General features: G+C 36.4%; 1 protein-coding gene and 2 long non-coding RNA genes across 3 annotated transcripts; all 3 read left to right on the plus strand.

Annotated features, from left to right (window-relative positions):
* The first annotated feature begins 22,193 nt into the window (after positions 1 to 22,193).
* On the plus strand, positions 22,194 to 23,179 carry LOC130463184 (uncharacterized). The gene is made up of 2 exons (XM_056832236.1): positions 22,194 to 22,731; positions 23,046 to 23,179. Exons 1-2 carry the CDS (start codon positions 22,194 to 22,196, stop codon positions 23,078 to 23,080), a joined length of 573 nt encoding a protein of 190 aa, XP_056688214.1. The 3' UTR covers positions 23,081 to 23,179.
* Positions 23,180 to 34,641: 11,462 nt separating this feature from the next.
* LOC130464213 (uncharacterized) lies at positions 34,642 to 37,652 on the plus strand. Its single transcript, XR_008924559.1, has 4 exons — positions 34,642 to 34,973; positions 35,109 to 35,178; positions 36,544 to 36,613; positions 37,265 to 37,652. It is a non-coding gene; the product is annotated as an uncharacterized lncRNA (long non-coding RNA).
* An 18,806-nt stretch (positions 37,653 to 56,458) lies between these two features.
* LOC130464106 (uncharacterized) lies at positions 56,459 to 58,604 on the plus strand. The gene is made up of 4 exons (XR_008924422.1): positions 56,459 to 56,902; positions 57,385 to 57,439; positions 57,529 to 57,572; positions 58,268 to 58,604. It is a non-coding gene; the product is annotated as an uncharacterized lncRNA (long non-coding RNA).
* The last annotated feature ends 3,388 nt before the right edge of the window (positions 58,605 to 61,992 follow it).

Genomic DNA, 61,992 nt, shown 5'->3' on the forward strand with positions numbered 1-61,992 from the left:
GCAACATGGATTGGAGACCATGAGTTGTTGCGTGGGAAATTAAAATAATAATTTATATGTTCTAAGATACAGCTGGAAAGTCTTCCACATATCTGTGAACTGCTTGGATAAGTAAATCCAAACAAAGCATCACTAGCAACCTAAACAGTTGAAGTAAAAAGTACTTATTGCCTAAAAAGCAATAAAATAGGGTTGTTTATGTTAAAGAGTTCTTCACTGAACTTGAGTAGATCACATGTCTTCTGGCTTGATGGTTCTTCATTGCAAAATGCGTAGAACCACTCTTGAAGCAAGAAAGATGTCTGCTGACTTGATTATTCTTCATTGAAAAATGTGTAGAACCACTGATGTAGCAAGAAAGACTAGATCAACAAAATAAACATACTCAAAAGATCTTATCATCTATCTCGAAGAACATTCGATGAAAAGGATATTAAATTGGCAAAGCATGATAACTAAACCTATGCAACAAGTGAGAAGCAACACTCACATTGTAGCACTGGAAATCAAGCATAGCTTTGAATTCCATGAACTGTTTTAAAGATGGGTTTAAGGCCCATTGTTATAAAACACTGGGGTTGAAACATTTATCATATATGAAATGTATTTTTCATATTCCATTTAATCTTGGTTTAGTATTAAATGATGAGTCCCTTCAATTTGACGATATATTCAAGATAGACTGTCAGGACCAGTCCTGTGACTAAGAAATGTCTATCAAGTGAACTTGAATGTCAAAAGTTGAAAATGGTCCCTGGTCGGAGTTTTCTATAAAATAGGATGCATAGAAAACGTTAGACGACTAGAATGCAAGATGACTAGTAGTTCTGTTTCTTGAACTATGTGGACATGGCAATGTCATAATCATTTGCATAGATACTTACTTTTGGAAGAATAGTATCGGAAAGACCTATGAAACTTTACTGTAAGAGATGAAAATCTGTCATAAGTAAATTTCATTAAAATTATTAGACACTAAATCCTCAATACCTGAGTGATTTGAGATTACTTGTTTGAGAACTGCTTATTTTGACGTTGACCAACCGTCGCACCGTAAAAGGAGGCTATAAAGGCAACGCTCAGGTAATCACCTATCAAACGAAGTCTAATCTCAAGATCGCAAGATTGGGATTGTCCTCCCATAAATCGGGATGAGATGCTTAAAAGTTGTACAAGGCCACTCGGAGAGCTAGAAACTGTGAAATGCATGGTCGTGCTCAGATGAATCATAGGCTATGATTATCTGCTTATTTGATCAGTTGAACTCTGAAACCGAGAAACACCTCTGAACATAATAAGGATGACAGCTCTTACCTTATGTTCAAGAGCAAGCATCGAGCAACAAAGGAATTAGGAAATGCACACTTGTCCCTAAGGACAAGTGGGAGACTGAAGGAAATAATGCCCTTGGTCCAAGTATGCATTCAATGTTAAGTCTAATAAAGGCGGTTCAGTATTAATTAACAAGTTAATAATTCAGTGAGATCAAGTGAGCTGAATGCCTAGCTAGAGGTCGGTTCAGTTCAAGTGGAATTAATGATATTAATCCACATCTTACTCTTGACTGAACCCGTAGGGTCACACAAATAGTACGTAAACGGATCAAGTATTTAATGGCATTAAATACTCCATCTATGGATATTCGGAATCGACGGATCTTGGTTTCAGTGGGAGCTGAGATCGTCACAAGCAAGAAATGAATACTCCGGAAACGATGATATTGCCGGAAACGGAAATATGGATCGTATCGGAAATATAAATATTATCCAAGTCGTAGATGTTGCCGGAAACGGAAGCATGGTACGTATCGGAAAATATTATCGGAAATGGAAATATTGCCGGAATCGGAAATATTGCCGGAAATGGAAATATTGTCAGAATCGGAAATATTATCGGAATCGGAAAATAATTCCGAAAACAGAAATATTAAATATTTGTTCGAAACGGAAATTAATTCTGGAATCGGAAATATTAAATATTGTTCGTATCGGAAATGAATTCCGGAACCGGGAATTTAATCGGAAGCGTATCGTACGAATAAACATCGGACGAGGCCTGCCGGACGAAGGCCCAGCACGAAGCCAGGGCCATCGCCCAGCAAGCAAGGACGCGCGCCAACGCCCAGCCCAAGGCAGCGCCAGGTCCACCGCAAGGCAGGCCCAGCGCGCCAAGGCAAGGCTGCCCAGCGCGGGCTGCGTGGGCCGAGCGCATGCGTGGGGGCGCCCTCGTGGCTCCGTGCGTGTGTGTTTGTGTCCATGCACAATTCCTAAATCCATTAGGATTTGGTGTATGATTAAACTCCTATTCCTATTTGGATTATTTAATTAATTAGAGTCCTTGTAGGATTCTAAGTTTAATTAAATCGTATCCTACTAGGATTCCAATTCCCTTTCCAAACCTCTATAAATAAGGGCCTAGGGTCATAATTTATGAGCACGATTGAAGTATTCAAAAGGGTAAGTTTTGAAAGAAAATTCAGCCACACTCTTGCACAATAATAGCCGAAAATTCCTAAGCACCTTAAGGGCGATTCTAGTTGGTCAATCTTGAGGCGGATCCGGACGTACTGTGGACTATCTACGGAGGGACGACACTTGGAGTCCTAAAGACTTGTTCTTGTTCGGTTCGGGCGCAGCTAGGGAAGGCACGCTACAAAGTGTACGCATCTATACTATGCTAAATGATTATGTGTAAATAATATGCTTTCCTGACTTTATGGTTTTTCCGCATGATTTATGTATTGTCATATGTATCATAACCTAACAGCAACATGCGCGGCGTGTGCACCCCCCTATTGGCGAAAAAAGGTATCCTTAGTCCCAACTCCCGAGGGAGCCGAGATTCGTTATGCGGTTCTGCCGGTTCACATTAATATGCTGACTTTCAGGTCGTCCCAACTTGATTGGGAAATAAACGCGGGGTAGGATCGTTTCACCCTTCGGCTATTTTGATTACCTACAAGCACGGGTATTTCTTTCATTATCCCCAGTGGAGTCGCCACTGTGAGGGGGTCGAAAAAGCACGAGGCTAATGCGTGACCTCGTCCCTCGTGGGTGTGACGATTCTTTTTGTCAAATCAAGTGTAATTGGATTTCCTGTGAGTTTACACCCAATTGACTAGTAATATAAGAGTCGCCATTCAGTTTTTAACGACAATGAGAAAAACTGACAAAACCCGGTTATCGTGACATAAAGGGAGTGCAATTATGTTTGACCACGACGGCCGTAGGTTCCCTTGTGATCCCTGGTGTGGGGATCTCTCAACATACACCCGCAAGGTAGAGATTGAGGATTCGGGGGACTGTAACTACCGAGAGGAGTACTCGCTCGTCGATAACTCCAGAGGCAGGATATCCTTACTAGCTCAGCATAAATAATTGAAGGGACATGCGTTAACTATTAAACTAATCTGAGTTGATTTTAGCAATATGCAACATATAATACTAGATCGAGCGCGATTATCTGATTTAGATTGTTTTAAGGGACCTAGCATGATAATCCAATTTCCCAAAAATATCATATTTATTAAGCGTGATCGAACAATCAGATTTTAGTTAGTTTAACAGTTCATAAAAGGGCGAGGAAAGCGATTAAACCATGGAAAAGGGACACATTACGACGCACCTTTGAGAGGTGCGTCACGGTTCTCAGAAAACTAACCACTTTGACTTTGCTATTTCTCCTTTTTATTTAACGAATCTCAAATTATGGGACAGGATGCGTTCTGTTCGATTTATGGATCGATTGCGACAGAACGTGTGAACAATTTCGCAGCGTGAGGCTTAGGCTAGGGGTTGGAGTGTTAGGTTATGATACATATGACAATTCATAAATCATGCGGAAAAACCATTTAGCCAGGAATACATATTATTTACACATAATCATATAGCATAGTTTAGATGCATACTCTTTGTTGCGTGCCTTCCCTAGCTGCGCCCGAACCGAACAAGAACAAGTCTTTAGGACTCCAAGTGTCGTCCCTCCGTAGATAGTCCACAGCACGTCCGGATCCGCCTTAAGATTGACCAACTAGAATCGCCCTTAAGGTACTAAAGATTTTCGGCACTCTTAGGTAAGAAATGTGTCTGAATTTTCTCTGAAAAACTCACTTTGAATACTTGAATTATCTCATAAAATATGTGACCCTAGGCACGTATTTATAGAGTTATGGAAAGGGTTTTGGAATCCTATTAGGATACTAATTTATTTAATTATAACCTTACTAGGACTCTAATTAAATAATCATTATCTAATAGTTTTAGGATTTAATCACACTTCGAATCCTGATTGCTTCAGGATTCCCGCACAAGCAATGCACGAGCACCGTACACCCGCGCAAGCCTTGCGGCCCACGCTAGGCGCACAGCGCTCGGCCCATTGCTGCGCTCCGCGCGCGCGCGCCCAAGGCCTTGGTTGGGCCTGGCCTTGCGCTGGGCCTGGTCGAGGCTTGGCGTGCGCTGGTGTGCGTTGGCTCGCTGGGCGACGGCCTGGCTTCGTGCTGGGCCTTCGTCTAGCGGGCCTCGTCCGATGCTAATTCGTACGATACGCTTCCGATTAAATTCCCGATTCCGGAATTCATTTCCGATACGAACAATATTTAATATTTCCGATTCCGGAATCAATTTCCGTTTCGAACAAATATTTAATATTTCCGTTTCCGGAATTATTTTCCGATTCCGATAATATTTCCGATTCTGACAATATTTCCGTTTCCGGCAATATTTCCGATTCTGTCAATATTTCCATTTCCGATAATATTTTCCGATACGTACCATGTTTCCGTTTCCGGCAACATCTACGACTTGGATAATATTTATATTTCCGATACGATCCATATTTCCGTTTCCGGCAATATCATCGTTTCCGGAGTATTCATTTCTTGCCTGTGACGATCTCAGCTCCCACTGAAACCAAGATCCGTCGATTCCGAATATCCATAGATGGAGTATCTAATGCCATTAAATACTTGATCCGTTTACGTACTATTTGTGTGACCCTACGGGTTCAGTCAAGAGTAAGCTGTGGATTAATATCATTAATTCCACTTGAACTGGAGCGGCCTCTAGCTAGGCATTCAGCTCACTTGATCTCACTGAATTATTAACTTGTTAATTAATACTGAACCGCATTTATTAGACTTAACATAGAATGCATACTTGGACCAAGGGCATTATTTCCTTCATGGAGTCAATACTCAGAATATGAATTGTGTGTGTTGTGTGTTTTCACGTCGAACTTAAGGGTCTATTTATAGGAAAGAGTTCGTGGAAAGATAGAATTGCAGAACTCTAATCCACGAGGAATTAGGAAAAAACACGTACCAGGTATTTTCAGCGCCCAGCTCTGGGCGTCAAAGATTTCGGCGCCCATGGTTGGGCGTGGAAAATAGAGATCCATGCAATTTCGACTCCCAGGGCTGGGCGTTAAAGATTTCGGCGCCCAGCTCTGGGCGTTGAAAGTGATGTCTGGGCCGAGTTCTTTGTCAGATTCGGATTCCTAGAATCCGGAGTGTTTGAGATTTAATCGAGTCTTTCATTGCGTATCAATTTTATGACGGAATGCGTCTGGACCCGTTACGAACTCTGGGCTCGTTAGGATTTTAATTAATACATAACTCTTATTTCCGAATCATATTAGGAATAGGATTCTCGCAGTTTTCTATCTCATTTAGGATTTATGTTGGAGTGCAACACCTAATTCTGACAGGTTTCTATCTTTTATGACTTGCCACTTTTAGAAGCTACCCTTTACGGTAGTTACTATTTTTAGCAGGTTTCCATAAATAGCAGGTTTCTATAAATAGCAGGTTTCGGGTGAAACGAGAAGGGTGATTGAGATTCGTTATTTTATAGGAGATGCGTTGTCAAGTGGAGATTTAGGTTTTCATCATTGAACCTTCCCTTTCGGGAATGGGGACAAAAGTAGGTGTCTACAGTTAGTCCCCACTCTGACTGAGTCTTGGAGTAAGCCGATGGTCAAATTATTAGACGGAGTGCGTCACACAAGCCATGGTGACCTGTTTTTTGCGAGGGTCTCACGAGCCCCCGAGTGATAACATTTGACTTAAGGGTCATCACTTTGAAGTGTCGACATATCCCTCACGTGTCATTGGGATTTGTCAACTGATAGTATAGAAACTTCCTCACTTTGTCATTGGAAGTATCTAAAGAGGCGTAGAAACTCCCTCACTTTGTCATTGGGAGTAGCTACAGATGTTTTCGAAATCAAAGCTATAAAGTGTAATTGGGCCTGGCCAAGCCCAATCACGAGGTAAAAATGTTTTTAAAGATTCATATTTTTAGGGTTAGCTAAACAAGAAAACCCCCTTGTTTTTATGGGACATAAAACGAAGGAAAATCCAGCACATCGTTCTTTTTGGAAAAACGGAAAACCAATACTTTAATTTTTGGAAAAAAGAAAAAACTACTCACATCGCTCTTTTTTGGAAAAACGGAAAACCAATAACTACTCACATCGCTTTTTTTTGAAAAAAACGGAAAACCAAAAGCTACTCACATCGTTTTTGGGAAAAAACGGAAAACCAAAGGCTACTCACATCGTTTTTGGGAAAAACGGAAAACCAAAGGCTACTCACATCGTTTTTGGGAAAAACGGAAAACCAAAGAGAGTTATCGCTGCAGCGACTAAGGACCTGCGCGGTTAGTGACGCAGACCCCGCCGGCTAAAGATGGCGAGCCTGTCCGCTAAGGGTGGACACCCCGTCCGATAGAAGTGGACGAATCTGTTTTGAAATTTGTTTGTGTTTATTTTTTGAAAATAAGTACCTACGTGGTTTGCGCCGTAGACCCCGCCGGCTGAAGATGGCGAGCCTATTTCATTTTGTTTTTGAAGATTCTATTTTTCGAAAATTGAGGACCTACGCGGCTAGTGACGCAGACCCCGCCCGCTGCGGGTGGGCGAGCCCTGTCCGCTGAGGGTGGACGCCCCTGAATTTGTTTTTCAATTTGGGACTCGCGTGGTTCGTGACGCGATCCTGCCCACTAAGGTGGGCAAGTTTCCTACTTTTTTTCATCGTGATTTCTTTTTGAGAATGTCTTTTGTTCATTCTTGCAAGAGCGAATTATTTCGAGGGATGCTCGGATTTAGTTGTAACCTGAACGTGGGTTGACAACGGGTTTAGACGGACCTTTGTCTTGCGACCGTCTGCTTTCGTGGTTTTGAGCTAGTCTTTTCGGCTCAATTTTGCCACTACCTGGGTCCTTGATTGGGGGACCATGTATAAGTATCGACGGCGACCTTTGTCTTGAGGTCGTAAACCGGTTCTTTTTCTTTTGAGATTATCCAAACACGGGACTTTGTACAGCGTAGTCTGGGAATATTGTTTTAACTTTGCATACCCCTTTTTTGAGATATATTTTTTCTTTCGAGCCACCAAGTACTCGTGCTTGGCGGTCAGTTCTTGTCAAAGAGGTTCTTTGGGGATACGCATTTTGTAATGTCCTTGATTGCGTTTGGGATCGTGCTCGTAAGTGCGAGCGATCTTCGTAGTGGTGTGCTACTCTTGACAAAGTCGTGAGGTGCAACTTTCAGTAAGGAAATTGACGATTTTCGAGTCAAATGGATGCGGCAGGGCCCAATAGAAGTTAGGGCCTGTTTTTTTGAGCCTAAACATAATCCTTAAGCCTAAAATAGTCAAAACTCTAGAAGAATCCTGTCCCATAATCAGCCAGTCGTCGAAAAGTTCTAAAGCCAAACGGAAAGCTAGGAAAGTCAAGTGGTAGGTGTTCCTGAGAACCACAGTAAAGCCTACGCTTTGCTGTAACGTGAATTATATTTTTATAGCTTTCCCCGCCATATAAATTTGCTAACTTTAATCTGTTATATTGCTCACGCCTAAATCAGATAACACTTGGAAAAATCGGTTTATTATTAAGCCCCTTAAACCTACCTAAATTAGCTTTTGATATCTGTTTAGTAAATATCTGTGCATTAAAATCAATCTAGAGTAGTAATTTAGCATAACGCATGTCCCATCATCGTCACAATTAAACTAGTAAGGACCGCGCCGCGTGGGCTAATGTTGGGCACTCCCCGTATTAGTAAACGTCCCCCGAACTCTCAAATCTCTGCTCCGCTGGATGTACGTTGAGGGATCTCCACACCAGGGATCACAAAGGAATCTATGGCCATCGTGAATCACACATGTTTGCACTCCAGGCATGTCACGATAACCAGATTTTGTCAGTTTTTTAAAACTGAATGGCGACTCCTAAAGACTAGTAAAAAGAGGATAACGCCCACAGTTAGTCCCTGTGTACTTAATATGCTTGCCACATCCAGAAGAGGAAAAAATCGTGCAGGCCGTACTCTGTTTCTTTTAAGAGGCGCCCCGTTGTGTTTTTTCGACACCCTCACATAATGCACTAGCTTATATTCCCCCTCAAAAAACATAAAGTAATAAGGGCAATATTACAAATGGGGGTAGGGACCAGGGGGTTTGAACGTGAGACCTATTATGCACATCCCTCATTCTTAACCATTAGGCCAAAACGTAATTGGTCAACTTTTAGGGAATATAATTCCTAACTTAAAATTGTAATTTCCTCACCGTTTATTATCGAAACACTCAAACACACCTCTTTGGTCAATCTTATAAGTTTTCAACCTATCTCTATCTCTATTATATAAGCCAAGAGGGGAGAGTTATTTTCGTAAAATCACTTTTGGTGTCCCCCAATTAAAAGACTAAACAAGCCCACACCCGAAATAGAGCTACTATCCTTCCCATCCTCCATAAATCGTGTAGCCCTAAAAAATAACCCCAATTCCCCCCCCCCCCCAAAAAAAACATCAATCCCAAACTCTAACCCTAAATCAATGTCATCAACGTCGATCAGCTTGAGAATAGCCAACACTCGGCTACATGCTGAAGTTCGAAATCTGCCCTTCAACATCACCAGCGAAGAGATGTACGACATTTTCGGAAAGTGGGATGAACAATTCGCCAAATTCGTGAAACGTTCACAGAAGATCAGCTCCTTAAGAATAAGATCGAGCTCCTTAGCGAAACTAATATGGGCGATAAATCCATGGACATCCACAAGAGCCTTTACCACACCGATGATGTTCCTCAAGGTACCTTTCTCTCTCCTAGGATTTTTATTTTTGTTTTGATTTTTTAAAGTTGTTATTTTATGGAATTATTTGTTTATCTCTCCTAGAGTCTTTAATTTTGAATTTGATTTGAGGTTAATTTGTTTGATTTGAATGTAGATATGGTGGAACTTTCAATTTTGTCCAAAAAGTCGAAATTTTGAGGTTTAAAGTTCTTCTGGATTTTTCTTTTGAAAATTATGAACTTGGGTGTTCTAAAATTTTGGGGATTTGGATTTTTATAGGGTTCAATTTATGTTCTTTTATTTTCTCTTTGTGCTGAATGAATGGAGGGTTACTTGGATCCAAAGATTAAAGCGAAACCTCGAGGGTTTCTGGAAGTAATCAACATTGTAAAATGATAAGAAGGGAAGCGTGTTGCTTGGTTTGTTTAATACTCAACTCTCAAGTTTTCATAGTTAAGAACAAAGTTGTTTCAGATGTTTTAGTGTGTGGTTGCTACTTTGGAGTATCATGCCTTGAATATCATTCAGAAATTATCATGTGGGTCATCATTTATCGAATGTTCTGTAGTGTGAACTATAGTTGGTTTTTATTAGGGTTCATATTGTTTTAGATAGTTAGGTTTTAATTATTTCAATACACCTACTGGTTCGGTTATAATAATTTTTTGTCTATTCATTGGGGTTTTAATAATCTGAGAATTTGTAGGTCTAATTTTATTGTTTGATGATTTGCTATCGGTGACTCTAAAGTATGGGTTATGTAAATTTTTCTTGCCACCATAGGTTCCTTATTTTTCTAAGTTATTCGTCTCTTATGTTTTAATTGTTCTCATTTTCGTTGGAATATTTCTCGTTTACTTTAAAGTATCTTACTGCAAATACTTTGGTCTTCAGTCTGTTTGAGTCGAAACATGAATTGGTTGCTTGGCTACGACTTCTTAATATGATTACCTATTTCCTTGATTCCGGGAAAGGTTTACCTAATTCTTAGATTTATGGAACTAAAATTTCATATTTTCAATCGTATGATTTTGCTTATTGATTGTGAGGCATTCTGTTTTTATATTTGTCCGGTGATTGTGTATGTAGACATGGTTAGCTCCCAACTAAAACTCCACATGTATCACATTGGTCGTGAAAGGGTTATTACAACTCTTACTCTTCTCAAGACCCATCTTAATTTTGAGGTAATTTTGTTCTTTCTAATTGGTTTCTCTCAACAGGATGATAAATGTTTAATGCCCAAAATTGACCACATGATTGTTGTTTATTCTATGGTCAAGGTATCAAGGACATGTCTCTGAAGCACTAGTCTTTAGACCCCATCTACACACTGTGAGAACCTTTTCAGCTATTGTAATTGAAGAACCTAGCTACTTATTTACTGTTATTGCTTTATTAATTGTTGCACAGATATACCCTCATCGATCAACAAACACAGTTCCTTTTGCTACAATGGGATCAGGTTCCTTTGTTGTGATGTCTGTCTTTGAGTCGAAATACTGTGAAGGACTCGCGCGATGGGGCAGTATCATTATACCCTTTTTTAGCATAGTATAATGATACTTCCCCAACTAATAATTTAAATTTGAAGTACCATATAGTTTTTGTTTAAGTGTCATTTCTTTTGTTTATCTACAACAGGTTTGTTTGCCTTTTTCAATTTGAGTGTTTAGTTGTTATGTGTTTTTGAACTGAGTTGCTCATGTAAAAGCATAAGATTAATGCCAAAACCTTATCATTAATCATGGGGGTTGAGTCTTGAGTATTTTAGTTGCATGGCTTCTTAGGAAAATCCACTTTATTAAGTCTTGAGTTTCATGGCAATGTATGTTTAGTAGTGTCTTCTAGGCAAGAACAATAAATAAATGAACGTGTGTATATCTTTGCACCATTTCGGAACTTAAAATTTCTCTTATTTGATTTTTGAGTTCATAGATAATAATTTGAAGTGTCATGTTGTAGTTTTTTTTCTACCCACTTGATGTGTAGATAATAATTTTATGAGTAAGTTGTTGCTGTTTGTTTTTAAATAAAATTCTTCACTGTGTTATTTTATCTATTGTTCTTGAGTCTTCAAATATAAGAAAAACACTAGATGAAGGAGATGCCTAATCTAACCGGAATAAAAACGTCTATCAAAATAATCTTTTTAGAATAAAATAATCCTTTAGTAACTAACTAGTATAGTACCCGTGCGATGCACGGTTTATAATATAAATATAAAATTACATGAAATCTGGTAGACAATTTTCATCGAAATAAAGCTTATAAATACTCTCCTAATTAAAATTAACTATGGATAAACTTGCTATTGCTCATTCAATATCTTATTTATTAGGTGAAACTATTCTAGTACCCTTGCGATGCACGATTTATAATCTAAATATAAATTTATATGAAAATCTGGTAGACAATTATCGCTAAAATATTTCTTATAGGTATCTCCTAATTAAAACATTCAGGGATAACCCTTTCAGTGTCTTATTTATTAAAAAAATTTAAATAAATAATGGTACATGGACAAAATTATTTTCATTCTCTGCCAAGCATTAAGTTGTCTCATCCAGCCTTCCTTTCGGTTGTCAGACACACTTAATACTTGCCTCATTTATCTCATTATTCAATCACTCAACGCCTACCCACCTCTCCCAATCCCCGTCTCTAGAGGTTGGGTACAAAATAAAATTCATGCACGCTCCATCACCCACCTATGTAAACTCACCCCTAGAGTCAACATTTTTTGTTTGAGACGTAAAAGAGTTTTAAATTGTAAAACTATGTTCTGGCGTCTTCGATAAACCGGTTATCTGATTTTCAATGAATAAATAAATAAATAAACATTATAATATGTACGTTAGTAGTAATTTTTTTTTTTGATACATATAATTTAAATTCCGTTCTCGCCCCGTTACCCGTGGCAGATACATTTTTAAACCCATCACCCACCAAAATTTCCTTCATCCCCCCCCCCCCACTTTGAGAGGATGCGCGAAGGATCTCCCAAAAATCCAGCTCTAGTGACGACCTGACATAGTGACATCCCTATATTTGGTAAATAAGCCATTTTGCCTTTACCTAACTTTTGAATATATTGACATAACTTCATTAGTAAAATTAATTGTATTAGGTATAATATTGATAAAATATTTAAAAGTGACATGTATAATTAGGATTGGGTGAGTGGTCTAAATCCAGGAAATATCACCAAGGTGCGTACATGTTATCCTTATACCGGTTCACCAACACCAAATCTATACTCCCTCTGTTCCTTAATGTTCCTCATGTTTACTATTCATATGGTCAAAGTTTAAAAACTTTGACCGTAATTAATAGTATGATTAAGAGTATAAATGTGAACTTGTGGGGGATCATTGGATTCCGTTTCAATATCAATTTTAATTCTATACTAATCCTTATATTTTTTTAGTATATATTTATTGATATTAATTCGTTATTTAAAAATAATTCTTAAACTATTCCATCCATCCCAATTTAAAGCGTTCACATATCATGACACATAATTTTACTATAATTGTTGAAATGTGGTTCTCAATATTTTATATTGTGAAGGTAGGTAGAAAGAAAGATAGATATTTTTTATTCCATTGAGTGAGAGTGAGTATGGACCCTAGGTTATAGTAGATGAAAAAATAGAAGTAATTATACAATTGTGTCCATTTCCAAAAATACTAACATCTCAAACTAAATTGGACTTCATGACTATAATGCATATATCATATATGACTATATATAACCATAGTCTACCAATTGTAGAATTTGATTTTGGTCATATTTTTCATAGTTTGAGGAAGCACGTACCAATTTTATATACTCGATAAGATATATTTCGTTTTATAGATAAATCGGTAATGTTATAAGTATACTCTGTATTTTAGTAATGTTAAATGTTTTAATTTCACCAGTATTATTATTTGTAGAACTGAATATTTAAATATGTTCAAAATGCTATCAATTTTTCTTGTAATGTTAAAATGTTTTTTATTTTTTATTGCCATACTCATATGTTACTTTTGAAATTGATTTTTTTAAAAGAATATATAGAAAATTTACTTTTTATTTAGAAATTTCAAAAGATATTTTTCATGAAGTGTTTATTACTATATATTATTTGGTATACATCATAATCAATAGTTTATAGAAATGAGACGATTTTTAGAAATTAGTATATTATTCATAGAATCTTAATGCATTATTTAAGTAATGTTATAATATTATAAGATATAGAATACGAAGTAGTATCCATATTTTTTTATTATTATTATTTTCAAAAATTATGACGTACTTTTGAAAAAAAAATGAGAGCACGATGTATTAGTTGTGAATGCATCAACTTGCTTGTTTAATACGTAGTACGTAGTTAAATACTCTATACTTCGTAATATATAAGTTACATTATATTTTTCTTGTTCTTGTAAGCTATGTATAATTATTCAATGTTGTATAATATCACATTTAATAGTTGTATTTCTTAAGACGAATCTATTTTTTAAAATTTTATATTACGTATAAGATATTATACATTCTTATTTATATTTGGTCATTTTAAACTTGTTTGAAATCATAATTACTTAAGGTTAACAAAATAATACTCCGTAGATCATTATATTAGGAAACTTTTGTTAAGTATGACAAAGTAATAGAATTATTATATGCTTTTAAATATTCCGCATATGAAAACATGGATTTGTAAAAGATATTGATTACCTTAAAGAATTATTTGATATATATGTAAATTATAAACACTTGATAGTGACACGTGTAAGCTTTACATCGAGCGTCATGTGTTTTAATAGAGTATATATAGATATAGATCTTAATTATGAAAAATCAGATAAACTCACATATTAGATGAGATCGGATCAGAAAAAATAAATTCAGATTGGATCATGAGAAATAAAGTGAACTAAACGGGGTCTTAGTCAACATTATTTAATCATCTACGTTTATATTTGTCGTCCACCCAATCTAAAATCCAAACTTGTTCCATCATCAATTATAATGTAGCATTTACATATATAGAACCGATATAAATATAACTCAATATATTTTGTAATCTATAAAGTAATTACTCCGTATTTAGTTTTTTTTATAGCTTTGTTAGAATTCCTAATTGTGTAAACATATGATATCAGCATATACATAGAATGTTTTATTATTTAAATATTCTTTGACATATTTAGTGTAACTAATAACTTATTACATAATTAGATATTTGACGTATTAGATATTTGACATATTTATTTTTGATATTTTTTTTTAATATTATAAGAGAAGCGAATCAATGAGTGACATTTGTCATCACCACATTTATTTCCTCTCTTTTAGTATATTATATAGATATATAGATTGCTTATGCACTTTTTCCTTGATGTTTAGTGAGTAATAAGGAAGGAAATCTCTTAATTATGTAGTGTATATACACCAAACATCCCTTATATATGTACAACATTAAATAAATTCAGATCAGATCAGATCGGAAAAAATAAATTCAAATCAGATCATGAGAAATAAAGTAAACTAAACGGGGCCTTAGTCAACATTATTTAATCATCTACGTTTATATTTGTCGTCCACCCAATCTAAAATCCAAACTTGTTCCATCATCAATTATAATGTAGCATTTACATATATAGAACCGATATAAATATAACTCAATATATTTTGTAATCTATAAAGTAATTACGGAGTATTTAGTTTTTTTTATAGCTTTGTTAAAATTCCTAATTGTGTAAACATATGATATCAGCATATACATAGAATGTTTTATTATTTAAATATTCTTTGACATATTTAGTGTAACTAATAATTAGATATTTGACGTATTAGATCTTTGAAATAATTATATCTTTGACATTTTTTTTTTTAATATTTAAGAGAGGCGAATCAATGAGTGACATTTGTCATCACCACATTGATTTCCTCTCTTTTAGTATATTATATAGATGCATCAACTTGCTTGTTTAATACGTAGTACGTAGTTAAATACTCTATACTTCGTAATATATAAGTTACATTATATTTTTCTTGTTCTTGTAAGATATGTATAATTATTCAATGTTGTATAATATCACATTTAATAGTTGTATTTCTTAAGACGAATCTATTTTTTAAAATTTTATATTACGTATAAGATATTATACATTCTTATTTATATTTGGTCATTTTAAACTTGTTTGAAATCATAATTACTTAAGGTTAACAAAATAATACTCCGTAGATCATTATATTAGGAAACTTTTGTTAAGTATGACAAAGTAATAGAATTATTATATGCTTTCAAATATTCCGCATATGAAAACATGGATTTGTAAAAGATATTGATTACCTTAAAGAATTATTTGATATATATGTAAATTATAAACACTTGATAGTGACACGTGTAAGCTTTACATCGAGCGTCATGTGTTTTAATAGAGTATATATAGATATAGATCTTAATTATGAAAAATCAGATAAACTCACATATTAGATGAGATCGGATCAGAAAAAATAAATTCAGATTGGATCATGAGAAATAAAGTGAACTAAACGGGGTCTTAGTCAACATTATTTAATCATCTACGTTTATATTTGTCGTCCACCCAATCTAAAATCCAAACTTGTTCCATCATCAATTATAATGTAGCATTTACATATATAGAACCGATATAAATATAACTCAATATATTTTGTAATCTATAAAGTAATTACTCCGTATTTAGTTTTTTTTATAGCTTTGTTAGAATTCCTAATTGTGTAAACATATGATATCAGCATATACATAGAATGTTTTATTATTTAAATATTCTTTGACATATTTAGTGTAACTAATAACTTATTACATAATTAGATATTTGACGTATTAGATATTTGACATATTTATTTTTAATATTTTTTTTAATATTATAAGAGAAGCGAATCAATGAGTGACATTTGTCATCACCACATTTATTTCCTCTCTTTTAGTATATTATATAGATATATAGATTGCTTATGCACTTTTTCCTTGATGTTTAGTGAGTAATAAGGAAGGAAATCTCTTAATTATGTAGTGTATATACACCAAACATCCCTTATATATGTACAACATTAAATAAATTCAGATCAGATCAGATCGGAAAAAATAAATTCAAATCAGATCATGAGAAATAAAGTAAACTAAACGGGGCCTTAGTCAACATTATTTAAATCATCTACGTTTATATTTGTCGTCCACCCAATCTAAAATCCAAACTTGTTCCATCATCAATTATAATGTAGCATTTACATATATAGAACCGATATAAATATAACTCAATATATTTTGTAATCTATAAAGTAATTACGGAGTATTTAGTTTTTTTTATAGCTTTGTTAGAATTCCTAATTGTGTAAACATATGATATCAGCATATACATAGAATGTTTTATTATTTAAATATTCTTTGACATATTTAGTGTAACTAATAATTAGATATTTGACGTATTAGATCTTTGAAATAATTATATCTTTGACATTTTTTTTTTAATATTTAAGAGAGGCGAATCAATGAGTGACATTTGTCATCACCACATTGATTTCCTCTCTTTTAGTATATTATATAGATGCATCAACTTGCTTGTTTAATACGTAGTACGTAGTTAAATACTCTATACTTCGTAATATATAAGTTACATTATATTTTTCTTGTTCTTGTAAGCTATGTATAATTATTCAATGTTGTATAATATCACATTTAATAGTTGTATTTCTTAAGACGAATCTATTTTTTAAAATTTTATATTACGTATAAGATATTATACATTCTTATTTATATTTGGTCATTTTAAACTTGTTTGAAATCATAATTACTTAAGGTTAACAAAATAATACTCCGTAGATCATTATATTAGGAAACTTTTGTTAAGTATGACAAAGTAATAGAATTATTATATGCTTTCAAATATTCCGCATATGAAAACATGGATTTGTAAAAGACATTGATTACCTTAAAGAATTATGTGATATATATGTAAATTATAAACACTTGATAGTGACACGTGTAAGCTTTACATCGAGCGTCATGTGTTTTAATAGAGTATATATAGATATAGATCTTAATTATGAAAAATCAGATAAACTCACATATTAGATGAGATCGGATCAGAAAAAATAAATTCAGATTGGATCATGAGAAATAAAGTGAACTAAACGGGGTCTTAGTCAACATTATTTAATCATCTACGTTTATATTTGTCGTCCACCCAATCTAAAATCCAAACTTGTTCCATCATCAATTATAATGTAGCATTTACATATATAGAACCGATATAAATATAACTCAATAAATTTTGTAATCTATAAAGTAATTACTCCGTATTTAGTTTTTTTTATAGCTTTGTTAGAATTCCTAATTGTGTAAACATATGATATCAGCATATACATAGAATGTTTTATTATTTAAATATTCTTTGACATATTTAGTGTAACTAATAACTTATTACATAATTAGATATTTGACGTATTAGATATTTGACATATTTATTTTTAATAGTTTTTTTTAATATTATAAGAGAAGCGAATCAATGAGTGACATTTGTCATCACCACATTTATTTCCTCTCTTTTAGTATATTATATAGATATATAGATTGCTTATGCACTTTTTCCTTGATGTTTAGTGAGTAATAAGGAAGGAAATCTCTTAATTATGTAGTGTATATACACCAAACATCCCTTATATATGTACAACATTAAATAAATTCAGATCAGATCAGATCGGAAAAAATAAATTCAAATCAGATCATGAGAAATAAAGTAAACTAAACGGGGCCTTAGTCAACATTATTTAATCATCTACGTTTATATTTGTCGTCCACCCAATCTAAAATCCAAACTTGTTCCATCATCAATTATAATGTAGCATTTACATATATAGAACCGATATAAATATAACTCAATATATTTTGTAATCTATAAAGTAAGTACTCCGTATTTAGTTTTTTTTATAGCTTTGTTAGAATTCCTAATTGTGTAAACATATGATATCAGCATATACATAGAATGTTTTATTATTTAAATATTCTTTGACATATTTAGTGTAACTAATAATTAGATATTTGACGTATTAGATCTTTGAAATAATTATATCTTTGACATTTTTTTTTTTAATATTTAAGAGAGGCGAATCAATGAGTGACATTTGTCATCACCACATTGATTTCCTCTCTTTTAGTATATTATATAGATGCATCAACTTGCTTGTTTAATACGTAGTACGTAGTTAAATACTCTATACTTCGTAATATATAAGTTACATTATATTTTTCTTGTTCTTGTAAGATATGTATAATTATTCAATGTTGTATAATATCACATTTAATAGTTGTATTTCTTAAGACGAATCTATTTTTTAAAATTTTATATTACGTATAAGATATTATATATTCTTATTTATATTTGGTCATTTTAAACTTGTTTGAAATCATAATTACTTAAGGTTAACAAAATAATACTCCGTAGATCATTATATTAGGAAACTTTTGTTAAGTATGACAAAGTAATAGAATTATTATATGCTTTCAAATATTCCGCATATCAAAACATGGATTTGTAAAAGATATTGATTACCTTAAAGAATTATTTGATATATATGTAAATTATAAACACTTGATAGTGACACGTGTAAGCTTTACATCGAGCGTCATGTGTTTTAATAGAGTATATATAGATATAGATCTTAATTATGAAAAATCAGATAAACTCACATATTAGATGAGATCGGATCAGAAAAAATAAATTCAGATTGGATCATGAGAAATAAAGTGAACTAAACGGGGTCTTAGTCAACATTATTTAATCATCTACGTTTATATTTGTCGTCCACCCAATCTAAAATCCAAACTTGTTCCATCATCAATTATAATGTAGCATTTACATATATAGAACCGATATAAATATAACTCAATATATTTTGTAATCTATAAAGTAATTACTCCGTATTTAGTTTTTTTTATAGCTTTGTTAGAATTTCTAATTGTGTAAACATATGATATCAGCATATACATAAAATGTTTTATTATTTAAATATTCTTTGACATATTTAGTGTAACTAATAACTTATTACATAATTAGATATTTGACGTATTAGATATTTGACATATTTATTTTTATTAGTTTTTTTTAATATTATAAGAGAAGCGAATCAATGAGTTACATTTGTCATCACCACATTTATTTCCTCTCTTTTAGTATATTATATAGATATATAGATTGCTTATGCACTTTTTCCTTGATGTTTAGTGAGTAATAAGGAAGGAAATCTCTTAATTATGTAGTGTATATACACCAAACATCCCTTATATATGTACAACATTAAATAAATTCAGATCAGATCAGATCGGAAAAAATAAATTCAAATCAGATCATGAGAAATAAAGTAAACTAAACGGGGCCTTAGTCAACATTATTTAATCATCTACGTTTATATTTGTCGTCCACCCAATCTAAAATCCAAACTTGTTCCATCATCAATTATAATGTAGCATTTACATATATAGAACCGATATAAATATAACTCAATATATTTTGTAATCTATAAAGTAATTACGGAGTATTTAGTTTTTTTATAGCTTTGTTAAAATTCCTAATTGTGTAAACATATGATATCAGCATATACATAGAATGTTTTATTATTTAAATATTCTTTGACATATTTAGTGTAACTAATAATTAGATATTTGACGTATTAGATCTTTGAAATAATTATATCTTTGACATTTTTTTTTTTAATATTTAAGAGAGGCGAATCAATGAGTGACATTTGTCATCACCACATTGATTTCCTCTCTTTTAGTATATTATATAGATTAAAAATGTAACAGGTCTAGAAGGGTAAGAATACTAACAAGTCACAGCCTTTCCCCTGCAGAATAGAGGGTTCTAATCCGAGAGAGCCCAAATGCAGAATTAATTAAGTTTAGGGTGAATTGATCTGGGTTGATAAACACAAATTAGTTAATTTTAGAGTTAGTTAGTTATGTTGAAGCTTTATATCTGTAGTTGAGTAGTGACTGACATGTATTTTACAGGGTACTTCTACTTTATATGGCCCACACATACAATGCCTTCATTCAAGAATTAATAAACTTGCTACAACCTGATCCAGGGCCAGAGTGTTGAATAAGGCCCCCAGTCGCCTGATATCCTAGACAAACAACTGGGCTTTGTCACTCCAGTCGTGTCGGATACTGCTCCTCTTGGTTCAAACTTTGGAGATTGCAACACTGATGTTCCGATGAATGCAACCTATATATAGGCAATATGGTGAGTGTTTTTTTCGGTCAGCCCGAGAAATGAGAAAAAAGATCATATAGTTGGGCACATTGCGGGCTTATAAACGAGTGAACACTCTATTCTTTACAATTTTTTTTTTCATCATGTAAAGACATGCGTATATAACCGTATATTGTTGCACTATTTAGATAATTTTAATAGAGACATGTCAAATTTTGTTGTATATGTACTTTATGAACATTTTTTCTTTCCTAATATTTTTTTAGGCGAGGAAAAGAAGAAAGTGATATTGAGATTTTGATTTTTCGATGGTATAATTTAGTTGTAACAAAATAATTTTAAGTTTTTTAATATGCACGCACGCATCGCCTGTGTTGGATTACAGAATGATCAACACACACAAGTGCAGCCTCACCATACACAAGCTAGTCTTGCCCACACAGGATTACAGCTCTTGTAACTGAATTGCTGACATGTGCTACCAGCATCAGCTTGGTTGTTAGCAATGCTGCAATATGATTGGTTGATGTACTGCTGCACTGTTTTTTTTTTTTTTTGTGCAAATGAGCCACAAGGGCGGGGATGAGAATCGATCACAGGATCACCTGGAACCGGGATGGAAGCTCTAACCAACTGAGCTATCCATCACTCTCCACCGGGATGAGCTATCCACCGGGATGTACTGCTGCACTGTGATTGGTTGTTAGGATTATGCTGGCTTCTGATTGGCTATGACAGCAAGGGATTGTTGTCTTATATAAGTAGATTATTTCCTTTCCTAAGCTTAATTAATCATTCTGTTGTAATAAGCGTACACTCTAAGCAATTCTCTCAATAATATTCTCTCTATCTTAGCAAGCTTTGTTAATGGCTGCTAAGAACTAAATCAGTGCAATCTTCTCTTCTGCTGTTTTTAACATGGTATCAGAGCAGTGATACAAAGCTGCATTTCGAGTTCCTGTTTCTACAATCAGTCTTGTTGATTCTGGTATGATTTGTTTCTGCAAATTCTTTGATTCGAAGCTGTGATAATCAATTTTTTTTCTGCAATTTACTGCAAATTCTGGAAATCTGTTTAGTTAGATTCCTAAATCTAGTGATAGATTCTGTGATTCAGTAATAGTCATTCTCAGTTGATATTCCTGTATTCCTTTTCATCAACCTCAGTATCTGAACCTGTTTTTAGATTCTCTTTCAATTGAAAATGGGAGATCACAGTAACACTACACCTAATCAGGATATTACTAGTCCTTTCTACCTTCATCCTACTGATAACACAGCTAATCAATTGGTTTCTATCAAGTTTAAAGGAGATGGATATGGTGACTGGAAAAGAAGCATGATGATATCCATCTCTTCTAAGAACAAATTAGGTTTCATTAATGGAACTTTGACAAAACCTGATGTTGATCATCCAACATACCATGCATGGATGAGATGTAATGATATGATGATTTCATGGCTGCTATTCAACCTAGATTCTACTATTGCAAAGAGTGTCTTATATTTTCAAACAGCTAGAGAGATTTGGTTGGACTTGGAAGATAGGTTTGGCTTCATTTCAGGACCTCAGTTGTTTTCTCTGGAGCAACAAGTGTCAGAAATGAAACAAGGTGGACAGAATATCTCAGAGTTCTTTACTGAGATAAAATCTTTGTGGGATAAGATTAGTGCTGCAAATCCTTTGCCTACATGTACTTGTAATCTTTGTACATGCAATCTGACACAAAAGATCTTCAAGATGCAACAAGATCAGAGACTTATGCAATTCTTGATGAAACTTGGAGAACATCTAGCTATTGTTAGGGGTAATCTGCTGATGCAATAACCACTACCTACAATCTCACATGCATACAGAATGCTTGCACAAGATGAGAGGCAAAGGGAGATAAGTACTCCAGTGCCATCACATGATTCTCATGCATTTGCTGTTGATAGAAGGAGATACAATGATTATCACAGAGGTGGATACAGAGGTCAACAATCTTCTAACACAGGAAGAAGTGCTTATGGAAATTTTGGAGGAAATAAGTCTGCAAATTTCAGAAGGCCAGTGGCAAGCTATTTCTGTGATCATTGTAAAGTCAATGGACACAGTACAGAAAGATGTTTCAAACTGCATGGGTTTCCACCTGGTTTTACAGGATTCAAAACTGATAAGAGAGCAGCTGCAGCAGCATATTCAGATGAAGGGTATGGAGATGATATGACAGAGTATCAACAACAATTTTATACTCCAGAAAAGGAACCACAACAAAGCCAACCTGGATTTCTGATTGCTGAACAATGTACTCAATTGTTGAACCTGCTAAATAAGCAACAACAACAGCCAGACAAGGTCACACCAGATACTGAGTTTGAAGAAGGAGATACATCAGGCCATGCATTCATGGCAGGTAATACTTATTGTTTTCTTACTTGTTCTAATTCCAGCTGGCTATTGGACAGTGGTGCATCTGATCATATGTGCTCAAACCTAAGTATGTTTGATCAATATGAATCTGTTAATGAAAATGATGAGTATATCACCATACCTGATGGAAGAAAGGTGTCAGTATATCACAAAGGAACTGTGACCATAGACAAGAACATACAACTGAAGGGTGTTCTACATGTTCCAGATTTTCAATACAACCTATTGTCTGTGAATAAGTTATGTTCAGATATGCAATGCACTGTCTCATTTACTGCTGATAAATGTTTCATTCAGGGCCATTCAATGAAAGGGCCACAGGTTCTTGGTAAAATGAAGTCTGGATTGTACAGTGTAAATACAAATGAAGACAATGGAGTTCAATCAGCCACAAGTTGTCTCTCAGCTTCAACTACAACCAATAATGCAGATGCTTAGGTTTGGCATTTGAGATTAGGACATATGCCTTTCTTAAAAATGAAACATGTGATTGATAGCTTAGGAAATGTTTCCAATCATGATGTTATATGTCAGATATGTCCAGCTGCTAAGCAATCTAGGAATTCTTTTCCAGTTAGTAGTATCAAAACATCAAGAATATTTCAGATGGTACACTTGGATACCTGGGGACCTTATAAGCACAAAACACACAATGGATGTACTATGTTTCTTACTATAGTTGATGATTTTACCAGAACAACTTGGACTCATTTGTTAAAATCTAAAACTGATGCTGTTCCTATTCTTGATTCTTTTCTGAAAATGGTAGAGACACAATTCAGTTCAAAAGTTTTGTGTGTCAGGTCAGATAATGCATTAGAATTCTGTGAAGGAGAAATGAGAAAGATTTTAATAGACAAAGGCATAGTGCATCAAACCAGTTGCAGTGGAACACCACAACAGAATGGGGTTGTGGAAAGAAAACACAGACATTTGCTAGAAACAGCTAGGGCTTTGCATTTTCAATCAAAGTTGCCTATCAGATATTGGGGAGAATGTGTCTTGTGTGCTACTTATCTTATTAACAGAATGCCATTAAGAAGTATTGGGAATCTCACTCCTTATGAAAAGTTACATGGTCACAAACCCTCATACACACATCTAAGATCTTTTGGGTGCTTGTGCTATGTTTCCACTACTAAGGTGGACAGAAGCAAGTTTGATGCAAGGGCAAAGCCATGTGTGTTTATTGGCTATTCACCTACACAGAAAGGGTACAAAGTGTTGGATACTGAGTCAAACAAAATCAGCATCTCCAGAGATGTTACCTTTCATGAAACACATTTTCCTTTCCATTTGTCTACTGAAACAACTTCTGCAGTATCAGACTTTCCTCCATACATTTTCTTACCAGTACACACACCCCTACAACCTAATCTAGATATTCCTATCTCCACAGTTCAACAAACACCATTATCTTCATCTACTATACAGTCCACTATTTCTCCATCTTCTTCTACAACTTCCTCTATTTCTCCATCTCTCTCTCCTTCACCTTCTGCTTCTAACACTTCTCCTATCTCTTCTGATCTCTCATCTCCTTCTAATCTTTCTTCTTCTTCTTCTATTCCTCTCATAAATCACCCTGATAACACACCTATCAGGAAATCCACAAGAACATCCAAACCACCCTCATACCTAGATAACTACCATTGCTTTACTTCCACACACTGGTGCAATCTTGTTTCTTATACCTGTGTGCCACAAAGTCATCATGCCTTGATTACCAAGCTAGAAAGTCTGACAGAACCAAAGAACTACAAAGAAGCTACTTTGAGCCCAGAATGGATACAGGCCATGGAGAAAGAAATTGAAGCTTTGTTAGCAAATCATACATGGGAAGTTGTGACCTTACCTACTGGTAAGAAGCCTATAGGGTTCAAATGGGTGTTCAAGGTTAAACTTAAGGCTGATGGAAGTCTGGAAAGATGTAAAGCAAGACTTGTTGCACAGGGTTACACACAAAAATATGGCATAGATTATGATGAGACTTTTTCTCCTGTAGTGAAAATCGCAATAGTCAGATGTATTATTGCAGTGGCAGCTAACATGAACTGGGATATCTACCAACTTGATGTAAACAATGCTTTTCTTCATGGGGATCTCCATGAAGAAGTTTATATGAGAATGCCAGAAGGGATTCCCAATCCAGAGAACAAAGTGTGTAAATTTACCAAGTCACTGTATGGGCTCAAACAGGCAAGCAGACAATGGTTTGCTAAGTTACACAGTGAACTGCAGAAACAAGGATTCATCCAATCAAAAAATGACTACTCACTGTTTATCAAGAAGCATGAGGGGTATATCACTTTGGCTGCAGTATATGTGGATGATATCTTGCTTACAGGTAATCATTTACCAACCATTACAACTTTGAAGAAACACTTGAATGATGTTTTCAGCATCAAAGATCTTGGTATTCTGAGTTATTTCTTGGGAATAGAAGTTGGGTACATGTCTGATGGTGTAATTTTGACTCAAAAGAAGTTCACTAAGTCCTTGCTAGCTAGCTGACAGTGGTTTTGATGTCAAGAAACCAGCTTTGACTCCTCTGCCTATCAACACCAAATTGTTAATTGATGAGGGACAACCATGCACCAATCCAGAACTGTACAGATGCCTTGTGGGGAAGTTGAACTTTCTCACACACACAAGACCTGATCTTTCATTTGCAGTACAGTTACTGAGCCAGTTTATGCACATGCCTAGACTACCACATGTTGCAGCTCTAGTTCATGTTCTTAGATATGTCTCACACACTGAGGGTCAAGGTATATTACTCAAAGCTTCCACCTCTCTTACCTTACAGGCCTTCTCTGACAGTGATTGGGCTTCATGTCCCAACACAAGAAGGTCCATCACTGGTTATGTTTTACTCTTGGGTGGTTCACCTGTCTCATGGAAGTCAAAGAAACAAGGGACAGTCTCTAAAATCTCTTCAGAAGCTGAATACAGAGACATGGCAGCTGCTGCTTCAGAAGTGACTTGGTTGGTCAGACTTTTGGAAGAGTTTGGGATTACTAATCTTAAACCAGTGACATTGCATTGTGATAACCAGTCAGCCATATACATAGGCAAGAATCCAGTTTTCCATGAAAGAACAAAACACATAGAAATAGACTGTCATTTTACCAGAGAAAAGGTCATGGAGGGTCTGCTTCAATTAACTTATTTACCAACTCACTCTCAAATTGCAGATGTGTTTACTAAAGCTTTGCCTTCACCTCAATTCACTGAGCTTCTTTCCAAGCTAGGCCTCTCTCCTAGTACCCCTAGCTTGAGGGGGGGGGGGGGTGTTGGATTACAGAATGATCAACACACACAAGTGCAGCCTCACCATACACAAGCTAGTCTTGCCCACACAGGATTACAGCTCTTGTAACTGAATTGCTGACATGTGCTACCAGCATCAGCTTGGTTGTTAGCAATGCTGCAATATGATTGGTTGATGTACTGCTGCACTGTGATTGGTTGTTAGGATTATGCTGGCTTCTGATTGGCTATGACAGCAAGGGATTGTTGTCTTATATAAGTAGATTATTTCCTTTCCTAAGCTTAATTAATCATTCTGTTGTAATAAGCGTACACTCTAAGCAATTCTCTCAATAATATTCTCTCTATCTTAGCAAGCTTTGTTAATGGCTGCTAAGAACTAAATCAGTGCAATCTTCTCTTCTGCTGTTTTTAACAGCCTGCATATAAGACTAGTTTGTTCTGAGGACTGAAATTGAATGTAAATTGAATAAATAGGGGATTGATATTTAGAGGTATGATAAAGAATTTTCAACCTTAAATTAGGATCATAATATTAAGGAATTCTTTATGTCACAATGGCATATGATAAAGAATTTTCAACATTTAATTAGGATATTATACTTTGGCTCATAATAGGCTAATGACATATGAACAAAGTACTCCCTTCGTTCTTGCATGTTAATTCCTTTTCCGTATTGAGTTATTTTTTATTTGTTAGTCCATTTTTGAATCTTTCCTTATTTGTCTAACATTTATCGTAATTGACACGTGTTCTTTGTGGTTTTAGTTTTTTTTAAAGGAAAATTAATTCATTAATAAAGAGTCATAGGACATTTACAAGAGAAATATAGATCTAACAAATACATGACAAATTTAATCAAATAAAAGTTTCCTTCATCAAAACTACGGTTGTTGAATAGATCTTGCATTGTAGAACGTCTCCCGTAAGTAACGATTTGTTGCAGCTGCGAGATGATTTCCATTTGATTCATCTGGATGTACTCAAAAAATTGATACTTGGTGCAATTCTGCATAAAAATTTACCAAAGAACTAATTCTACATAAATCCACCATGAGTGAACGAAAATCCAAACTAACTGTTCCATAGGGAGACTAACGAACAAGGACGAACTCCGCTCATATGGTGAAAATTTATTTAATTTTAGAGACAATAATTGAATTAAATTAAGAGAAAGGGTTGGAAATAGTCTAATATCCGAATTTTTTTGACTATTTCCGACCTATAATGGCCAAGAAAATAAACCCTAGAAAGGAGAGAGGGAGGGAGAAGGGGAGAGCAGCGAGTGGAACCTCAAAAACTTATTAAAAATAGAAAATCGGTAATGCTTAGAAGAACGGCGGTTGTAGGTCTAAAATTGTTTTTTTTGGGTGCAAATGAGCCATAATGGCGGGGATGAGAATCGATCCCATGATTACATGAAACCGAGAGGGAAGCTCTAACCAACTGAGCTATCCAGTCTCACAACTTGGAAGCCCAAAATATTGGTCCTATGATAAGTTGTACTCCGTAGTATATACTCGGTACATAGTTGTACCATGACGATATTAATTAATCTATACCCTTTAAAAAGCCAAAACATGATAACTAATATTTTTATTAATGTCCATAACACCCTTGAATTCCTTCTTCAAAAAAAAAACAAATTTCTCTTAAAAATAGTGTGCCGACGAAAATGCCTCTCCTTACTTATAGATGACTCAGCAGCTCCCTTTCTTCCGGTTGGAGTCTAAAATTAATGTTTTAGTGTCGTCTGACTCACCTTCCCTTAGTTCCAGACTTCCAGTAACCCACTTTCTTCTCGGTCTCCCTTCTCTCTCATAACCAGAATAATTAAAAACACATTGAGATTTTCTTCCATGGCTTAGTGTTCTTAAATCATCCCCCTGGACTCAGTATTACTCCATCTGTTCCGTTTAGTTATGTTCATGGTATTTTTTTATTACCATTATTTTGTAATAGAAGTTGTAAGTTTTGACAAGGTATTGAAATACTTGTACTCCCTATACTTTTATGACTTTAAGCTGATCTCGAGCCAATTTTTTAACAGAAAAATATTCATGTCATTCCTTCATAAATTTCCACAAAGCTTTAGAATCATATATAACGTACTTCATAGTTCGTGTATAGTATAGTTGGAAAAATTTATACGGAATATATCGATAAGAGTTCATATCCATGTCCATATTATCCAAACATGAATTATAAAATATACGGAGTACTCTAAATCGAAGAAAAAATAATTTTGCACTAAAAACTTGTCAAATTGGATTATACGATATTACAAATCTATGATAAAATTATCATTTTTTAAAACTAGAGGTTCGTCTGCAATCTCCTTGCACAACAATTCAATATGTAAAGAATTCAATATGACCTGCAATCTCCTTGCACAACAATTTGGCTTCGTCTGCTAACCTAATGCTCTTGCTTATGACAAGACCAGTTTGTTTATGAACGGGTGATGGTTTATAGTAGTTAGCTGCTTCTTCCCCACCAATTAATAAAGCTTCTCTTGCAGGAATTACATTTCCCACCAAAATTGGTGCAATTAATATTCCATGTATGAGTTCTCAATATCCTTTAGGATTTCCTTCTAGGATTTCTACCGATAGTTTTGATCAAACTTGTTAATACATTTCGAGTTGTAATTACATTTTTGTGTTTTATGGGTTAATTTAATGTTCTCACTTTTTTGTGCGTGATTGTGATATAGATATAAAGGGGAACGAGGCTTTCATTCGTAAAAGTTGTTAAGTAGGCTAATTGTAAAGAAATAGATGGACTTTTAATAATATTGTTTTTATTCCACTTTGTGGGTAGGTCTTCTTGATAACTTATTTATCATGATGTTTATTGTTGATTACTTTATACGAGTAAGTTTTAAAACAGGTTTGGGCATAAAGAAAGGAGGATGGAGAGAGGATGGAGGAGAGGCGGCACACAGTGATGTTTACCTAACCGTTATGGGTTTTTAATTCCTCCGATGGTGTAGCGACTAACAGTTATGTAATTATCAATTACATAACACAAGCAAATAAACAAAATAGAGCAAATGACAAGAGGAAAGAGACAAAATAAAAAAGGACAAAAACAATAAAAGAAAGTGGTGAAAAGGAAAATTAGAACAGAAAAAGAAGAGAGAGAAAGTAACAACATTAGAGAGAGAAAGTTCCATTGAAGATTAAAAAAATCCCACTTTTTCATTTTTTTATACTCCGTATCATTTTTAAATTTTTTTTATAACATTGTTTCAATATTTTGTATCATTATTTTATTTTTTCTTATTCATAATCAGTCCAAAAAATAATCATAAAAATATTATTTTAAAAAAAAAGTTAACCACAAAAGTTCATCATATTTACAAAATTGTCATGTTATGTATTGGCAATACATAACAATTATGCAAAAAGATCGACTTCCTCGAGAGAGAGAGAGAGAGAGAGAGAGAGAGAGAGAGAGAGAGAGTTGTGAATGCATTAGTTTTTCCTGCAATTTATTAATACAATGACTTTTCCAATCAACAATATATACTTAAACTATAAATGTTTCAACATTATATTTTCTCCACGGAAAACCGCGCGCGAAACGCACGATCAAGGCACACTAGTTAAATTAAAACAAGTGTGGCAATGAAACATATAAATATAAAATTAAATCAAAAACTGAGAAATAATTTATTTATTAGAGTAAAAGTTGACTATTGTTGAATCAACATTCATAGTAGCAGGCGCAAACAATCGGTGTGACTCCAATACTTCCTTGGCAAACACCTCGAGTAGTCGCATATGGAGGATGTGCCGATTTGCACTTAAGATCACAACATTGTTTCCCACAATCATTACCACAATATCCAATGGCCCCACTACAATCTTTTGCTTTTACTTCCACTGCCAATGCCATCACAACTGCACAAACCAACATATAACTCTATTTCATAAGATATTTTATAGATTAATTAATGAATATTTTATATTTTAAAAGTAAAACAATTTTTTAATAATTGAAAATTAGGCATATGCAAAATATTAATTATTATAAAAAGAGACACGATGGGTACGAACGTGTAACCGTTACAAATATCAAATATTGAAAAAAGAAGAATATCGGCTACAATCACTAACAAAAGAGTGATGACCTTCTTCAATGAAAGACTATACGACATTTTCAGTGTATAGCAATTTACTTTGCGCTCAAAAGAAATTGAAAAGTTTGTAATGATATTCTACTCCGTGCGTTTTTAAGTGTTTATATATAGTGGTTGGCTACACAAAGCTTGTTAATTAGGGCTGATTTTAAAAGGAATACATTTAAAACAAGATATTGTGTTAATAAATAAATATTATGAATATACTTTTTGAGGAGATATTGCGTTAATAAATTTTCTTTATTCTTTTCTTGAGGGGATACTGCCTTAATTACTTCATAATTTGATTACAAAGTATTTTTTTAACTCCTTCAAAAATCAAATACTGTACATCTTTTAAAAAAAAAAATCAAATACATTGTGTATCATGCAAATAATATTGCGTTAATAAATTTGATTACAAGGAATTTATTTTTAACTATTTAAAAAAATCAAATCAATTTGTAGCATGCAAAAAAAAATTTAGACATGCATACATACATACATACATACATACATATATATATATATATATATATATATATATATATATATATATATATATATATATATATATATTGTGATTGTCTTCATAACTTACTACAGAGTAATAAACTATAACATGCAAATAATACTACTATTACTGTTCCCCATTCCAAATAGTAGTCCGATTCTTAAATTAACGGGTGTGAATGTATGAAGCTAGGGGAAAATAGGGGGAGTGTTCCGGGAATGCTTTGTTTTTACTAGCTTAAGTACGATATAATTATCTCTATTCTATAAGGAAACTCATGAGTTTGTTAACGTAAATGGTCTTTTGACGTCCCCTATAAATAGACTATAATTTCCTCGATGATAATTAAATAAATAAATAATAAAAATAAATATTTGGGATGATTAGTCAAAAAAAGGAAGAAATAATATAATAACAGAAAAGTAATAAATGAGGGGAAACATCAAGCTATTATAATTTCCTCTTAATTATCTTTTTCATAACATATTTTTTTAAGGGAACTCCATAGTTTATGTTTGTTATGGTTAATAATTTGGGAAAAGAGGACGACACTTAAACAATGTTTGATCAAGTTTATTTAGGAAAATAAAACAGATTAAGTTGAAAATATTGTGCTTTACTTTGTTATTACATTGTTGACTGGTTTGATTTCTGCTAAATATATATAATACATCAATTTTTTTTGAAGAAGACTTTGAATAATTTTGTTTACGTATTATTTCAGGTTAAACGCGTACAATGTTTTGGCATAATATTTCAAGTTAAAATGTGAAAACACAAATTTGCTTCTTATATTCGCACGCATCGCGTGTATATAAGACTAGTACTATATATTAAAAAACGTCTATAAAAAAAGTATACGTGACACATGACGCTCTACTTATGGGTTGTTCGCTCCATGTAATATTCATACACGTTAAAAAATGTCAAACATGGTTGGCTTAAAGTTTGAACCCTTGACCTTAAGTTTAAAAAATACGGAGTAAAACTTTTACCACTAAGCTATTAAATATTTCATGTCATCATTGCAAAAAAACACATACTTCCTTCGTTCCATAAATATCGTATCATGGTTGACTTTTACTCCTCTACCACATTACTTTAACTCTTAATATCTCAAATTATGTGTAAGTAAAAGTTATAAAAAATTGATATTCAGAAAATATAATCGATGCTAATCTAACACGACCCCACATGACTACAATTTTCTTACGTATGAATCACAAAAAATGGCCAAAGTCGTAATGTCAATAGTGTAAAAAACTAAATAGCGTGATATTTATGGAACATAGGAAGTATATAAGTAAATGTGAATGTTGTTAACGTAGTAACTCGGGACATCGCGAGGGCCCAAAAACCTTTTTTTAAATTAAAACTTGTTACTTTCATTTCATTTCCCCTTCCCAAAATGTGAAAAAAATATTTCCTTTTTAACAAGACACTGATCATGTGGTCAAAGGTTTACATGTCGATCATAAAAACTACTCACTCCGTCCCATAATGTCCCACAATATAGTGCCCGTTTGACTAAAAACACGGGAATTAAGGAAATGGAACATAACATGATTTGTTAATTAATGTAGTTGTACTTTTATTGAGATGTACATAATTTTATTTTTATTTTTTTAAAAAAAAGATCAGCTTCTCTCTCCTAACTCTTCAACCCAAAACATCAACCAACACCAGCATTGCACCTTGCCGCCTACCATAAACCCCAACATCGTCATTCGTCACGAACACGACAACACCACGCCTTCCATAACAACCACGACAACTAAAATCACGGATATCACTTCAATCAAATCACGGATTTTGCATCTTTACCTAAATTTAGATAATGTGATTTACATATTATATTTTTCGAAATTCGTTCAAATCTGGCCCCAAATCCATGGGAATTTTCTACAAAATTCCCGGCGGAAGTTCCAATGGAGGATGTAAGTAGAAGGAATAAAACAACATGAGGAAAGAGAATTGCTAGCTTGTAAATCGATTTTGAAGCGGAAGCTGCACTCCCCACCAAACCACACGCCCATTTGTAGTGCTGGGGGAGGAGGAGAGATGTTAGATTTTAGGTTTGCGGTGATAGTGGAATAGTGGTGGTGGGTTCTTGGTGGTTGCCGGTTTCTAAGTTGAAGCATGGGGGTGAATTGAGGAGAGAGAAAGAGAGAAACGGGGGGAGGAGAGAAAGACAGGGGAGATGAAGTGATGAGAGAGGGAACATTAACTGTGTTAAGATAACAAATGGGGTCTCACTTTTTGAGTTTTTCATACTTTGGGACCTACATTTTTTTTACCTTTTGGAACTCAATTCACTTTCCGGCAACTTAACTCACCGTTAACTCACCTTTAACCATAACATAAGTTTTTTTTATGGAAAAAACAATTTAAAGCATATAATTAAAATCTAACAGTTTACATTGTATTAAAATGCCCAAAAAATGAGTTAAGCATAAGGTTGGGGTCTCACCTTTTAATTTTTTTTTTCACCATTTAGGTCTTACACCTTTTTTTTCACCCTTTAGGACCTCTAACCTACTTTCCGGCAAGTTAACTCACCTTTAACTCATCTTTAACCACAACATCAATATATATATATATAAAAAAAAAGCATTAAATGATTTATGTATATTAAGTAAAGGTATAATCTTAAACCTTTTAAAAGCAAGAAGTGTACATTTGGAATAGTAGAATCACAGCCATACCCCTTTAATCCTTCTTCAAAAAATTCAGAAATCTCTTAAAAATAGTGATTTGACGGTCTTACCCTTATAAACGTTGCATTTACGATTTAGCCCTCGCTCTTCCCACTTTGCTTCTATTGCCCACTTTGGAAGACGCTTTTGCCCATTTTTTACACAGGGGTAAAAAAAATATGTCTTCCTTCTCTTTCATATCCAAACCTATGTCCTTCCTTCAATCTCTATTTTCTCTCTCTTCTCTCCGCCCCCCTCTCCAATGCGCTCCTCCTCCCTTGACCTCGATTGACGGCAGCCTTCAACAATTCGCGTTGGAGATGGAGTCCAATTCAAGGTCGATTAATGATCTTCTTTCCTTCGCTCTTAATTGCACTATTTCACATTTTTAGAATGTTTATTTTCGTTGCTTTCTTGCGACTTTGTTTCCCCCGTTTTTTTTCCAGTTTTCTACTACTGCTTGTTTTGCATTTCTCCAGTGGGTATCGGTGGTGTATTAACCCTTTTCAAATTTTCAATTTATAGTGGTAGTTTCATTTTTTATTTTATGATTAAGTTTTTTTATTTTTATTTTGAGTTTCTGTGTTTATTGCCATTTTTGGGGCTATTGATCTTTTGGAAAATTGATTGAATCAATTTTTTTTACAAAAGAAGAGACAATGGTTGTTTCCTTGAACATTAGAGTTTGATTTCACCTACAGTTCAATCCGTTTATTTGGGTATTACTTTTAATATTCATTGTTTCCTGAAAATGGGTTTGCAATTGTAATTGAAAAATCTCGGGTTTAACATTTTGGTTGAATTAATTTGTTTGGAGGAACGGTTTCATTTCTTTTGGCTTTGAATTTTTGTTCATTATATAATAAATACAACTAGATTGACTGAATTTGGATATTTTTTTGTCATAATTTTGACTTGTAAACACTTGTAGCTTGTTTTGGAAGTGAAGGCAAGGCTCAAAAATGAATATCGTGAGCTCCTCGTAGGCAAGAATGGGCGTGATGATGAAAGCATGATATTTTGCACTACTACAAAAATGTCCAAAGAGACCTAAAAAAACAGATCCATTAGAGTACTTAACGGGTCTCTTTACTTAATAAGACCTCGTGATACAAATCAGAGGTCTCTTATGTTATCTGGGCGCAAAAAAGAGACCCGTTAGCTTAGAAAGGAGATTTCTCGTAGAGGCGGGGTCCACTAATAAAAAATGAAGAGACCCGTTATCTCCTATAACAGGTCTGCTCCTCAATTAAATTATTATTAGAAGGTCAGAAATCATAACCCCTACTTCTCTCTCCCTTCCCTGTACAGCGAAAATAAAACCCCAAATACCTCAATTTCAGATCTGATTAAATTCGCAGAGAATTCATTCATCTCTCAAACTTCTCACTCCGTTATTCTCAATCGAAATCCCCAATTTATATTCTTGCAGATCACCAATTTCTGCAGCTCATCGAAATTGAATAAAAGAACCCTAATTTTCGAAATATAAATTTCAATTTCCGACTTTAATTCATACAATAGTTTCCAATTTTTCCATTGTAAAGTTTATCAACCTTGGAGGTTTCGTATGGTGAGTAAGTCGCGGAGCTCAAACAACAACTAACAGAGCAAGGTATATCTGCACTTTATTTTTCATGTTTTTTTTTCCGCCATGAATTTGATTTGGTTTCTAAGGTTTTTTAAATATATTATTTAGTAATTAGTTTGTTCTTGAACGTGTTTGCTTGATAATCTGATTTTTATACAGGCGTATGAAATTTGGTTGATTGGCAGCTATTGTACAGACATGTTAATTTGATTTGGAAGTTTGAAGTGAGGTAAAAATTAGATATTTTTTCGTATAATTTGGTATCATTGAAGATTGTAAATTTGTATATTTTTAATTGGATTTGATATTGACTTTGTATGGTAGGGTTTTTGTTTTGGTTTTTGTTCATGACGATACTTATGATAAGATTACGAATGATGTTCCTGCTTGATTTTGTGTGTTAAAATGGTTTTAGTACAATCAGCCCAAGTTGTGCAGCTTCTAAAGACTTGAGATTAGTCAGAATTCTTTGTTACTTGAGTCTCATATGATAGAGATTATTCGGGCATAATTAAAATCTCTTAGACTTCAGCGCGTCCCTTCTGTTTACACCAGTATATAACATTCTCATAATTAACAGAAATTAGTTTACTTTCTTTTTGTATCTTTTTTAAAAAGTGAAAAAGTTAATGAGCAATAAAAATAAACCTTATGTTGAGCAGATTGGTGTTCAGTTTTAGTTTTCAGGAACCAGGTATAATCAAGTTGAAATAGCTGAATTGGGCAGAATGATGTTCAGTTTTAGTTTTCAGGAAACAGGTATAATCAAGCTGAAATTTGATCAGTTTCAGTAAAAATAACATCACAAGTAGACATTCCCATAAAGTGGCCGTAACTCAGAGCCTTACAGCCGCAGGCATTTGTTTTTTCATGAATTTTTTACGAGTATTTGATTATGCCTTGTTTAGAAAATTACATTGTTAATGTCACCATTACTAATGGCGTACTTGAATGCCAAAATTTTGTTAGAGAAGGAGCTTCCCTTAACATCAGAAATTGTAGTTGCCTAGTTGGCATTCATCTTGGTCTTTCTTTCTTGAGCATTGGTGTAACAAGGAATTCATCAATTGAACAATATCACAAATGCGGAGTGCAGAGCCTGTTGTTGATATATATTTATAAGAAGTCTTATTAGTTACTTCAATTCATTGGTATTGAGTTTTGCTCCTAGAATAGTCTTATTCTTAAGAACTTTATAACTTTCTAGGCCTTGAGTCAAAGTAAATCTATGTTGCTTTCAGTTGTTTAGACTTTAGAGGGCTTAGTTTATGTTGGGGTTTGTTTTGTGTGGTTTTTTCCTGCGTTTATTCTTTATTCAGTACACGAATGAATGTAGAGTCTTGGGTTTCTGTCAACAACTATGTGTTTGGAACTGGTTCTGTTGGTGGTAGTGTATAGGTCTGATTGCTTGAGGTGTTAGCACTTAGCAGCAGTTTTGTGCATTGCGCCTTAGAAGTAGAAGTATCCTTTTATGGCAATAATGGTTCTGACTCTTATTTGGTCTACTTTCTTCATGAAAGCGATGCATGTCATTTAGAATTTTAGAAATAACTTCAATTTGGCAAGACTGAAGGAACAATTCTGCATTGTGAAGGATTGTGGACCACTGGACCTTGACATATCTCATTAGCTTGCATGGATCAATGGATCAACATACTTTCCAGGTAATTATATACTCTCCATTGGAACGATATATAGCCTCGAACCTGGTATGCAAAGTCCTGATTTGAAGTTCTGGTTTGAAGAGCTTACTGGGAGTCTGGGGCTGATAGCTTGATGTCTGCTTTGCTACTTTATGTTGTGAACTTGTGATCACTGTTTTTGTACAAAAAACTGATGGTTCATCGCTTGTTATCATCATAAGTTCCTGCTTGATTCACTGTGGTTGTTGATATTCATGAGATCATAATTTTGAACAATCGTGTTAAGGGTTCAGACAGAAATTGTCTTTCATAAGTTGTAACTTTGATTATCTGGATAAAATTTGGTGGAAATAAAATGAAGTTTTGTTCGTTAATTTTCTGTATTTACTGTGCTGTCTGAAATTTAATCTTCTGAAATTTAAGTCCTGCAAGATATATCTGCTATTCAGAGTAAATTCTGTGGTGGTCAAAATAGTGTTGGTTCTTGCTGATTTGCCGTTCATGGGCAATTTTGTGCTTATCAGCTTGTCTTGTTCTGCGTTCTTAATCCGAGTTTCTTCATGTTGTTTTGCACAACTTTGACTTGTGAATTAGTGACATTATGCTTTGTGATTATGACTTCTAAAGTTGTTATCCTTGGGCTCTCTCTCACGTGCTTTAGTTGTCTTGTAGTTATTTGTTCGAGCTCCCGGTGCCTACTCCAACTAATATTGATGAGATCAAGGGCGTGATGTGGATTTGACACATATGTTGGAGCGTGTTACGTTAGAATCATGCTTTGGGTGATTTTTTTTTTTGAGGGGATGCTTTGGGTGATATTTCACGGAGCATAAAGACACAACTTAGAAAAATGTAGGTGGTCGTATGAAATGGTTTAATGCTATAGTTGTAGCAGGACTTAATTTTATATGTGTTTAGTTCTAAATTTTTGTTGTAAAATATTGTATATAATACTAATTATTATGGTAATTTTGTTTTGATGCTTCCCTTTTGGTGTGTGTGTGCGCTACTGTTTTTTTTTTTTATTTAAAATATAGCTGAAAAGAGACCCGTTATCTATAAGCATAGGTCTTTCGATTTTCAAAATTAAAAAAAATTTAAAATGTCAAAGAGACCCCCTTTCTTCAATATAGGGTTTGAATTTTTCTAACAAAGAGACCCCATTTCTCTGATGGTGGGTCTTTTTTATTTATCAAAGAGACCCCATTTCTTTAATGATGGGTCTGTTCTTCTATTAAATTATTTTTAGAGTTGCTAGGAAAACAGACCCCCTTTCTCTGATAAAGGGTCTTTTCTTTATTAATAAGAGACCCCCTTTAATGAGGGGGTCTCTTTATCAAAGAGACCTCTGAGATAGAGACCTGTCCAGAGGAGGTCTCTTATGCATATTTGGACGGGTCTCTTTGCCTATTTTTGTAGTAGTGTTGGTGACGTTTTTTTACCCATGATCCACGAGGTAGGTTTTTCCTCATTTTTGAGTTTTCCTGTCACACGGGTGAACATGATATAGAATCTGCAACTGATGTTATTCGTCCATGGTTTCAGGTTTTTAGAACCCTTGTCGACAAGACTAAAGGTATTAAAGGCGTGAATGTTGAGAACCACAAGTTATCTGCATTTGTACATTACCGTAATGTTGATGAGAAGGTGGGTAAATTACAGTAGTTTTGTTAAATCTTCAAATAATTCAGTAGTTGCGATGGTATCAATTTTTTTTATTGGTAAAATAGAGCTGTTATATTAAACCAAAACATTAGAGTACAAACTTCGTACAAACCAGGCTGCCAAAAAGGCATGTAACACAAAACAAACAAAGAAGCAAACTATGGTAAACAACATGATAATCTCGACACATTGAGGCTTCTAGAGTAGATCATGTATTGTGCCTCCTTCACAATAGTCTCTGAGTTGCTCTTTACCAGCTTGAATTTTCGTTGGTTCCTTTCCCTCCATAGGAGATAAACTACAACAGACACCATCATCCTATACATCTGATGTTTTCCAGAGTTAGACTTGAATTGGGTCACTATAAATTGCATCTCTTCCTCCCAATTTCCAGGTCTCCTGTTGACACCAAACCACTGTAAAACGCAGCTCCAAATAGAAGAAGAATATTCACACTCAAAAAACAGATGGCAGACATTTTCTGAAGCCTTCTCACAAAGACAACAAATGGGGTCACAAGCAATACCTATCTTGATAAGGCGATCATACGTAACCATTTTGTTTAAAGCAGCCAACCATACTATGAATATACACTTAGGAGGAGCAGGGTTGTTGCAGGTCAACTTCCTCCACTCAACCTTTTGCACATCACCCTCAACACACTGTAAAATTTTCTAACATAGAAGCTTGCATCAGATAGAACATCAATACCATCAGCAAAACTAAGTAAATAATCCCTAGCACTTAGGATTTTCCTAACCACCCAAAATGCTTGAGAGGGTATAGGCATAGTGGTGAGGTCCCTTTGCTTAATGTAATAACCATGTACCCACTTGACCCAAACCTTATCTTTTTTTTTTGTGCTAAACACCACAACAATTTGCATATGGCTGCCTGATTCCACATTCGCACACAAGTGATATTTAAACCACCAGCAGACTTGGGCAAGCACACCGAATCCCAAGCCACCAAAGCTCTTTTGGACACCCCAGCAGCACCGATCCACAAAAAAGACCTACAAGCAGCTTGGATGACCTTTAAGATCTTTTGAGGCAAAACAAAAACCTGGCACCAAAAGGTCTGGATACTAAATAACACGGCTTTGGTTAATTGAACTCTTCCTGCGTAAGTTAGCAAATTAGATGTCCAACTATCAATTCTTGCCAAAATCTTCTTTATTAAAGGTTGACACTGCATAACAGTCAACTTCTTTGACGACAGGGGAGCACCAAGATACCTTAAGGGTAGCTCACCTTTAGACAACCCAAACTCGTTAAGAATATCCCGTTGCACATGGATATCCACCCCTCCAAAGTACACTTAACTTTTTGTAGGGTAAGACTTAAGACCAAAAGCATCGGAGAAAACTTGAAAAGCAGAGAACAATTGTCTTACAGAGTCCACATCACCTCTGCAAAAGAGAAGCAAATCATCTGCAAAGCAAACATGGGTTAAACCCAACTTCTTACATCGAGGATGGTAGTGGAACCCCACATTATCTTTCAAACCCAACATACATCTATTGAGATATTCCATACTCAAGAAAAATAAGTAAGGAGAGATAGGATCTCCTTGACGAAGACCTTTCTTCCCCTCAAACGGTGTAGTCATTTCCCGTTCACATTAAAAGAGTAAGTCACTGAAGATAAACAAGCCATAATCCATTTAACAAATTGAAATGGGAAACCAAGCTCCAACATTAAGTACAGCAAAAAGGCCACTCAACTGAGTCATAGGCTTTTTGCAAATCTATCTTAACCATACACCGTGGAGACAACCCCTTTCTATTATACCCCTTAATAATTTCATGACTGAGTAAAATATTGTCAAAAATAACCCTCCCCTTAACAAAAGCGGACTGACTATCCCCAACAATATCCTTAAGCAATCCTTGCATTCTGTTAGCCAAGACTTTTAAAATAATCTTGTATAACACAGAACAACAAGCAATCAGCCTATATTCTTTAATAGCACTAGCATTCTCAACTTTAGGAATTAAAGAGATATAGGTGCAATTGATAGTTCTAGGCATGAATCCATCCGAAAAGAAACCTTGGACTGCTTTTATTACACTAGGACCAACAATAGGCCAAGCCATTTTATAAAAGTAAACATTAAACCCATCCATACCTAGGGATTTTGCCGAGTCCATGCTAAACAAAGCAGATTTGACCTCATCACCAGCAACAGGCAAACACAAGGCAACTTGCTGAGCATGAGAGAGAACACAACCTCTAGCAACCACACTTCTATCAACCATAGGCAGAAAGGTCGCAGCAGTACCCATAAGATTATGATAAAAGCTTCTAACTTCCTCCTTGATTTGAGTCTGATCTGCACATCTTGACCCATCCTCTCTAATCAGTTGTTTTATAGCATTAATACTCTGTCTGCTCTTAACATAAGAGTGGAAGAACTTGGTATTAGCATCCCCAAGTTGTATCCAGTCAACTCTCGACTTTTGGTGCCAGATTTTCTCCTCAATTAAACTCCAGTTCTCAAGCTCCTAAAGAATCTTTCTTTGATTCTCAATAAGCTGTGTATTAAGTTGGTCAGTACCAAGCTTCTCCTGGGCATCCTGCAATCTTCCTCGAGCCCCATCAACTCTTTGAGAAATATGCTTGAAATATTGGGTGTTGATCCTCTTTAAAGGCTCTTTCAAAGCCTTTAACTTATACCAAATGTCCAACAAGAAGTTAGCATGAAAATGCTGACCCCAAATACTAGAAACAACACCCAAGAAATCATCATGTTCTGCTATAACATTCAAGAATCTAAATGGAGTATTACGCACCACCCTTGTTTTCTCAAAACTGACTTGCAACGAACAATGATCAGACACCCCTTTATAAAGCGTCTCAACCACAATCTCGGGGTGCGCTAGGAACCAACTAGTATTTCCTAAACACCTGTCAAGCTTTGACAAGATTCTGGTACTGACATCTTGATTATTGGCCCAAGTGTAGTAACTACCCACAGTCCTCAAGCCATCTAACTCATTATCAAGCAAGTACAGTGACTAGGTATTAATCCCTAATACCCACGATAGTATCTTACTGTATCTACTTTGTAATTTGATTGCAGAATTGGCCTACTATTGCTCAGCTTGTTCATGAAGTTCTTAAAAGTTTCCCTCGCTTACGTTTAACTCATGGGCGTAAGGTACTACCATCTATTCTCAGTCTTCGAATGTTTATGGGAACAATTAATATGAATGTCCTGAGCAACAATATATCACGTATTGTTATGCGTCTAGATGTGTGGTTTTTTGTCCGATATAATTATATGTATCATGTTATGTTGATTCTTCCAACTCGGATGGTCACGTCGGTTACATACGTTCAACAATTATTATCAATTTAGATCATATTAGATAGAGTCAAGTGAATTTTCCCTATTTAAATCATTAAACGTGTTCAAAAACTGCCATGTGAGTCAGTGTGAATTTTTTACTGCGTAATCTTTTCTCTACCGAACAAAATGGTTTAACAATGATCTTTTAAAAATGTACCCTGACTTTCACATTAAAACATGAGTTTCTAGATCCTCTTTTTCCATACTTAATGAATAGGAAATTGCACTAGCTTTAAATTATTGGCTCATGTTCATATTTATGCCAGAAATGGCATCAAGAGTTTGGAGTGGATGAGCTGTTTGAAGACTCAATGAAAATTGCAGCTCAAACAGGCAAAAGCTCCATGCACAAGTTCCTTGATGTGAATGGGAAACCTGTGCTAATAGTGCAGGCATCAAAACATTTCCCTGGAGTAAGTACCAAAGTTTCGCTGTCAAATTTTAGCTTCGTTTTTGTAGACACCTACTTTTGTCCCCATTCCCGAAAGGGAAGGTTCGATGATGAGAACGCAAATCTGCACTTGGCAACGCATCTCCTATAAAATAACGAATCTCAATCACCCTTTTCATTTCAGCCAAAACTGCTATTTATGGAAACCTGCTAAAAATAGCAACTACCGTAAAAAGTAGTTGTTAAAAGTGGTAAAGTCGTAAAAGATAGAAACCTGTCAGAATTAGGTGTTGCACTCCAACATAAATCCTAAAAGAGATAGAATTTGCAATAGGAATTCTATTCCTGGTATAATTCGAAAGTAAGAGTTACGTATTACTTAAAATCCTAACGAACCTAGAGTTCGTAACGGGCCCAGACGCATTCCGTCATAAAGTTAATACGCACTAAATGACTCGGATAAGTCTCAAAAGCTCCGCGTTTTAAGAGTCCAAATCTGACAAAAAACTCGGCCCAGATCCCATTTTCAACGCCTGGATCTAGGCGCCGAAATCTTCGGCGCCTAGCCCTGGGCGCTGAAAATGCCTGGGGCCGTGTCGTCTCCAAATTCTTTTTGGATAAGTATTCTAAAAATCTATCTTTCCACAAACTCTTTCCCTATAAATACAGCCTCAAAACCGACGTGAAGGGGACACACAACACACAATTCCATAACCTGAGTATTGACTATAGCCTTAAGCCTAGCCTCACGCTGCGAAATTGATCCGGCGTTCTGTCACAATCGACCCAAAAGTCGAACAGAACGCATCCTGCCCCTTGTAGCTGACGATTTAAGCCTAAATACTAGAACATTGCTTGGAAACCCGAGATTCGTTAAATAAAAGGAGAAATAGCAAAGCCAAGTGGTTAGTTTTCTGAGAGCCGTAACGCACCTCTCAAGGGTGCGTTGTAATGTGTCCCTCATATGATTTAATCGCTTTAATCACCCTTTTATAAAATTGTCAAACTATTAACTTGATTGATCTTCACGCCTAATAAGATAATACCTTGGACAATTGAATTATCATGCTAGGTACCTTAAATCAATCTAAATAAGATAATCACGATCGATTTAGTGTTATGTGTTGCATATTGCTAAAATCAATTCAGAATAGTCTAATAGTTTAATGCATGTCCCTTCAATTATTTATGCTGAGCTAGTAAGGATAACCTGCCTCTGGAGTTATCGATGAGCAATCCTCTCGGTAGTTACAGTCCCCCAACTCTCAATCTCTGCCATGCGGGTGTACGTTGAGAGATCCCCACACCAGGGATCACTAAGGGAACCTATGGCCGTCGTGGTCGAACATAATTGCACTCCCTTTATGTCACGATAACTGGGTTTTGTCATTTTTTCTCATTGTCGTTAAAAACTGAATGGCGACTCCTATATTACTAGTCGATTGGGTGTAAACTCACAGGAAATCCAATTACACTTGATCTGAGACAACATCACGCCCACGAGGGACGAGGTCATGCATTAGCCTCGTGCTTTTTCGACCCCCTCACAGTTTTATGTTTATAAATGGTCTTTAGCCATTAGTTCATCGTTCATTGTTTTGGTACATTAAAGCCATTTATGTGGACATATTTCCCAAGTCATTAGAATTATTTAATTTATGTGATATTGATGAGAATGTTAATTGCAGTAGTAACATACAAACATGACATTGCATTTAACATGGCTAGCAGTTGCAGCATCTTGTACTTATAAAAAGCTAAATGAGCTAACAAACATGTTCCAGGATTTTCCATGGTTATGAATGAGTAACAAGTTCAGTTATACAATAATGATTGAAAGTGATTGACTTCACACTTCAAAATTTAAAGTGACTTATCTTGTTCCCTTGACATCGTCATTCCGCACTGGCTCATGTAATGATGCATGCATAATTGTCTAATTACAGATGCAGGATGAGGATGAGAAGTTATGTGTGTTCCAATTTTTTCCCTTTATTTATGGTTCTACTATATTAAAATTAGAAAACAATCACTAGCATGTATGAAGGTTAAGAAACGACACGTCTAATACTATTAAGAGGATACTCTGGAAAAGTATTTGTAGATCTAGGAAGTGGAACAACCCTTAGACAAAAGTTATAACTTATTTTATTTAATTTAGTTTGATTTGTTCTACTATCACTATCCAAAGCGGTTGGGCTAGATCATGTTCTCTTGTATTTTGTCAGTTTATCCTGGAAAATTAAGGATAATCTGCTTCTTTCTAGAGTTACTTTCTGATATTGTCACTAACGTGTCTTTTTTTCTTCAGTGGCTGAAGATGTTGATGGAGTGGTGATTCTAGAAGAAATGTAATAGTTTGGATGGACCACAGAGCTGTAAAGAAAGCTAATTAAGCAGGTCAATGAAACCAACCCACATGTGTCGCAACACTGCAGGGGATCTCTGCCCAAACCCAATCGCTCGCCCACTAGGTCCCTCTCATTGGTGCATGCCCCTTTGGCTTACATCGTGATTGGCCTCTTGGGACGTAATTCGTCTGTTGAATGCACTACCTCGACCGAGGCATGTGTTGGAACTACGATAGAAGCGGTACCCAGCCAGGCGCAAATATTACCTATAGAAGCTTATCTTAAACTACGTGACGTATTATTTTTTGCTTCATGTTGTAATGCTAGTTATGTGTAGCGAATTATCTGATGGTATTGTGATTGTGTGTGAAAAATAATACCGGAAAACCAACGACCCTAAAAATTGCCCAAACATTCATAAACACCGATTGGCCAAAGAGTTATACCAAAATACGTGTTCCGCAACCCCGGGCGATCGCCACAAAAATAAGCGACGCCCAGGACTGCCTGTAACGGATCCCACAACGCTGCACAACGCGTAAAGGACGTTATTAGGCAAGCACGCAAAATTAAGTCGTACGAAAAAGGATAGACGAACAGAATACGAGTACCAGTCAGGGACGCATTTTCAACGCCCCTGGCTGGGCGCCAATTATTTTCTACGCCCCTGCTGGGCGCTGAAGTTGCTGCCTGGCCCTTTGGTCAGGCACGGTAGCCTCGGTGCCCGCGCATAAAATATACGTAGCAATAAAAAATTCGTAACAAATTTGCTACGAGGACGTATGAAAAAGGCACTCGATTCTAAGAACGACTTATAAAATAAACAACTCCTTGTGTCGCTATTAGGCCTCCTATGACGACAATGTTCGGCACCAAAACCGAGCATGCTAATTAAAATAACTTTGAGTCACACGGGCAAATGCTTCGAAAATCCAAAGAATGACTAAAAGAAGAGCCAAAGTGTACCAACATAAGTGAGAATAGAAAACCAATAGAAAGAGTCGGAAGTCTAGACTGAGTAATGCTTAACTTTGGGCCTAAACTTTAGCTTGTCTTATGCATAGGGCTGGTTCTGCCACTTGGTGTCGATCTGAAAATCAAAGGTTAGTGCATCTCGAAGCTACATCACCAACACAAGGTCTAGTAACTCCAAGCTCCATCCGCCATTCCCCCTTTCAAGGATCTCCGCTTCTCCAACCTCGATTCGCACCCTCAAACACGTCCATGGAAGAATTACGAGACCAAATGGTCCAAATGACCCAACTTATGAACCAACTGAGAATGGAAAACGAATCCTTAGCAGCCGCGCAAGCCAAAAATGACCTCGATAACGAGAAGAAGATCGAAAAAATGGTTCTGCAGCAGACCAAGGGGAGCAAGTATTTCTCCCTCGATCCTAAACCTTTTCCCGGCAAACTACCGGAAAAGTTCAGTTCATATGACTTACCAAAGTTCAAAGCCACGGACAATCCCCGTGATCATCTCTTGAGCTTCGTGAATGCCATGAACTTGAAAGGTATGGACAAGTCCATGTATTTGCCTGCCTTTCCTCTGTCCTTGGAACCTGTGCCGCTCAAATGGTATTACCACTAGGACCCTAAACTCTTCCCCACTTGGGAGGACTTTGTCAATGTCTTCGTCAAGCAATACTCGTCGAACATGGATTTTCAAGTCACCATGCGCGAGCTGGAAGTACTCTTCCAAAAGAAAAATGAAGGTTTCACGACCTATTTTGCTAGATGGAGAGACCAAGCGGCCCAACTAATCAATAGGCCTCCTGACACGGAATTGGTCCAAAAGTTCATTGACAACCTAGACCCAACTTATAAACAACACCTTAGGTACTTGGGCCTTGATACCTTCAAAAGGGTTTATGATGTAGGAATAAAGATCGAGGATGACCTTGCAAAAACAGTACAAAGCAAGCCTGCATACAAAAGTAACACCTACAACAGGGGCCACACGCCTCAAGCCCAAGAGGTCTACGCCTTAGAGGAAACCCCAACCCGAAGGAGCCCTGGAAGGTGGACCCGAGATCGAAAGTTTGCCCCACTCGGGTCGACTCTGGTACAAGCCTTCCAAAGACTAACCAATCAAGGAAAGCTAAGGCCCATAGGCCCCACACCTGACCCTTCATTCAAAAGTAAATATTGGGTCGAGGGCACCTATTGCAAATTCCATCAAGGGAATGGGCATGACACTGAAAACTGCTGGAATCTAAAAAACACAATCCAGGATATGATAGAAGATGAAATAATACCTCTTCCTAACATTGGCAAACCCAACAACAACAAGAGCCCACTCGGTTCTTGTCACATCTCTCTCGACCAACCAGAAAATAAGGACTTTGACCCTACGGTGTATATCACGCCTCAAGGTGCACCACTCACCGTGGTCCCTATGAATCGAATCGAGAGAGAAGTGTGCGGCGTGTGGGATGATGATGCTGAAGATGTCTACCTGTCTCAAGTGTCGGGCCAGGACCTCTTTACTGAAACTTGGCCCGGGCATGCTCCCATTGACGCCACCCCTCAAGAGTCCAAAGTTGACAATCTCACTCGGTCCGGAAGGGTATACCAACAGGATATTCGCCCACCCCCTATGGACGACATCCCAGTCAGACAGACTCTTGAAAATGTGCGGCACACCACCGTCGCAGAAGTCATCGAAAGTCCTCTCTTGAAGCAACTAAAAAGAACTAAAGCCGAGATTACCATCTGGGATCTCATGTGCACTTCAAAGCAACATCGTGAAAAACTCATTCGCTCACTTGACCTCATCTCAGTCCCTACGGACATCACACCTGACTCATTGGTTAACCACGTCACAAGAGATGTTGAGGAAAAAGCAATAGTTTTTACTGACAAAGACTTACCTAAAGAAGGAGGCGCCCACAACAAGGCCCTCTACCTAGTGGTTGGATGCAAAGGACAAAACATACCCCTAGCACTCGTAGATAACGGTTCAGCGGTAAATGTTTGCCCATTGCGAACCGCCCATTGCTTGGGACTAGGAAGCGATGACTTCCAAACCTCCACGCAAGGAGTACGAGCTTATGATAACTCTCGAAGGCCTGTGTTGGGAAAAATCAACCTCACAATACAAACCGGGCTCGTGGCACGTACCACGGAGTTTCAAATAATCGACATTAAGCCCACTTTCAACCTCCTCTTAGGATGCCCTTGGCTCCATGACTTAGGAGGTGTGGCTTCCACCCTGCATCAAATGGTTAAACTTAACCATAATGGGGTAATTCTGGAAATACGCGCCCCTCCTCTCGACTTCAGCTGTACTATGGTTGGAACGGCCGACACTGCGGAAGACCGTTACGGTTTTCAAGTGGATGAAGCCATCCAATTCATTCAGGACTATAATTTAGCATTTCTAGATCCGCGTGCATCCCGGGTCATCCCTAAAATATTGCTAGCTCAGGGCTATTTCCCGGGAACTCCATTGGGCATAAGGAAGAAGAACTACGTGTTCCATCCCCCACCCAACAAATCTACTCCCTTTGGCCTAGGCTATGAACCAACGGAGGAAGATATTGTTGATCACTTGTCTAGGCTACGCCTTAAGCCAGCCAAGACAAAACGAGCCACCCTCCTTTCCCCATATCAAAGAACCCTTAACGGTATGTTTGTCCGGGAAGGAGAAGAACACCCATGATGTGACTTCCCTGAACCCTTCGTTCAAAATGGCCTGCTAAAGCTCAGATTCGAAATTTTCCATGACTGTCATACTTTGGATGGGGCACCCCACCTCACCAAGACTGAAACCGCTGAAATATTAGACAACCAAGCTCTATGGACATTGTTTAACGAATCGAAGCCTATGGAGGACAAGACTGTGATGACTACCCTAGCTCTACAAGATGAAAGTTTTGATCCAACTCGGTTAATCACTCCTACATCAACACTAGAAGAGGCCGAGAACGGATGGGTGAAGACATGTCAGTGGGTCAACGCAAAGGGAATAGAGTTTAAAATGAGTACAGGCGAAGGACCAAAGTTCTATGAGACTAAACCCAAGGCTTGAGCCGTAGAGAGCACTTTAGAAAAACGCCTATTAGTTCTTTAGATGATAGAAAGAATAAATCCCTAGATATGGTCCTAAAAACCCCCTAGAATGTTGATTAATTTATTTCAGTGTGTTTTCCTTACTTTCCAAATTAATAAAGGCGTAAGATTTCTCCTCAAATATTATTCTAACACTAAACAAGCACTAATCATATTTGCAAATATAAAATCAAAAAATATAAGGAAGCGACCCACTTTAGGCCCAATAGCAAGTCCCACTTGGTCTTGAATCGTGACATCAAAACCAATTCTCGAAATCCACAAAATAAACCGTACCATCCCCTACATATCTCCAAGACGTAAAGGTCAACCCGTGCAATCATAAAAGTCAACCCATGCAACCCAAAGAAATCAAAGGAAATCAAATCCAAAACAAATGCAAATGTTGCTTAAAAGGAAAATTAATAAAACGTAACCCCACCATACCCTTCATTAACAACACGCACCTCAACCCACCCAAAAAGCCTACGCAAAGATCTTCATATCTTCCGCACCCTAACTCCATTTTCAAAGCCGTTTCGAGTCACGAATAGAAAAAATTAATACGGACGAAAATGCGTCTAACGCTAACAGTCCAAAAAGCTTCCAAAATAGTGTCAAAATTGATTCCTGACGAACAAAGAGTAAAACAAAGAAATAAATGCAAGAACATGTCAAGGAAAAGAAGCAACGTGCCAAGAAACTCGCCCCGGAACCATTTTCGGCGCCCAGTTTAACGCCCCAGCCTGGGCGCTGAATCTCTCTGCTTGCCGGCCTTTGCCCAGAAGTGCTCATCATTTTATCCGCACATACACGGAAAAATAACGAACACTTGGGGGGTACAGCACGTATACGCACCACAAAAAAAAGACATGAAAAAAAATGATGTGCAAAATACGTGTACTCAAAAAACAGAATGCACTCAAAAAATAAAAACAATTTTTTGCAATTCGGCAAAGCAATAGATTAAAAATAAAAAATAAACTTCACTTATTCTACCGTTTCAAATAATATGTTTCCATCTCAGAACATACTTATCGAATTCGGCATCCTAGAATCTATTTTAGCTAGAACTACGCGCGACCTGATTCTAACTTAAAGTTATTTAGCAAGGATAAGTAGGCAATCCTATTTATGGATTCGGTCCAATAAAAAAAAACGTGCATAAGTGTTAGAAATGAGAAAATAAAAAAGAGAAACAAAAGGAAAACAACGCCTTTATTAATAGTAAGAAGGAAAACAAAAGTGCTGAGGAATGAAAAACAAACACAACTGAAATAAATAAAGGGCACCTACACCCTAACAAGAACTACACTACTCGAGTTCTTCTGGATCATCAAACAAAGTGTTGTAGAGGGCAATGTTCGCAGGGTCCACTTCCACGGGCTTCTGCGCTGCCCCTATATCAATCTCCATAAGAACAGGCTCCTTGACACTAACTTCCAAGGACGCCAAGGCCTCAGAAACATTTTAAGTTTGAACAGCTATAGCCCACTCAGCCTCAAGGGCACAAACAATGGTAGGGGAAGGATTATCAACATCAATTGGATTAGCCACTGGTTCTGCTAGGGGCTGAACTTTCCTAACCCATACATTATTCTGGCGACGATCTCTGCGAGAGCTTGCATTTTTTGGGTGAACAGCAGGCCCCTTCATGTTAGGCACCTTTTTAGGCCTAGAACTGGAACGGGGAGGAACTTCCTTTCGCTTTCGATCAGGACGAGCTTTTACAGTCTTAATACCATGGTCACGAGGATTAGCAGCATCACGGCTCTCATACTTAGCCCTACCTCGAGGTATCAAAAGCTCAGCCGACTCTTCATTTCGAGCCTTAGTCCTCACAACCTTATCATCGGAACTCATCCACAACTTGAAGTTTTCAAAAAGACCCACAAAGTCATCTGTAGCCACGGTCCAACGCGGGAGGCCACCATAATACTTAGCCCACGCTTGAACCCGTGCTTCGGAAAAGACCGCTACTTTAGGAGGTACCGTGTCGGAAAACGGGATAGTCTGCCTTAAGCCGTACTGTCGCATGACTCGGTAAGGAAAGATGTAAATGGGCCGAGATAACCCCAACAAAGAAACATAAACTAATGCCTCGGAACCCCCCGTCATATTAGTCAAACCCCACCACGGTACCACCCACTAAATAGAGCATATGCCATGAGTAAAATAGGAGGCCCACTCGGCCTCGTTCTGGCCTTGGTGCAAATACTTTCGGTTACCCAAGGCTATAGGGCGATAACGTTTAGGATCGGCAGGAGTTTCTAAAATCCTGAGTCGTTCCATGAGCCAAATCTGCAAAAAAACGGGTACGATCAGAAAAATAATAATGCCTGGAACGCACTTTCAACGCCCAAGACCAGGCGCCAGAATATACGACGCCCAGCCCTGGGCGCTGAAAATCAGCTCCAGGCAGGGGCAAATGAAAAAAATAAAAAATAAATATGTGCTCGCAAATAAACGATCGATTACCTGCAGCAATAGGGGGCTCCCCTTAAAAATTTCAGACTTGGCATCCTTCTTTAACTCATCCGCACTCAGCAAGGTCTCGGCAACAACCAACGGCATATTGGAATAACAACTCTCCATCTGGCTGATCAAGGGGAACAACCTTTTGTCACCGAACTCGCCATTATTATTCGACAGTAAATAGTGGTTCAACAAGCAGAATACAAATGCTCGAATATTCAATTTCTTTTCGGTCATATTCTTACTAGGTCTAAAATGGTGTTTTACAAGCTTTGCCAAATTAACCTTATCACCCACAACGATCTCAACAAGCATGTTAGCATCTAGTCCTAGGAAAGCCCCTATGGTTGTTTTACCCTCTTCAACAGTGCCAGGGGTAGCAGGAGTAGCATTGGTAGGATAACCAAGGATCGCGGCAAACTCATCTGGCAGAGGGCATACTTCAATGCCCCGAAAAACAAAAACATGGTGATCAGAATCCCAAAAGTCTAGGGCTGCATACAGAAAGTTATAATCAATATTAATTTGTTGTAAGCCTAAGAATGCCTCTAAGTGGTATCCTTTTAACAAAGCCTTTTCTGTGGGATTAAGGGCTCTTAGCCAACGCCTAACAACTCATTGGAGGGAGAAAGGAGGAATCGACATGGTAAGAATAGGAAAGAGTAGAAGCTAGGCAATTGCGAGAGAAAAGGAAGATGGAGAGTGGTGAAAAAGAAAGACGTACTTGACCCCTATATATACACGAAAGCATCAAGTGACATCCTGATCCCATTCGGAAACGTGTTAAGAAATCCGAAATTAAGAAAACTGTATAGCATTTCCAGCGCCCAAGGCTGGGCGCCGAAATTATTAACGCCATGCCAGGGGCGCCGGAAATCTAGTCCAGGACCCGGACCCTTCAAAATGCGGAACAGGAAAGGACTTAGAATCGTACGAGGCCCTGTTGTAATCAAGACCAAGCCCAAAGCACCGTTAGAGCCCGAATAGTGAAAACAAATGTTAAGACTTGTCGAAACTTAGACCCATCTCAAGGAAAAAATATGTGTACATTTTTTAAGGCAATAAAAAAAAATCAAGGTCATTCTTCGAAACACAAAAACAAAATCGAGTCGTTGGTTTCTCAAATTAAAAAAAAGTGTTTATTTGTCAAAAGATCAATCCGAGCCAAAATAAGCTCGATGTATTAATTATTGAAAAATGGAGCAAACTTTGTCGCCCGAAAAAATGAAGTCGCACTCCACGACTTCATCAAACTAGCATACCACTACAAAGATCGCTCACACTTACGAGCACGGTCCCAAACACGATCAAGGACATTACAAAATGCGTATCCCCAAGGAACCTCTTTGACAAGAAATGACCGTCAAGCACAAATGCTTGGGGGCTCGAAAGAAAATAAACATTTCAAAAGAGAGTATGCAAAGTTAAAACAACATTCCTAGACTACACTATACGAAGTCCCGTGTTTGAATAAACTCAAAATATAAAACCGGATTACGACCTCAAGACAAAGGTCGCCGTTGATACTTATACATAGTCCTCTAATCAAGGACCCAGATGGTGGCAAAATTGGGCAGTAAAGACTAGCTCAAAACCATGAAAGATGATGACCACGAGACAATGGTCCGTCTAAGCATGTTGTCGACCCACATTCAGGTTGCAACTAAATCCGAGCATCCCTCGAAAGAATTTGCTCTTACAAGAATGAATAAAAAAGAAATTCTCAAAAGAAATCACAAGAACAAATGAAATAGGGACTTGCCCACCTCAATCGGGCAAGATCGCGGCACGTACCCCGCGAGTCCCAAATCGAAAAGACGAATTCAGGTTCGCTCACCTCCAGCGGGCGGGGCGTCCACCCTTAGCGGACAGGGCTCGCCCACCTTCAGCGGGCGGGGTCTACGTCACTAACCGCGCAGGTCCTCAGTTTTCGAAAATGAAATCTTCGAAAACATAAAACAGGCTCGCCATCTTCAGCCGGCGGGGTCTACGTCACAAAGCGCGTAGGCCCTTATTTTCAAAACATCCAAACAGATTCGTCCACTTCTATCGGACGGGGTGTCCACCCTTAGCGGACAGGCTCGCCCACCTTCAGCGGGCGGGGTCTACGTCACAAACCGCGTAGGTCCTTATTTTCAAAACATCCAAACAGATTCGTCCACTTCTATCGGACGAGGTGTCCACCTTCAGCGGACAGGCTCGCCCACCTTCAGCCGGCGGGGTCTACGTCACAAACCGCGTAGGTCCTTATTTTCAAAACATCAAAACAGATTCGTCCACTTCTATCGGACGGGGCGTCCACCCTCAGCGGACAGGCTCGCCCATCTTCAGCGGGCGGGGTCTGCGTCACTAACCACGCAGGTCCTTAGTCGCTGTAGAGATAACTTTTTCTGGTTTTCCCTTTTCCAAAAAAACAAAGGATTGGTTTTCCGTTTTCCCAAAAAAGCGATGTGCTGGATTTTCCTTCGTTTTACGTCCTATAAAAACAAGGGGGTTTTCTCGTTTAGCTAACCTTAAAAATGAGAATCTTTTAAAAACGTTTTACCTCGTGATCGGGCTTGACCAGGCCTAGTTACACTTTATAGCTTTGATTTCGAAAACATCTTTAGATACTTCCAATGACAAAGTGAGGGAGTTTCTATACTATCGGTTAACAGATTCCAATGACAAGTGAGGAATGTGTTAACACTTCAAGTGATGACCCTTAAGTCAAATGTTATCACTCGGGGGCTCGTGAGACCCTCGCAAAACAGGTCACATACACCATGGCTTGTATGACGCACTCCGTCTAATACTTTGACCATCGTCTCATCCCGAGACTCAGTCAAAGTGGGGGCTAACTGTAGACACCTACTTTTGTCCCCATTCCCGAAAGGGAGGGTTCGATGATGAGAACGCAAATCTCCACTTGGCAACGCATCTCCTATAAAATAACGAATCTCAATCACTCTTTTCATTTCAGCCAAAACTGCTATTTATGGAAACCTGCTAAAAATAGCAACTGCCATAAAAAGTAGTTGTTAAAAGTGGTAAAGTCGTAAAAGATAGAAACCTGTCAGAATTAGGTGTTGCACTCCAACATAAATCCTAAAAGAGATAGAATTTGCAATAGGAATTCTATTCCTGGTATAATTCGAAAGTAAGAGTTACGTATTACTTAAAATCCTAACGAACCTAGAGTTCGTAACGGGCCCAGACGCATTCCGTCATAAAGTTAATACGCACTAAATGACTCGAATAAGTCTCAAAAGCTCCGCGTTTTAAGAGTCCAAATCTGACAAAAAACTTGGCCCAGATCCCATTTTCAACGCCTGGATCTGGGCGCCGAAATCTTCGACGCCTAGCCCTGGGCGCTGAAAATGCTGGGGCCGTGTCGTCTCCGAATTCTTTTTGGATAAGTATTCTAAAAATCTATCTTTCCACAAACTTTTTCCCTATAAATACAGCCTCAAAACCGACGTGAAGGGGACACACAACACACAATTCCATAACCTGAGTATTGACTCTAGCCTTAAGCCTAGCCTCACGCTGCGAAATTGATCCGGCGTTCTGTCGCAATCGACCCAAAATTCGAACATAACGCATCCTGCCCCTTGTAGCTGATGATTTAAGCCTAAATACTAGAACATTGCTTGGAAACCCGAGATTCGTTAAATAAAAGGAGAAATAGCAAAGCCAAGTAGTTAGTTTTTTGAGAGCCGTAACGCACCTCTCAAGGGTGCGTTGTAATGTGTCCCTCATATGATTTAATCGCTTTCATCACCCTTTTATAAAATTGTCAAACTATTAACTTGATTGATCTATCACGCCTAATAAGATAATACCTTGGACAATTGAATTATCATGCTAGGTACCTTAAATCAATCGTAATAAGATAATCACGATCGATTTAGTGTTATGTGTTGCATATTGCTAAAATCAATTCAGAATAGTCTAATAGATTAATGCATGTCCCTTAAATTATTTATCCTGAGCTAGTAAGGATAACCTACCTCTGGAGTTATCGATGAGAACTCCTCTCGGTAGTTACAGTCCCCCGAACTCTCAATCTCTGCCCTGCGGGTGTACGTTGAGAGATCCCCACACCAGGGATCACTAAGGGAACCTATGGCTGTCGTGGTCGAACATAATTGCACTCCCTTTATGTCACGATAACCGGGTTTTGTCAGTTTTTCTCATTGTCGTTAAAAACTGAATGGCGACTCCTATATTACTAGTCGATTGGGTGTAAACTCACAGGAAATCCAATTACACTTGATCTGACAACGTCACGCCCACGAGGGACGAGGTCATGCATTAGCCTCGTGCTTTTTCGACCCCCTCACAGTTTTATGTTTATAAATGGTCTTTAGCCATTAGTTCATCGTTCATTGTTTTGGTACATTAAAGCCATTTATGTGGACATATTTCCCAAGTCATTAGAATCATTTAATTTATGTTATATTGATGAGAATGTTAATTGTAGTAACATACAAACATGACATTGCATTTAACATGGCTAGCAGTTGCAGCATCTTGTACTTATAAAAAGCTAAATGAGCTAACAAACATGTTCCAGGATTTTCCATGGTTATGAATGAGTAACAAGTTCAGTTATACAATAATGATTGAAAGTGATTGACTTCACACTTCAAAATATAAAGTGACTTATCTTGTTCCCTTGACATCGTCATTCCGCACTGGCTCATGTAATGATGCATGCATAATTGTCTAATTACAGATGCAGGATGAGGATGAGAAGTTATGTGTGTTCCAATTTTTTCCCTTTATTTATGGTTCTACTATATTAAAATTAGAAAAACAATCAATAGCATGTATGAAGGCTAAGAAACGACACGTCTAATACTATTAAGAGGATACTCTGGAAAAGTATTTGTAGATCTAGGAAGTGGAACAACCCTTAGACAAAAGTTATAACTTATTTTATTTAATTTAGTTTGATTTGTTCTACTATCACTATCCAAAGCGGTTGGGCCAGATCATGTTCTCTTGTATTTTGTCAGTTTATCCTGGAAAATTAAGGATGATCTACTTCTTTCTAGAGTTACTTTCTGATATTGTCACTAACGTGTCTTTTTTAGTTCAGTGGCTGAAGATGTTTATGGAGTGGTGATTCTAGAAGAAATGTAATAGTTTGGATGGACCACAGAGCTGTAAAGAAAGCTAATTAAGCAGGTCAATGAAACCAACCCACATGTGTCGCAACACTGCAGGGGATCTCTTTCTCTTGGGATGGAGCCACCAAAGGTACTTGCTTATTGAATATATTCTTCTTGTGCTTCATAACCTTTCATAATCAACATATTTTTAGAATTATTGTGGTGCTTAAACATATCTTTTATTGCTAAGAAGTTGCTGCAAGGCTACGAAAAAGCTTGTAGTGGATTTGGATCTAAAAGTAGCAGAATATTAACAACTAAAATAACCAGAAGCCTATTCTAAAACTTCTACATCTTCAAGGAGGGGTTTAAAAACTTATTTGCAATAAAATACTTTAAAGAGAGAGAAAGAGATACTCTGGAAAATCTCTTCCTCTTTTGTTTATCTAGTAACACAAATTTTGAAATTAATTTTATAACCCTAACTCAAAACGACACCTTGCCAGTTTCATGTTAGAACTTCTTAAGACTATTTCTTTCTAACAAGAAACTTTACGTAAGTGAAAGAGCATAACATGTGGTCTCATAATATACACATTCTCTTCGATCAATAGTAGCCATTAGGTAGAATTATCTTTAAATTGACTTATATTATGTGCAAAATCACTGATTTTAATATATCAATTGATTATTAAATTTGCCCCACGAAGGACCAAGGCTTTGGGACTTTTGCTCAGCTGCCCAAACTAAGCCGTGAAAGCTGCAAAATCACAAAGGAGATTCCAACAACACTTTACGACCACCTTGAAAACTCGACTGCTGATGAAAGAATTCCAAGTTAACCGGTGGAACCCCGTCTAGCCTAACCAAAAACCTTTCCTTCAGTCCTAGTTGTCGACCTCTCTACTTGTGGACACATGGTACGTACTTTAGGCTAACAAGAACTTGATCGTTGTGTTAATGCTTACTTCCTCCTTTTGTTTTTAAGCCTCGGCAGCTGACAAAGCCACTCCTTAAATAATATGCATCTCTGGTATTGCATCTGTTACCTTTCATATGAATTTTAGTTTGTCCTTGTTGTACTATAAACTCTTGTGTTTTGACATAAAAATCTAACTGTTACCTTGATACATATAAAATTCTTTATTGGTATCACCATTGGAAAAGTCCCAACTATTGGTGTCGTGTATAATCCAATTATGAATGAGGTCAGAGCTGCTAATGCTTGAAATTTATGGTGGGAACATAGTTATGAGACGATTGAGATCTTTAAAAAAATCACAACTGACCTCTCTACGCTCAAGATTTTTTTTACTGTGATATATTAGTTGAGGTTCAGATTAGACCTTGTGAATAGTTCTGATTAGTCATGTGAACCGCCATTTGGCATCTGTTTATTCAGCTATTCACTGGCGTTCGAGGGCAAGGAGCTTTTCTGAATGGAAACTCTATATAGGGTATGTGTAACTGGCTCAGTTGATAGCTTCTTAAATCTTAATTTACTTGCACATTCATATTCAGAGACTGATATGTAGTCTTTCTGCAGTTTCTTCAAACGATGAACTTGTCAACTGCCTCCTTGCTACAAAGGTATTTAGAAATCTTGTTACTATTTACGTTTACCTTTAAAATACATTTTTGCAATAGATATAATTATATACTTTTGAGATTTCTGGCTTATCATTGTTTTCTTCTCAATTTTGTTTACCGTTTTCAACCCTTGTTAAACTTTCATAGCTCGAGAACATTTACTTGAACGAATTTCATTTTAGAACTTCTACATGATTTACGTTTCCTGGGCTTCATACTTGCTATCTGTTATTGCTCTATTTTCAACAAAGATCATCTTGTAAAATTGCACTTATGATTGTTTAGTAGACTAGTACAAAACATGATATAACCATTGTTGATGCCACAACGAACCGTATTATTTCATTGTTTTTCAAGGTATAAATCCGAAATTTGTTATCTTATCTAGAGAATAAGCAATTTATGTAAGCTAAATAACGGTAATTGTGTCCTCCAGTCAGGTGAGATCCGTACGAATGTCAGGGTCGTGTGCAATGAACTTATGTGGTATATCTTGCGGGAGGGTTAATCTTATGTATGAGATTGGATATGGGGGTGCATGTATGGCATATAATTTTCTCTTATCCTTGCCTTTGCTCTATCATACACTGAAAACCTGTCTTAACTCATTCAGGATTAGAATGGTTGAATATTTATGAAAAAAGATACACGTGTTTTACAATTTTTTCTCTTTGGCTAAAACCATGCTCTCTTAGCATGGAGAGAATATCATGAAGAGAAGAGGGAAAAGGAGAAGCAAGGAGTTGAACAAGGACAAAAAGGAAGGTAGTGCAGGAGAAAATAATTTGAGGTGTTCACCTGATTCCATGACAACCACTTCAAAAGCTAAGGTAAATTTGACAAGGGGCTATGTCTAGCTTGTTATATCTCCTGATGTAAATGATCAGAGTCCATGCACAAGTCAGCAGGTTATGGATGATGGTTATGCATGATTTGTAAAAATCATAGATTCTATAATGGAAAATGAACATGCCTCTGTGTTTTGTGTTTGCATTGGCTGGATAGCCAGACATTAATTATTTTTGAAGGCCTATTAGCTCAAATGGTAGAGCAATGCATGTGCCATTGCACCTTTATGTAGGTTCGAGTCCTACATAGGCTAGCTGTAATTATATATGATAAAAAAAATAGCAATCTTGTCGCTTCTAATTAATATGCGACTCAATAGCTGAAACTAAACTAATGTTTTTTTTTGCTATAGTGTCGCATTTGAAGAAGAAGGGAACACCACATAATGCTTTACGTGTCACCTCTAAGATGAAAGGGACGCAATACGCTAATTTGTGCATCACCTTTTAGAAAGAAGGCAACACTGTAGAGTACTTTATGCATCATCTCTAAAAAGGAATGGCGAAATCGTAGAGTACTTTAATTTAGTCATCTTTAATTTAGTCATCTCTAAAAATGAAAGGAGACACCTTACACTTTTTTACGTGTCGCGTCTAAGAAAGCAGACGGCACCACATACTACAATACATGTCACCTATAGGAAGGAGGCGACACCATATACTACTATACGCGTCGACTCCAATGTAGGAGGCGACTCATAAACCGCGATATAGTGTCGGGTAACAGGCAACACGTAAAGAGGGTACCTATAGGCTATAGTGTCTCCCCCTTTAGAATCGTCCACATGCGACTCTATAGGTGGTTAAGAGGATACTCAAAGGTTTTTTTTATAGTAATGCTCAACTTAATGTGGCAAAAGGTTCTTATATTAATTCTGATGTTTTACAAACGTACGAGCACACAATTTACCCCAACAATTATCTCATACTCTAACTAAGGTAGGGGATTAGATGTATGCAATCTTCCCCTTGTGATATACTTATACTAACTGAGATGTTGTTTTCAATCGATATTTAGTCTAATAGCGTAACCATTATTTCCTACTCAACCACGTAGTAATAAAAAGTGCAAATATCAAAAATACAATTTTATGTTGTTGTTTCTTTTAGTACTATTTAATGTTAAAAAGGTAATACACTTTCACTTTTGTATAATTGCCAACATGATGTACAATTCGTATAAAGTCGTGTTCACCCCATCTATTATGCACATACATTATTGGCACTCCTTCTATAAACAAAATGCATCGCCTTTCTTGGCGCGCGGCTCGACACCTAGTATCCCAAATGTACACAAATATAGTCATGAAAGAGATTTGTCAGTTAATCTTCAAGATTAACGAGCGAAGTATATCGGGTGGCATTTTCTTAACTAAATTGCCAAAATATACAGTATGTATATTAAATATACAATCTCTTCTATAATCAAATTATTTTCTTTTAAATTTATTTTTTATAAAATGGCAATTATATATCTTAGATTGTATATTATTTTCAACATATTTACAAAAATGCCGCCCAATATGCATATTCGTCAATGTTGAAGATTACTCGATTAGGAATTTTCGTCGGGTTTAGGAACTTTCGTCGTTAAAATCCCTGATCTTGTTAAAACACGTCGTTCCATGTTTTACATCAATCACCAACACCAAGATAATTCGATTTAGTCATCGAACACCTAGAAAAATATACGAAGTATACAATATTAACTTTCAAACTTAAATTTCTTCTACATGAAATTTTTAAAATAATTTTACTCTATATCAGCTTCCTCGACGCCGCCACACTATGCGGATCCAGTGCCACAATACCTAGACCAACATAACCGCAACTTGTGCCTTTGACGCAATTATGCTTTTTGCATTCACCTTTGCCGCAATTGATGTACAACAATGTACACACCATATACAGGGTCATTCTTATTTTTTATAACAGTTTCAACGTTTATCGCAAAATAAATAAAAAGTTGCCAAAGTAATATACAATTAATCAAGGGGTCAAACCTTTTTACTAAAGGAACTAAACTGTCACGTTAATGGGTTAATTATGGCTGAAAATTGCTTTATATGTCCTAAAGGGTGAAAGAATAAGTTCCGGGTCCCAAACGGTGAAAAAATGAAAAGGTGAGGCCCCAAAGTTGTACCTAACTCTTTATTACACAACAAATAATATGCTGACACGTGTAAGGGACTAACCTTTTAACCATGGGGACTAACCTTTTAACTAAGGGACTAAAATTTTTGATTTTTTAGTTGATTTTTGGCCGGAAAATGCTTTATATTTCCTTAACGATGAAAAAAAAGGTTTGGCTCCTTAGCGGTGAAAATTGCAAAGTTGAGACCCCAATGTTTAGGTTAACTCAACATTAACTACTTCTGGCAAGTTGTATTGAAAAACAATAAAACTATTTTCCATGAATATTTTATTAATTATTGGCACAAATATCTGAAATTTATAGGACAATTCTGGTATTATAAATTGTTTATGAGGGTATTGTGGGCAAATGTTAACAGATTAAAAAGGAAATAGGCACATCATTTAGTGACACCGGATTAGGAAACCAGACACTATATTTTGGGACGGAGGGAGTAAGTTACTTACCACTACACGTACCAAAATTAAGTTACTTGCATAAAAAAAGGAAAAAAATACTTTGAATACAACATTTCAACGATTTTCCTTTAATAATGCAACCTATGAAATATTATGTAATACCTCGTATTTTTGAAGTAATTATATATTTTATTATATTTATTAAGCATTTTTGGATTTTGTGAATTTAAATCACATTTAAATAAGCTATTTAAATGTATTTAATTAATTAAAGTTATTTATTATTTTGATTAATTATAAAACGAATTTTGTTTTCAAGTTGAGTATTTAGTTGGGTTTTGAAATTAAAATGATTTGAAGAATGTAAGAAGCATATTAAAATGAAACTCAAAGCCCAATCCAAAAGCCTAACTCAAAGTAAATGAATTTCCAAGGAAACTTCCTTAATCTTATCCTCAAGGACACCTAACTAAGATTAAGGAAACTCAATCTTAGTTAAATGAAGCTTCTAGGAAATTCTCTTAGCCTTGATCCCAAGAATTCTCACACTATAAATACCCTTGGGAATCCCTCATTTTCCTCACATTTTGAAGAGCTCTTTCTCTCTCTTCAATTCTCTTTTTCTCTTCCAAGTTTCTTCTTTTCTTTTCTTTTCTTTCTTTTCTTTCTCTCTTTCTTTCTCTTTCTTTTTCTCTTTTTTTTTCCTACGGTGCACGCTGCCAGGCGAGCTAGCCCAGCTCCCGTGGCTACTTGCCTCGCGTGCCTCATCGTGAGCGCTGATGCTGCCCATCCCCCGCGCACGACCTCACCTTCCATCGCCAGTGCTGCGCGCCCAGCGCACTCCTTGCGCCCAACCACCACAAGCAAGCAAGCAAGCAAGCTTGTTACCCTTGTTCGTGCCTTCCAAGCCTTCGTTTTTTTCCATTTGCGCCCAATTACATAGTTAGTAATCGTACCGTGCTATAGGCCGGTTAGGTATATTTCTCTTCTTCCGAGCCTTCTCTAGTTTAAAGCTTGAA

Source organism: Spinacia oleracea, chromosome 6, assembly GCF_020520425.1.
Source record: "Spinacia oleracea cultivar Varoflay chromosome 6, BTI_SOV_V1, whole genome shotgun sequence".
NCBI classification, from domain to species: Eukaryota; Viridiplantae; Streptophyta; class Magnoliopsida; order Caryophyllales; family Amaranthaceae; genus Spinacia; species Spinacia oleracea.

What these genes read in the sequence shown, in the direction of transcription:
- LOC130463184 (XM_056832236.1), top strand. Translation starts at nt 22,194, where the DNA reads ATGCTTGCACAAGATGAGAGGCAAAGGGAGATAAGTACTCCAGTGCCA. An exon ending in AGGCCATGCATTCATGGCAG is followed by an intron (nt 22,732 to 23,045) that starts GTAATACTTATT and finishes TGTTTCATTCAG; the next exon opens with GGCCATTCAATGAAAGGGCC.